This window comes from Rosa rugosa, chromosome 5 (assembly GCF_958449725.1).
Source record: "Rosa rugosa chromosome 5, drRosRugo1.1, whole genome shotgun sequence".
Classification (NCBI taxonomy): Eukaryota; Viridiplantae; Streptophyta; class Magnoliopsida; order Rosales; family Rosaceae; genus Rosa; species Rosa rugosa.
Window position 1 is genome coordinate 15,477,329 of NC_084824.1, and position 72,089 is coordinate 15,549,417.

Genomic DNA, 72,089 nt, shown 5'->3' on the forward strand with positions numbered 1-72,089 from the left:
TTCCGAATAGGGCCTTATTTTGTCTAATAATAATAAAAAATTACATTATTTTTTTTTCCTCAAAATGTGGCTCAATGGTTATATAGGTAATATAAGACATTGTTTTTAGTTGATCATATTTAATATGTGTGTGTGTGTGTGTAGGAATTAACTTATAACATTTATTAATATTAGTTAAGGTGGTTATATTCAATTAAATATCTCTCTAAATCTCCTAATATTAATTGTTATGTAACAAAGAAAATAAAAACTAAAGAAAACAAAGCTTAAGAAATCAATTACAAAGAAAGAGATAAATTGCATATTATAGAAAAAAGAGAAACATAATTAAAAAATAGAAAAAATAAAAAATTATTAGAGCTTATTCGGGCTGGCCTAAAGGGCCGGGCCGGGTTTCATTCTCATGGCCCATACCCTACCCTATTTTAAAAAGGGTCGGGCCGGCCCGCCCTAATGCAAGGGCCGGGTCGGGCTTCGGCCCTACAGGCCGGGCGGGTTTAGGGCCTAAGGGCCAAATGATGACCCCTAAATGGGTTAGTGGGAACGATAATCTCTTGATGGGTAAATGGGTTCATGTTAGCCCAAATTTAGGTATTTGATCAAGACCCCTGATTTTTTTTTTTTTTTTTTTTGTCCTTTCCTGCCATGATTGTTCTATATAATACACATGTAATGTGCCGATCGGATGAACCCATATTAGCTAAGCTAGCAATAGTGCAATACATCAGTTAAGATTTCAGCTAGCCTCCAGCTAACACAATGGCGTATTATGCCGATCTGATGAATCCAGCCGTCATGTTCGCCGCCAATGGATTAGTCCCAAATCAGCCTTCGTATTATACCAACTATGGCGCTCAAGCTCCACCTCATAATGGAGATCCAGGTTATGCTACTCCTCCTCCTTCATCTTATGGATACTATAACCCTAACCATCCATCACCGGGCGGTCCTGGTTCACCTGCTCATGCGCCATATAGCTATTCCGCTCCTCCTCCATCTTATAACAATGGATACTATGACCATCCATTCTATCAGGCGCCTGTTCGACGTCCTAGTAAACCCAGGGCTCCTAGTAAGCCCAAGGCTTGCACTCGAAACAACATAATTTACAGGGTTCAAGGAAATCGAGTCAGTGGAAACACTGGGGACCATAATGGAGTCTTCAACGTTGGCAACAAAAATTCCAGTCGCGAGGTGGACGATCACAATGAGGAAGATGAAGAAGAGTGAATGAAGGAGTTACTGACATCCTACGCTGCAGTGTGTATTAGCAGTTCCTGAAAGCCATGAATCAATATTATTAATTATCATCTGCTTTTCCTTATTATAATATGTATTGAAATTAATAACTTAAGATGATGATTATTTACAATAATATCTATGTTCGCTACTATAAATATATGGAGGCCTTACGTTTGGTGCTAAAATTTCACCAAAATTCGAACTTTTGATTCTTCCACCTCCATTCAAACTTTTGATCTCTTTTTGTTTGAACCACGTCCGTTCACTTCATATATTCTCCAATATATGTGGAAACAGAATATTTAGTTTCTTCCACACTCACCAGTTTACGTCACAATAATGTTACCAATTTATTCTTGTCTTAATTCGTATGTATGTATTTTATACATATTCTCAGATATAAATCCCCTAAAACAATAGCCGTCTGCTAGAGTTTGAGTATCAATGACAGGTCGATTTGATTTTATAAAAAAAGAGAGAGAGACTAACTATCATATTATATGAATTTTTCTGCATTTTTTCTCCATGAATGAAAAATTAATTTCGATTTTTTTCTTCATTCTTTTATTATGGTTGATATTTATGAAATTTAATTTCTATCAATAATTGCCCCCACATAAATTTTGTTTTGCCTCTGCCACTGACTGGGATGACAGAGTTTACTTAACGATTAGGATATTGGCGATATATTACAATATGCTAGGCATGTTGAGAATGTGTATAAATATAACTCCCACATTGGAAAAATATTACCTTGCTTATGGGGTTATAAGGGTATGAGCCACTTCATCCATTGCCAATTGGTTTTGGATGTGAACCTCAAATTACGTTATCATGGTATTAGAGCCAGGTTACCCATGTGTGCATGCCTAACGGCCACACAGGCTCCACATCACCAAAGTTGTCCACGTGTATGGCTTGAAAATTCGCCACACGTGTGAGGGTGTGTTGAGAATATATATATCCTACATGGGAAAAATGGGACCTTGCCTATGGCTTTATAAAGATTTGGGCCACTCTATCCATTGTCAATTGGTTTTGGATGTGAATCTCAGATTACTTTATCATGGTATCAGAGGGGGGGTGGATTTCGAACTTTTGATTTCTTTTTGTTTGAACCACGTCCGTTCACTTCTTTCTATATATATATATATATATATATATATATATATATATATATATATATATATAGTGGAAACAGAATATTTAGATTCTTCCACCTCCATTCAAACTTTTGATCTCTTTTTGTTTGAACTACATCCGTTCACTTCATATATTCTCCATTATATGTGGAAATAGAATATTTAGTTTCTTCCACACTCACAGTCTACGTCACAATAATGTTACCAATTTATTCTTGTCTTAATTCGTATGTATGTATTTTATACATATTCTCAGATATAAATCCCCTAAAACAATAGCCGTCTGCTAGAGTTTGAGTATCAATGACAGGTCGATTTGATTTTATAAAAAAAGAGAGAGAGACTAACTATCATATTATATGAATTTTTCTGCATTTTTTCTCCATGTATGAAAAATTAATTTCGAATTTTTTCTTCATTCTTTTATTATGGTTGATATTTATGAAATTTAATTTCTATCAATAATTGCCCCCACATAAATTTTGTTTTGCCTCTGCCACTGACTGGGATGACAGAGTTTACTTAACGATTAGGATATTGGCGATATATTACAATCTGCTAGGCATGTTGAGAATGTGTATAAATATAACTCCCACATTGGAAAAATATTACCTTGCTTATGGGGTTATAAGGGTTTGGGTCACTTCATCCATTGCCAATTGGTTTTGGATGTGAACCCCAAATTACGTTATCATGGTATCAGAGTCAGGTTACCCATGTGTGCATGCCTAACGGCCACACAGGCTCCACATCACCCAAAGTTGTCCACGTGTATGGCTTGAAAATTCGCACACGTGTGAATTACTCCGATGTGCATGGTAGATAATTACCCTCAACCTTCTGCTTGCCTTTAATTAGTGTCCTTCGGAGCAAATAACTTGGGTCGGAAACCCTTCTGGAGCAATTTCTCGACCTCTTCGAATTGCATTCCTTTGGTTTTAGGAACCAGTAAGTAAATGAATACAAGTCCAATGGTAGAAAACCCAGCAAATAGGAGGAAGGTTCCAGCCGAACCCAGTTCCTTAGTGAGGGTTAAGTATGTCTCACTCACAATGAGATTTGCAGTGCAGTTGGAAACTGCAGCAATCCCTCCACCAGTGCCTCTGTATCTCAATGGGTATATCTCTGAGTTCACAATCCAAGGAATAGTTCCCATTCCAGGTGCATACATAATGGTGTACAATCCCAACAAAATGACTGCAAAGATACCAATTTTTGTAGGACACCCTTTAGAGTACCCTATGTTCTTCATGGCATTGACTCCTGGGGCCAGCTGCCAACATTTAAAAGTAAAATCAGATGAGCAATAATGCAATTTAGTTACAAATTTAAGTAATGATTTAGGACCGGCACGGTATTGCTTCTTAGGAAGTACTTTCTGTTAATAATCCAAAAAGCATTCTTGATTGTTTCTGTCAACATTACTGAAAACGCCTTTGGTCATCCGAAAGGGTTTACCAAACTAGTCTATGAAAACGTAGAGGTGAAATAGTTACTTACATTATCAACATTACTAGCACATAAGGCGCAATCTGTTGATTTCAAGCATGTCATGCAGTTCCATGCTGCAGGATTAGAAGCAGAAACATATATAAGTTGGAGATGTAGTGTTGGTACCAAAGTGATCGGATTCCAAGTGGCTAATAGTTGGAGAATGAGCTGCGGCATAGAAGAATACTCCAGCTAACACGATGAGGCAACTGATGATTCCGAACATGGAAATGATCATGAGCCTTCTCCTTCCGCATTTATCCACAAAGCACATGCTGATGAGTGTGCCGACCACATTGAGGCCAGAAGTGATGAGAGGAAGTGCCATAGCCATTTGGTTAGATGCGAATCCAGAAAATTGAACGATGGTTGGGCTGTAATAAATTACAGTGTTGATACCCACAAATTGCTGCGCGACTTGGATTGTGATCCCTGCATTGAGTCCTCTTCAGACCACGGTGTTGCCGAAAGCACCCTTTAGTTTTTCCATCATACTTTTCCCAATAGCTCCTTCCTCAAACTTTTCAAATTCGACATATTCATGGGGTCTTTCTAGATGTACCCAGCAAATTTCTATTTAGACCCAGCAAAATTTTTACCTTCAGTAAAAAAATAGAATTTGTAGTTACACCCAGCAACTTTTCCAACAATACCCTTATTTTTAACTCACACCCAGCAAATTTCACACCCAAAACCTCACACCCACACCCAAATCTCACGCCCAAAACCTCACACCCAGCGAATTTCACACCCAGCAAAACCCTGATTCTCTCGACATCAATGAGGGTCGCACCAAACTCGTTCTCCAACTGAGAGGAACTCGTGCAGAGCATCATTATAGAGGACGGACTCGACACCGAGTAGAGGAAAAAGAAGCGCAGTCTCAAACTCAAGAATTTCAAGGTATTTCTCAAACTCGGCACTGAGCTATTTCCTTCGCTCTCACCGCCGAATTTCAAGGTATCTCTCACCCTCTCTCACTTCTTGGTTTAAATTTCTTTCCACGAGTACTTTATTAGTTTAATTTCTTAATTTAGGATTTGAATCTCGGGTTCATTTGTTGATATTTTCTTTTGATTCATGGGTATTGCTTTGTTTAATTTTGTTTTGCTTTGAATTCAATTTGCTTATAAGAGAGTTGATCAGTTTGATACGAAACGCTTATTTTATGGGTATTTGTTTGGATGCTTTAACTCATATGCTTGAATGAAGTTGATGACTTGAGTTCTTTATGTTGATTACAACTGAGTTGTGACAATGTTTGGAATCGAGGCTTTGTTTGCATTATTTAGCATTGCATTTGCACTTGAGAGTCAACACAAAACCTGCTGTTGAATGATTATTTAGAGAAGCTTCTGAAAATTATATCTTACTAGCTGAATGATTATAACACTGGAGAATTTAAATAGGGTTTAGGTGCGTGAGAATGGACAGTTGTTTTGAGGAAATAGCTTTTGATTTTCACTTTGCATTTATCATGAAATTTCTACCTGATGTTGGAATGCCAGAACTCTATCTCAAAACAACTGACAACATGATATGATGAATAAACAAATGTTCCATCATTTCTACTTGTGGCCATAGTTTGGCTCCGTTTTGAGGTACACGTATAGTTTACGTTTGATGTTTCTCACTATAACTGTCTTCCAACATATTAATGTCTCCTTTTCATGAGAAATGCAATGTGAAAATCAAAAGCTATTTCCTCAAAACATAATTTTGATAATGAACTGTCAAAGTCAAAGGTAGCCTGGTAGGAGTAGGACACAATGTCGAGATTACCATAGAATTTCCTTCTCCTTGCAGTAGAAACCTATCTTTCCACCTAACAATGTGATAATGCAGAATGAAAGAAAGTAGTTCAGATGCAACGTACTAACAATGACCCTTGGTAGCATTTGTTCTATTCAAATTCGAAATGGTTGCCTACCAATTTCATGCACTGACTTTGTAATCATTTGCACTACCCAATTTACAATTTTCAAAAGTTCTACAGGGTACCACTATCACATATTCACGTTAGAAACTTGATGCCAGGACATGCATGGTTTTTTCACCCAATTTTCTGATATTAAACTCTTTGCAGAACCTTGTATATATATATTATTTTTTTCTCCACAATTATAGCTCCTTTGGTATTTAATGTTTTTCAACTTTACCTGATAGACATTATTATTTATTTTGTAGTATGGCTAGAGGTTCTAAACACCACGATTGCCCCATAACCTCAAAGACAAAAAGAAAATTTTGTTCTCAACCTTCTCAGTCAGTAGTGGATGATGGTATACTAGAGGCTGGTGTTGATACTGGGGAAGAACAAGCTTCTGAACCCTTTACAGATGCAGATGAGCCTCTAAGTGGTCCATTTCCGGGAGGTCCTCATGATCCATCGGTATTGAAGAGCTTTAAAAGTCATGTAGCAGCTGCTATATGGTTTAATAAGGTATGATTGGTTGCTTTGTTCTTACAATAACATTTCATTATATGACAACAGCAAAACTATGCAACTTGAATTTTTATTTTATTTTTTTGGTCTTGCCATTTCTGGATAAATGAGATTAAGCTTCTGATTCATCATATACGCAACTTATACTGAGCATACTTGGACACCATTTACAGTTATATCATTAGACATCATTACTCTACTTTCAGTTTTTTTTTTTTCCTCCTTTTTTTCTCAAGAAACTTCAATTATATATTGAGGCATTTTATTTCTTTTATGTTCGTATTCTTTTTTAAGAGTCCAATTCATGTATCACAAAAGTTTTTATTCTTTATTATTTTTTTCAGGAACGTGATCCGTTGAAACTTCAGAACCATTCATATAAGCTCACACAATGGGTATTTGATGAACATGTTACTAACCATAAGTTTTGGAGTTACATTGATGGGTCTAGGCCATTAGTTAACTGTTCATATTTAATTGGTAATAGAGTTGTTGTGTCAGCCTTTTGTGAGAGGTGGCAGCCTGAGACGAATACATTTCACTTACCCTTTGGTGAAATGACAATTACATTGGATGATGTTTTTAACATTTTAGGTATTCCAATTCAGGGTGATTCCATATCTGTACCTGACGGTGTGCGGTTAGACAAAACTTATTATGCATCTTTACTGTCATCTACACTAGGAGTTACTATAGATGAGGCAAAGAATGAAATGAGTCGATATGGTGGAAATGGGGTAACACTAGAGTGGTTGAGATTAAGATTTCAGAGTGTTTCAGATGATAGTTCTCTTGAATTTATTGAGTTCGCAGCAAGAGGATTCTTGCTATATATATTAGGTTGCACACTTTTTGTGGACAAGACTGGGAATAGGATAAATGTGATTTACCTACATTTTTAAACTTCACTTGGTTATCAACAAGCTTTTTGCATTTTCCCAACACTGCCCTATTAATATGCCATCTGCACAATAAATGTTGAGCAGCAGGGAACACTCGACGAATGGCATTCATGAGTGCTAGCTCTCTGTCAATAACAATCACACTTGGAAGACAGTCTTCATTCATCACACTCTTCAATCTAGATAAAGCCCAAACGTAATTTTCCTCTTTCTCAGCATGGATGTATGCAAATGCAGCATGGAATGTTAATTCTGTAGATGTCACCCCCACAATCTCTAACAATGGATATCGAAACTTATTTGTCTTGTATGTGGCATCCATTATTAAAACATAAGGAAATGCACGTAGCAGATTTACACTATCAGGATGAGTCCAGAACAAGTCACTCACAATGTTCTCTGTGCCATAACTCCTATGCCACTCCACATAATTGTATTTCTGCAAATTGTTTAGCAATATTTGCATCTCTGACCTACCAGCTTTTTCAACCACTCTTTGAATATGTCGAGCATTGTAGATTGTCTTCACAGTGCTTGAATTGAGTGGGTCATTTTGCTTCAAAGTGTATAATATTTCTTTTGGATTTACCAAGTTCTTTGACATTTCAACCAACAAATTATTTTCTTCCTTCGTTAATCGCCCCAGGAAGGAATGCCCTTCAGGATACTTTGCAGCATGATGGTTATGCATCCCATTTACCACCTCAAGGGTCCACTCATCCTCAGGGCCAACATTTTTGCCCTTCAAGCGAAATGAGCAACCACACCTCTTTGTACCACCACTCCTTTCACGCTTCTTCTTTTGAGGATTCAGATTGGCATTAAGCTTCTTCTTTTGCATGCATTCAGAGGCTATACTATTCTTTTGATAAAAGCCACCTCTCTCACAACCAAAAGTTATTCGCCCTCTTTTTAACCTACAATTCCCTGGAGCATCAGACCTCCTTATTACAACTACTATTCCACACTTCCTTCCTTCTTCACGAGTCCAGTTAACTAATTCATTTCGACTTTTGAATACCTGTACAAACAAACAATTACTATTGAAATTGAATGGAAACCCGAAGCTAATCATCTTGACAGTTTACAAGCTACTTACCTCACTAGTTATAAATTGATTTGTTGTTTCAAAAACACATTTAGTCCAACCATTGCCACTTTCAATAGACTCAGATTTAATCTGTTAAAAAAAAAAAAGACGTCACAATAATAAATAAATAAATAAGCTATAAGTATTTTTTTTTTTTTTTTGAAAAGAAGCTATAAGTATTTTAGATAAAAGGAAAAGAATTTGACAAGTAGTAACATTCGGTGGTTGTCTGCCGAAAATTATACCAATATTCGGTGGTTGTCACCCGAACAAAACAGTAAAATTCGGTAGTTGTGCTCTGAAGTTTTGACAAAATTTCGGTGTTTAGCTGCCGAACTTTCCTATGTTTTCGGTAGTTAGCTGCCGAATATTCTAACTTCTTTCGGTGCTTGTTGACCGAATGAAGTGCGATAAACTGCACTAAAAATTATATCGTTTTTTCTGGTTCTATGATAAACAAAATGCACAAACCTTATTTGACTCCTCCGAAATCATAATTGCAGTCACAACTTTGTCAATATCATGCGTATTAAACCCTTGAAGCAATTATAAAGGAAAGTGAAATTTGGGTTTAAGGTTTTGCTCGAAGAAACAACGTAACAACGTAAACACAGTGAACTGCTGGGTACAAATAGAAAAAAAGAGTTTTGAACTTTATGGTTTCTTTTATTATTTACCATGACTATTATTGTCATTTCGTACGAGGATATAAGTGTCTTTTAATGCAAAACTGATTTGCTGGGTCTAAATAGAAATTTGCCGGGTACATTTAGAAAGACCCTATTCATGCAAGGCCTTCAGTTCATCATCAACTTCTTCCACAGGGTAGATTTTCGCTAAGATAGCCCTAGCTTCATCTACCTTGTTCTTTTTGATTAACAAAGAAATAACGGATGCAAGTAAATGGCTATGATACATGTTAGACAAAAACTTAAGTTCTCCAGTATGATTCAATAATTTATATCAAGTTAACATTGACTAAAGTTTAAGACATAGTTAGTTTCTCCGTTATACCTCTCTATAGAGCAATTTAGGAGACTCAGGGAGTGACAACATCAAAATAAACTGAACGAGAGCTAGAACACCAGCGACTCCAAGCATCCAATGCCATGTTCCAGGAGCCTTGTTGGCTAATACCAGATTGATGAGGTATGACAAAAACTTATGACCTCCTGTGATGAGAAGACCGTCTGTACTAACAAGAGCTCCTCTAATTCTATGAGGAGAAGTCTCTGAAATGTAGAGGGGCACGGTCATGGAAGCCATTCCAACTCCCAAACCAACTATGATTCTTCCAATGATGATCACCCAAGGAACAGGAGCCACTCCCATAACTACTGCTCCCACGAAGAACACCACATCTGCTATTAATATTGATTTTTTGCAGCCGAGGGCATCGTTCATCCATCCTCCAATTGCAGCGCCAATGATAGCGCCTGCAACTGCCATACTCACAATGGTTTCTTGCAACCAAGTTTTCTTGTCAACTTCATCAAAGTCCTCACGAATGTATAGCAGCGCCCCAGAAATGACACCTTCGTTATGCAAGTTTCCATTAGTTTATGAAACCTTTGAATATATTATTGTTGGGAGAATTTTTCGAACAGTACCTGAACTAAAGGTAACTGTGAATTAACGTTCCTCACTTTACACTAAATACACTTTGGTACCTGGACTATAAATCCCGACCCACTTTTGGTACATGTCGTTAATAACACCGTTAACCTTATGTTAGTTTTCATTTTTCAAAGGGTAGTTTGGTATATTCTCTCTCTCTCTCTCTCTCTCTCTCTCTCTCTCTCTCTCTCTCTCTCTCTCTCTCTCTCTCTCTCTCTCTCAAGTAACCGGGAAAACAAATCTCCATAAACTAACCAAGCCAAAGAACTTGAGCTGAACAAAGAACCCAGAAATACATAATGTGGATTTGATATATTTCTCACCAACCATTACAGAATACACTTCCAATATATTCAAAACACCATAACACATTCACCAAAACACAAACCACTCTTCCAAAACTAAAAACCCAGTAAGAAAAACAAAATTCACATTCTGCAAAGATTAAACTAAAACCATTCAGACCCAAAATGTCAAACAACTTCATACCACTCTGAGCTCCAAAACCCATAAATTTAAGGAACAAAATGTTAACTCAAACAATTAGATTAAACTAAATTAACACACAAAGTACATAGATACAATATCATTACTGTAAAGCACTCAAACCACATATACAGCAATGTAAACATATGAAGTGTTCTTGAAAAGTCAACAAACCTGCAGAGGCCATTGAACTTCAAACACAAGTCTTCTGCACTGCTCACTAACCAAACTCTCTATGGGACAAGTATGTGTGTTGATCATGATAGTGAGAGTGCAGGGACCTGGTTTATATATGATTCATTCTAAGCTTGGCTCCCTCCCATAAAGGAAACCATTCAATGTTGAATCACATAATTTTAGGCGTACAACATTATCACTTGTTTTGGTTTCCAAGTTTTTATATTTATTTATCAGATTTCTCGCATTATCCATTTTGACACACAATGAATAAGCAATCTGTAATTAAGTCACAAGATTTCCATTGCTTATTCTGAAAATAGATTGACAAGTTGTTGAATGCTTGATTGAACAAATGATAATGTCCATTTTATTCTTACATTCTCCCACTTGGACATATCATAAAGTTCATTCAACAAGAATGCCAAGATGATCAGATATAGCAATAAGTTCCTTAGTGCACAATTTGAAATCAAGCGCTCAATAATCTGATTCAAAATTCTGTCAATTTGCAACTGTAACATTGAGCTATGAAAGAGCTTCAAGTTCAACAGAATTGAAGACTTGCATAGCCACTAATGGAATAATCACAAACTACATGAATTACCAACAATGATGTACCTGTAGTTGCATTAGAGTTCCAGAATGTATCAATAAAGTTTCTAATGCTGTGGTCCACAAGAAACACAATTATCTTTAATAAATCTGCAGTCTGGATGTGTTTCTTAATATCTGTAAAAAGGATACTTTATGTTGTTTTGACAACCTCAACAACAATTTGACAAATAGATATTTCATATGTTTGCATATCACATATATTCTTTCAATACATCACTCATTTAACAACCCAATGACAATTCAAATGAGTGTAGTAAAGCTGCAGCAATGCAAAACACAATCTGAGACTGAATTTGAAATTTATTCTTGAACAAACTGAGCATCATGAACTTGACTGATGAAGCTCAAGGCTTCATTTACAAGTAGGAATGTTCAAAACTGAGACATACCAGAAAACAACAAAACAAAACGAAACTAATACAAGCTCCCACTGTTTTCAACAATCAAAACTTGCTAAAATCCCTATGTTGCTAATGTGCTTCTGAAAAGCAATAATCTGCAATGCTTTAGTGAAGGGGTCTTCCAGCTGAGATAGAGTGCCAACATTGGCAATCTCAATTTCCCTGCGCTTCACTCTCTCCCTAACACTGTAATATTTCAAATCTATGTGTTTTGAGTTTGTAGACCTCTTGTTGTTTTTTGTGAAGTACACAGCAGCTGTGTTGTCACAAAATTTTTTAAAAGGTCTAGTGACTATAGAATCCATCACTTTAGTCTGCAGCAGAAAGTTCTTTAGCCAAAGTGCTTGGCATACACCCTCATAGATTGCAATGAATTCTGCTTGCATGGTTGATGTTGCAGTGAAAGTTTGCTTCACACTCTTCCAAGCCACAGCTCCACCGGCCAAAACAAAAACATGCCCTGAAGTAGACTTCTTGGATGATGGAAAATTCCCAGCAAAATCTGAATCTGTGTAGCCTGTAACTTCCAAATCTTCAACTCTTCTATAAACAAGCATGTGATGTTTGGTTTTCTGCAAATACCTCAGAATCTTTTTTCCAGCTATCCAGTGAGCATTCCCGAGATTGGATTGAAATCTTGGAAGCATCCCTACTGCAAAAGCAAGGTCAGGTCTGGTGCACACTTGTGCATACATCAGGCTGCCTACAAGCCTTGAATAGGGCTTGTTCTTCATTTCTTCCTTTTCCAAATCAGTCAAGGGACATTCCAACTTGGTCAACTTATCACCCTTGGCCATTGGGACATCTCCTCCAGAACAGTTTTGCATTTCAAATCTCTTCAAGACTTTGGTGATATAGCTCTGTTGAGATAAACCAAGCAAGTGCCTTTTTCTATCCCTTTTAATCTCAATCCCTAGAACATAAGAAGCTTCACCAAGATCTTTCATGTCAAAATGCATTGACAAAAACTTCTTGGTCTCATTCAACAGGGCAAAATTGCTGCTTGCCAGCAATATGTCATCAACATACAACACAAGAAAAATAAATTGGCTCCCACTGACCTTCATGTACACACATTCATCAACCATGTTTTCAACAAAACCAAATGAGTTGATGACAGAGTCAAACTTCAAGTACCACTGCCTTGAAGCCTGTTTTAATCCATAAATGGATTTATTCAATTTGCACACTAGATGTTCAGTTCCAGTTGCAATAAAACCCTCAGGCTGCTTCATGTAAATCTCCTCCTCCAAGTCACCATTTAGAAAGCAGTCTTGACATCCATTTGGTGCAGCTCCATGTTAAAATGGGCAACAAGGGCCATAATCAGTCTAAAGGCATGCTTGGTTGACACAGGTGAAAAAGTCTCATTAAAGTCAATTCCCTGCTTCTGTGTGAAGCCTTTGGCAACTAATCTTGCCTTGTATCTCTCAACTGTACCATCTGCACATCTCTTAGTTTTGAATACCCACTTACATCCAATTGCCTTGTGGTTTCCAGTAGGTTCAACTAGCTCCCACACATCATTTTCATCCATTGATTTCAGTTCTGCCTCCATGGCTTCACCCCACTTTTGTGCATTTTCACCCTCTATAGCTTGCTTGTAGCTCAGAGGATCATCTTCCTCCCCAAAATCAGTTTCAGCCTCTTGTAAATAAACCTCAAACTCATCTGCATTTATTGCAGGTTTTCTCATTCTTCCAGACCTCCTCAACTCTTGTGGCTGTGCTGCAGATTGTGCTTGGGTTTCAGGTTGGACTTGGGGCATTGGCTGAACTTGCGGTTCAGGTTCAGGTTCAGCTTGGGTTTCAGTTTCTGGTAATTGTTTTGCAGCCTCTTCTTCATGTTCAAGTTGATTTTCTTGCAAAACAGTAGGTAGAACTGGTGCTAAGGGAAAAATAGTATCTGATGGCACAGTGGAAGTGATTGGCACGTTGCTGATTTCTGAGCCTTCTTCATACTCAAAAATATAATCTTCAAGAGACTGGTTTTGCTGCATTTCATCATAGAACACAGCTCTATTGGTTTCAATAACTCTAGTGGTGTGTGAAGGGCAATAAAATTTAAAGCCCTTGGACTTTTCAGGGTAACCAATAAAGAAGGCACTCACAGTTCTACTGTCAAGTTTTCCAAGTTGAGGATTATAAGGTCTTGCTTCTGCCTTACAACCCCAGACATGCAAGTGATGAAAACTTGGCTTTCTGTTAATCCACAGTTCAAATGGTGTACTAATTATGGCCTTACTGGGGGTTCTATTGGTGAGGTAATTGGCTGTCTTCAATGCTTCACCCCATAAGAATTTTGGGAGGCCAGAAGCACACATCATGCTCCTAATCATGTTTGGTAAGTTCTGTTTCTTCTCTCAGCCACCCCATTTTGTTGGGGTGTGCTAGGTGTGGTGTATTGGGCTGCAATCCCATTCTCTTGCAAATATCTTGCAAATGGTCCCATGTGTTGGCCAGACTCATCAAATTTCCCAAAGTACTCTCCCCCTCTATCAGACCTCACAATCTTAATGACTTTCTCCAACTGTTTTTCTACTTCTGCTCTAAAAATTTTGAATTTTTCTAGAGACTGGCATTTATCACTCATGAGGTATACATAGCAAAATCTACTGAAATCATCTATAAATGTTATGAAATATTTATTTCCACAGATAGTTACATCCCTGAATGGTCCACTAATGTCTGTATGGATGATTTCTAAAAGACTCGAGCTTCTAGTGGAACCCTTTTTTCTGTTGGAAGTTAATTTTCCTTTTATGCATTCAACACATGTTTCAAAATTTGTATAATACAAACTAGGCAGAAGGTTTTGTTTTTCCAAAATTTTCATTCTTTCAATGGAAATGTGACCAAGTCTTTTGTGCCACAGAAAAGAAGAATTTTCTGAAAATTTTCGTTTAGCTCCAACGGTTTTGTCAACATTTTAAACAGATTCTAAAACTAGCACAGGTTTAACTGTTGGATAAGAACAAAGTAACTGAATGTAATCACCAATAAGAACACCAGAACCAATATAATTGGAAGGCAGAGAGATTTTTATTTCAGAAATACTTAGCCAACAACAATAATTTGTTCTCACCAAAAGACTAACAGAAACAAGATTCCTTTTCATAGAAGGAATATAAAAGACATTGTCTAAATCCAAAAAATTTCCAGACCCTAACTCTAAACGAACTACTCCAACTGCTTTCACAGCTACTCTCTGACCATTCCCGACACAGACTCTTTGTTCACTCTTTCTTGGTTCCCTCCACCTTAGAAATCCCTGCATGGAATTCGAAACATGTATTGGTGAACCACTATCAAGCCACCAGGAATCTGGTGAAACATTTATTAAATTAATTTCAATAGATAAGACTATGTAATTACCTCTTTTCTTAAGCCAGTCCCTATACTTAGAGCAGTCCCTCTTCATGTGACCCTCCCTCTTGCAGAAATAACACTTAAGGATAGTGTTTTTCTTAGGTTTCAAGGTAGTAATTGTTTTGGTACCTGAGGCGCTAGGTTTGGATGTGTCACTAGTGCTAGCAGCTTTCTTTCCTTTGAACCTCCAAGCTTTGCCATGATTTTTCCCTACAAGGTTCACAGTCACATCTCTCCTATGGAACTCTTCCTCCTGAACACAAATGGCAATGAGCTCATTAAGAGACCATTTGTCTTTCTGGGTATGGTAGGCAGTCTTCAGCTGGCTAAATTTTGAGGGTAGTGAGTTTAGTGCAATATGCACAATAAACTGGTCATCAATGGAAAGCTGCAAATCTCTCAGTTTTGCAGCTGTCTCAATCATCTTCATGATGTGCTCCCTTACTCTAGTTGATCCACTATATTTCATAGTGATCAGAGAATCCAAAAGCTGTCCAGTCTCAGCCTTTTCACTTTCCTGATACATTTCAGCTATGCTATTCAGGTAATCATTGGTTGTTCCCTCATCTGCGACACTCCCTCTTACTATCTCACTCATGGTTCTCTTCAGAATGAGCTTAGTCATTCTATTGGCTCTCATCCACTCCTGGGCTTTTACTTTATCATGGTCAGGTGTTTGATCAGTGATCGGCTCAGGTGCATCTTCAGTTAGACAAATGTCTATATTCTGCAGTCCTAGATATATTTCAATGTCTGCCCTCCATTTCTTGAAGTTTGAACCATTCAGTGGTTCAATGGTAGCAAGGCTAATGCCTGAGGATCCCAAAACTGAAAATAAAAGAAAAAGTTCTTAAGTTCTTTTGTTTTACTTAAGTCTCACGAGAATTATCTCAAACCAGCAAACACAAGGCTAATGCCAAAAAGGAAACAAGTAAAACAATCAAGCAGACATTCAAAACTTTTCAGACTTAGTCCCTATGCATTCAATGCTATGTAATACCTGTAGTGGCAAAATAACATAGCATTCCTTATTATTATCTGTATCACAAAACCAAGTTAAATAAAAATGCATTTTGCAAAGGTCAGTCAACACCTGTAATGGCAAGAAGAAAAGACCTAGGCAACCTGATGCATTTAAACTTAATTTGCAGTGTGCTATTTATGCAATTTAAGACATAAAAGTTTAAACCTTATGTGTAAGATACAGTCATGTACTAAATAGCATAAACACAATTTTCCTGGTTCTTGTATCCACAAGGCTAATGAAAAGTTCAGAAGCATTTTGCTGTGTGCAACATGTGCCTCTGAAGGTTTCATTAACTTAGAACCAGTTGTTGGCTTCTTTATGATCATCAGAAAACTGACAATATACCAACTGTACCTGTGATGAAATTAGTTTTCAAATAGGATGTAACACTTCAATCTGGGAGACAATACTTATATATAAATGCATATATTCACATCCCTAAACATTCATCACAGATAACAAAATCAATCAACAACATTTGATCGATCCACAGAATTCTCATAGTTCATAAGGTATGAACAAGACATCAAGATCATAAGTTATACTTGTAATTCTGAAGATAAAGCATCAATCCATTATCCATAGTTCCACAAATGCTAGATTTAACGATCAATTATTGAAGAATTGAAAAAAAAAACTGGAAATCTTTCAGGGTACCAAGAAAACTGACCCAATCGCTATCCCGTGCTGCATAAAACATGTTAGCGGAAGCAAGAAATATATTGCAGCATATAATCGAAGTAATCTGAAGGCATAGAACATACCAATTCGATGTAAAAGTCAATTAACTCAAATGGCCCTTTCTGCAGAGATATATGAGCCCTAAGCCCCGAAGTTTTCCAGGAAAAAAAAACGTTGGCTACCAAAGAGAGTCTGGCTCTCTTAATTGTCTTTCAAGCTTTTGGGCTTGTTAGGCCCGTGTAAGTGTGTTTTAGTGCCAATTAATAGAGCATGCCTTGACAAAAGGTATAAAACCTTAGAACAAATGCATATGTAAAGATTTTTCCAGAAAAGCCATATTTGATCTAAGTCCTTGTGTGTGAGGCTCTGATACCACATGTTAACTCAAACAATTAGATTAAACTAAATTAACACACAAAGTACATAGATACAATATCATTACTGTAAAGCACTCAAACCACATATACAACAATGTAAACATATGAAGTGTTCTTGAAAAGTCAACAAACCTGCAGAGGCCATTGAACTTCAAACACAAGCCATCTGCACTGCTCACTAACCAAACTCTCTATGGGACAAGTATGTGTGTTGATCATGATAGTGAGAGTGCAGGGACCTGGTTTATATATGATTCATTCTAGGCTTGGCTCCCTCCCATAAAGGAAACCATTCAATGTTGAATCACATAATTTTAGGCGTACAACATTATCACTTGGTTTGGTTTCCAAGTTTTTATATTTATTTATCAGATTTCTCGCATTATCCATTTTGACACACAATGAATAAGCAATATGTAATTAAGTCACAAGATTTCCATTGCTTATTCTGAAAATAGATTGACAAGTTGTTGAATGCTTGATTGAACAAATGATAATGTCCATTTTATTCTTACACAAAAACTAAGAGAAACCCAACAAAAAAATATACACCCAACATGAAAAACTGAAGAAAAAAAAATCCAATCTTGGTAGCTGTTCTTACTACCTTGTGCTTCATAGTTCATAGCAGTTCTGATATGGGCTCCCAAAACAGAAAAGGAGAGAAAAGAGGCTTGCAGAGCTTGATTGATTATGGACACAGACATCCTCAAATATCTTGTTGTATCTTCGAGGATGGGGGACTATCACTATATCTACAAGGACTTGGACGGAGCCTCCACCGAGTGGAACAATAATCAGGCTAAGCTTGGCAATCTTCCGCCTAAGAAACCAGTGTTTAAGCCTCCTCCCTTCACTCTGGCCGACAACGAAGCCACTCTTCCTAAAGACAATTCTTGGACCGATGACAAGACCCAATAGGACCTTGAAGATCTCGATGACGATCCCGATCTCGACGACGATCTCTTCCTCAAGGAATACAGGAGGAAGAGGCTGTTTGAATTGAGAGAAGCGGCTGAGGTTGCAAGTTTTGGATCGGTGGTTCCAATTTCGGGATCAGATTTTGTGCGTGAGGTTTCTTAAGCTCCACCTGACGTTTGGGTGGTGGTGATTCTCTACAAAGAAGGAATTGCAGAATGTGGATTGTTGATGCAGTGTCACGAAGATTTGGCATCCAAGTACCCAGCTACCAAATTTGTGAAAATAATATCCACGATTTGGGGGACAATGAGATGGAGCTGCTGGTGCTGAAGACGCCCCCGACGGAAGTCCAATTTGTGCGGTGGAACAACCGATTTGTGCACCACCAATTTTCTTTTTCTTTTTATTAAAAAAAAATTGATTTTCTAAAGGTGGATAGTGAAGAGACAATTTTACCCTGCAGGTGGCATGCCAACTAACAGAGTTATTGACGGTGTGTACCAAAAGTGAGTCGGGATTTATAGTCCAGGTACCAAAGTGTAATTAGTGTAAAGTGAGGAACGTTAATTCACACTGACCTTTAGTTCAGGTACTGTTCGAAAAATTCTCCCATTATTGTTGGTTTTGATTATAGTATCTAGGTACCTGTGTCATATCCAAAAAAGAGGCCTCCAATGCCAACAGAGAGCGCAAGGCGCATAATGTAAGGCGTTCGCCATGTGGTCTTCCAGCATTCTGTGAATTCTGTCTTACTAGATGGGTGTGCTCCCCCTTCCATCATTTTTCTCTACTTTAAAGAAAATCCGATGCGAGCTGAAAATGTACTCATTTAACTTCTATGCATGTAGAACTATACACTATCAATCCCTATGTAGAGCATGTATTCAACGTGTGGAAGATGAACTTTAGATTGAAGTGGATATGAATTACCAAGTACGTCATACCAGTCCTATATATAATATAGTTGCATTGTTCTAATTGAAAGGTTCTAGACAAGTCTTATCTGTGTATAATTTTTACTGTACAAACATAGATATTTCGTTTTGTTTGTTTTGTTAAATTTTGTTATATTGGTTTGATCAAACCTAAACCTAACTCCCACTTAACTAAGAAACTACCTATACTATCTCCCGGGGATTCAAGACGTTGGCTCATCTTGATTACCTACTCGAAAAAAGTGTCTTACTACAGGTGAAGCTGGACTATCAAGGCCATCGAGTTTTTTACTTCAATTGATGGAAGGTATATAACTAAATTATGGATGACTTATTTGCTCACTGTTTTAAGGAAACGGTAATTGAAAGAGAATTGTTGTGTATGTACTTTAATTGATAATATGGGCCTCTTTATATAGAGGATTACAATGCATAGAATCTGAATCATACAAGGAAAGGTAATCATACATTGAATAGGAATCTCTAAGATTCTTCTAGTTAAACCCTATTACCACTAGGTCAAGTAACATAGAGTTTGAGTCAGACACATAATCTGGATTTCCTTAACACTCCCCCTTGTGTCACCCAAACATGGTGCTTCTCTCGTTGCCTCATTAAAAACATTGCCAAGTAACAAAAACCCAGTGAGACAAAAATAACCTCGGTCGAAGGGGAAAAAGAGCACAACACACCCTTCACGTTTCGAGACTATACATGTAGACATCTCCCCCCTGATGTCTGCATCTCCCCCTGATGACTACGGTCATGGGAGTTCGGATAACTTCTGCAAATGATGCTACCAACATGTTTCTCGAAAGTGGAATTTAAGCAATGACTTAATGAGCAAGTCTACCACACTGTCCTGAGATCGAACATAGTTCACTTTGATCTTGAGGAGAGTCTGTTGTTGCTGATTATTCTTGGTGTTGTCGCTTTTTGATGTTTGTTTAAAACAAGCAACATTATCCTAAATGCTCATAGGCTCATCAGTGGTAGACTTTAAACCATAATTTTTCGAACATGCGTACTTATGGATCCAATCCGTATACATTCACGAAGCTCTTTGTGAAGAGCAAAATCTTTGCATGATTCGAAGATATAGCGACAAGGGTCTATTCTGTAGACTTCCAAGATATCACAGTCTTTACCCATGGTGAACACTTAACCAGTTTGGGAAGACATTTGTGTGGGTTAGAGAGATACCCAAAGTCAGCAAAACCTTCCAAAACACTTATGTCGTTTTTGGGTGGGGATAGTGGACGCAGGCCAGCGTTGGCGGTGTTCCTGGTGTGTGATGGATCCGAATCCATCATCTCTCTGTAGGGATAGAACAAGCCCATATCAATCGTACATTTCAAGTACTGAAAGATACCTTTTACACCAATCCAATAGTGTCGCGTTGGCGCAAAGCTATATCTAGCTAACAAGTTCACAACATATGAGATGTCCGGTCTTGTGCATTGGGGTAAGTACAATAATGCGCCTATTGTACTCATGTAAGACACTTCTGCCTCTAGCACATCTTCGTCATCATCCTTCAGGCGAAGAGGATCCTTTTCAGGATCAAAACTACGAACGATCATGGGGGTGCTTGGAGGCTTGACCTTGTCAAAATGCCTAAGCATCTATCAACACGATGCTCAAGTTCCAAACTGAGACATAATCGTGTTCTCCCAAAATCCTTCATCTCAAACTCGGATTTCAAGTGTTCAGCGGTTTCCCTTAACTCTTTAAGGGCTTCCAATGAAGATCATGTCCAACATGAATCGCGATGGAATCCAAAACTTGTTATGGAAACGCGTGGGCATATCCCTTCCCAATCAAGTAGTCATTTTAGTGAGCGTTTCAACCTCTTTGTAAACGTGCTTCATGGTCTAGAGCCACTTGACTTGGGTAATTGAAGTTCACCATGAACCTTCATGTATATTCCGTATCTAGATCCCCATAGAGATACGTAGTGACCACATTTGTAAGCTGCATAATCAGTTATTCAGAAACTACCAAACTGACAGGGTAGTGGAGTGCAATGACATCCATTACGAGAGAATATGTCTCATCGTAGTCGATTCCAGGGCTTTTTATGAGAAGCCTTGCGCCATAAGGCGAGATTGCTATATCTTTTTCTCATCACGCTTTCTAACGAAGACCCATTAGTCAATAGGTTTTATGTGAGGAGGTGTTGGCATCACTGGCTCAAAGACCTTCCTCTTCGTTAGAGAATCCAACTTAACTTGGATCGCATCTTTCCATTTAGGCCAAATTTCTCTACGTTGGCATTCATTCATCAACGGAGCGTGGTTCAATATCATCGGACTCAACAAACTCATGCGCAACTACATCATCAATTATGATGGAGTTTCTATCCCACGTCTCATGTACACTAGTGTAATTTTCATAGAGCTCTATATTCTCATGAATAGATTCTGAAGTTAAGGCGTCCCCCAACGATTACCATAACCCAGAAGATACTCAAGAGACGGATTTTGGGTCTTGATGATCAAAGGATTGGAATGTGCCAAAGTATCCTTCGAACCCACGGGCCTCCCACACATCCTAGCTGGGGCCATAACCTGTAACGCCAGAGTGCCACACTCTTTGGCATTGGCGCCATGCCTACCTCCGTGTAGGGTGGCGCTACGTCCTCTCGTAGGGACGTACTTCCTTGCAGGCATATTTGCAGCAGATGTGTGATCTCGTCACTTTAGTAGGGATCGAGATGAGACATAGTGGGGACAGACCACGACAATTCCTGTCGTTCCTGCTGAACATCCGTGTTCTTATCTCCCCCTAACAACAGGAAGATTGTCTCATCAAAGTGACATTCGCAAATCTAGCGGTAAGGAGATCGCCTAGCAAGGGCATTAAGTGGCGAACGATTGTTGGAATCTCAAATCCAATGTCGTTGCCCATTTGTATGAAATGGCCTATCATAGGGCGTTATGGAGGCGCAATTGGCACATAAATGGCACACTCAAATATGCGTAAGTACGATACTTGTACCCAGTCACTACTTGTAACGCAAAGATACATTGAGTAGTGGTAGGTCGTAGACGAATTAGCATAGCTGCATGCGATATTGCATCACCCCAAGCGGATGTAAGGAGATTGGTACGCATTACCAATATCCAGACTACCATCGTAGTCGTTTCCACGAGACCATTTGGGTGTGTTCATGGGAATATGATGTCCAACATCAGTCCCAATGCAATAACCATCGAAAGTCTTCAATGTAAACTCTCTAGCAATGTCAAATCCAATTGACTGAATAGGATGATCCGGGGAGTGAGCCCGTTGTTATATGGTATGTGCTAGGAGTGTATAATAAGCAGCTTTTATAGGTGGACAATGGCACAACACGTGACCAGCGTGTTTGCGTGTCAACCAACATCATAAGATATTTAATCGTCCGCAGGTTGGTTGAATCAGTCTACAGAATCCCTACAGATTCTATGTAAGAACGGAATGAGTATTTTGGGATCCTTTGCGTAGGATGGTCTTGGTCTTAATTTCCCGAAGGAACAGGCTTTGCAAAATGAGCGAGGGGCCTTAGAAGCAACTAATGAGGATGTTGGTTAGGCCTGAGCGTCCGTAGTGCTATTAGAAGCAAAATGTGTGACTACATCACCCATCATGGCGTTGGAACCATGGAAAGTGGCATCCATGGCATCTTGACCATGGGGAGAATCATCCTCGGCGTCATGACCATGGGAAGGGACTTCCATGGAGTCATGGCCAAGGGTAGCGCCATTTATGGCGTTGTCACATGGGACTTGGGCAGCCCAATGGCACCCCAAGATGGCTGCAGTGCCAGATGCTGCAATTGTTGCGGTCTTGCTAAGTCCAGGAATCAATTTTCGATTCTTGCTTCTTCTCACTCTGAAGAATGGATGTCCGTGTGAAGTCTTTAGTATACGGAGCATCATATCATGACCAGGATGTCCTAGTCGGTCATGCCAAAGCCAGTATGTGTCAGAATCCAAGAGATCTTCTCTCATAACTTTATTGGATTTAATAGCTCGAATAGTGACATAGAGTACACTAGAGAGACACATAAACTTCTCTAAGATGCACCTTTGTTCACAATCATTAGAGGTATTGCAAAGGAACTCATTTTCGTTCTCTGCATGCGTTTCCGCATGGAATCCGTTGGTTATTCATAGGTGCGATTTGCCCTAGGGGCGTAGAAAGTTTCTGTGACAGTAATTAAGGTGCCATTTGGCAAGGAGAACTTGGGCTATTCCATGTCCTTGAATTAATACTGATGGCCCAACCATAGTAGTCACAAAGTCAATGTTCAGAATCAAAATAGAGTCATAATGAACAGAACTCGAAATTTTATTCATAAGCCAACGGAGTACATCATTGTCTCTGAACCATTAGGAGAATCTAACCCAAATGCTAGCTAATGCAAAATGGCAATTGCCCATTACATCTCTTGGAAAAATAAAGACTTAAAACAGAATTGGTGATCTATTGATCCTAGCCAGATTTGTAGTCTTCAACCCTTCACTCTAGATCATCTCCTTGATCTTCTCGTTCCACATAGTGAGCTTCTTTTGCTTCACAATATGCTTTGTAGGCGGTCACAATTTCTTCACGAGCTCTACAAATGTGTGCCCAATGACTGGATACTCCACATCGAGAACATGCATCTCTTTGCTCGAACTCCATTGATTGAGGAGCTTTGAAAGCGTCATTTAGATGGCTCTTAGTGTTGGTGGCGCCACCAACATGGCCAGAGGCGTTGCCTCCCTCTCTTTTTCCACGTTGACCTCTTCGGTTCCGTGTTCGCCTATTTTAGCGATTACCTTCCCAAGTAGAGCGATTATATAGACCAGAACGTTCAGAAGTATCCCTAAGATTAGGGTTTCGCTCTTGGCGCCCTCTCTTAGGGGCGTGACTATAATTGGATTCCGGAATAAGCTCTGTTTCTACGGATCTCTAATTATAGTTCTTCATAAGGATGTTGTCATGCTTTTCAGCGACATTCATAGCTCCAACAAACTCATGAAACCTTGTGATCCGTCCCGCAGTAACATTGATTAGATAGTTCTTAGCAACCATCAATGCAGAGACGGGGATGGTAGAGAGATTTTTCTCAATCAACATCGCATTTATGATCTCTTTACCACAGAATTCCATTAAGGATTTAATGCGAAGTGCTTCCGAGTTGTAGTCAAGAACTGACTTGAAATCACAGAAGCGGAGGCTATGTCATTTCACTTCTAGGTCAGGAAGCAGGGAGTCACGGATGTTGCCAAATCTTTCTTCGAGTGAGACCCATAGCCTTCTGGGGTCTTCTTCATTCATACACTCATACTGGAGCGAATCATCCATATGACGAGTCATTAGGATGGTGGCTTTCGCGTTATTTACCTCTAAGGATGCTCTATTTGCTTCCAAAGCTTGAGCTTGCTCAATAGTTAGCACGTCCTGACTCGGCTCGAGAATCATATCCAAGATTCCATCGGCCTTGAGATGCTGGCGGACATCACGAACCCACCTGTGATATCCAGAGTCAGTTGTTCCCAATGGAGCGAAGTCCAATTTGTTCAGGTTATTCATCCTGAAAGAGAACAAGAAATTAGGGTTAGTTTCGGAGCGAAAAAGGCTACCACGAAAACAATAGAAATTTCTTAGCGTAGCCGCTTCCAAGAAATTTAGGGATTTATGAGCGTAGTCATTTCCAAGAAATCCGATTCCAAGAGGAATTGGATTAGATCGAAACAATGATGTGTTTGTGGTCGATCATAACATCTCAACAAACTCTAAGTTTGGAGGACTCTACAAGCTCCAAGCTTGGAGTGAGCACGAACCCCCACAGTTCGGCTATTGGTCTCCCCTATGAAGAAGAAAGGGGGGGTAGAAGAAGGGAGGTTGCAAGTCCCCGAGAAAAGAAGAAAAAACTTCAAAAGCGGGAACCTTTAGAAAAGTTTACCTCTTAGAATTGCAGAGCGAGCTTCAGTCCTAGGCGAACAGACTAAAGAGATGGTCGCGTGGTCGCGTGGTCGCTGTGTCGCGGACATGTCACGGGGTTGCTGGCGTGTCGTGGGCGTCGCGGATGTGTCGCTGTGTCGCGAGAATGCGAGGCCGCGAGGATGACGAGTCGCGAAGAAGCGGAGTGGCGAGGGCTGGCGAGCGTTCGCGGGAAAAGCGAGCGCGCGCGAGGGTACTAGTCTGATAACTCACGGAAGTGTCGCGGTGTCGCAAGGTCGCAGGGTACGGAGTCGTGGGGGTCGCGCGAGGAGGCGAACGTTCGCAGGAAAAGCAAACGGGCGCGAAGGCAGAAGGCAAGCAGGGCTTGCGAGCACGAGGACAGGAGGCAAGCGGGGCTTGCAGGTGCTGCAGGGGCAGCGAGGCTAACCTGGTAGGGTTAGCGTTGAGTTGTGACGCGGGGACTGCGGGGGCAGTAGTAGCACAGGCGAGGCTAATCTGATTTTAGGCTTATAGCTAGGGTTAGGGCTCGTGCTAATAACGTATTTTAGAGAAACGGTAATTGAGAGAGAATTGTTGTGTATGTACTTTAATTGATAATAGGGGCCTCTTTATATAGAGGATTACAATGCATAGAATCCGAATCATACAAGGAAATGTAATCATACATTGAATAGGAATCTCTAAGATTCTTCTAGTTAAACCCTATTACCACTAGGTCAAGTAACCTAGAGTTTGGGCCAGACACATAATCCGGATTTCCTTAAACACTCACTTTTTTTTTTTTTGAGTAAATAGATAACTTCATTACTTATTCAAGGTCAGAAGGCACGTACATCAGATGCTGTCTCATACTGAAAAATTAGATGACACAAGCTGCCAAGCAAAAGACAGGTGACCCTCACTGTTAACACATACGCTCACTTATTGAGCCTAAAAAACAAGAAACCAAATTCTCACTACTAATGTCACGCCCCGAATTTCAAACATAAATAATAATACAATTACATCAAATACACCAAGAGTGATGGTTCGGACACCAACTAATTAGCTGAGAAAATTTTCCTTTAAACAAGGCACCCAATGATGTCCCGAACCCACAATCTAAATACAGACTCGTTCTTTAAAGTCACATATTACATTAAGCAAAGTTTACAAATTAAACTGAACATCAATTCAATAAGTAACTGTACACACAACGCTCATTACACAGCGGAAGACTAATAAGTGCGTAGCACAATTAGGTAATAAACCTACCACTGCAGCAGCAAGGAAAATCTACCGCTTCAACCACGCTCACCCTAACCTGCAGGATAAACTCCTACACCATGGAATAGTGCACCAGGTTGCAAATACAAACCAGGTAAGCTTTTGCAAGCTTGTATGAGTAAACTCAAAAACCAGCAACAAAACAACATGCTTAAGTCCTCACAACCTAACAATCAATAAGCATAATTCACGGCATCAACATTCCACTTATTTCAATAGCATGCATCAACAAGACTACTCACACTACACCAAAAACTGCATCACACAACACTAATCACACAACGTAACAGAAATCATCCGTTGTGTGTTTAAGTAAACTCGATTGTACAACGGTATTAGTGATGTTCTGTTGTGTGAATGTCAATAAAGTGATAACTTTTTTATCAGAACTACATTACACAACAAAATTAAGTATTGTCCGTCGTCTGAGTCTTAAAAAATTTAGCAGCAGATTTCCCTCCACTTTGGAGTCTTGGTTGCCTCTTGAAACATTGAAATTTGGGGTACTAAGTACAACGGATTTCACTATTTCCGTTGTATGATTGAAAAACTGAGCACCAAAGTTTGAGGAAGCTTGCTTGAATGTCTTCCCTAAGATAGGCCTAGCTAGTGCAAGCTGTGGAAATTATACAACAGAATTAAGATTTTCTGTTGTGTGAAATTGGAACTGGGCGGCAACATTTTGAGCTAAAATGTTGTAGGCGCCATGTTTCCCTCCATGATTTCACATTTTGATTTTTAGTGCGACTCTCAGACGACAGTTGGGTGAGGTTTCTGTTGTGTGAGTAACTTTGACAATTTTTTTCTAGGTTTAATTGCCATGCCACGTGTGGTGCAAAGAAAACAAAGAGAGAAGGAAAACAAAACCTAGCACGACATACAAAGACTCTCAACCCTCTCTCTCGAATAGCCTCCCCGAAGCTCACTCGTGAAACCTCGATCTCTCTTGTGAATCTCTCAGTCCTCCGCGAAAGCTCTCTGTCTCGTGAAACCTCTCTCGGCCCTCTCTCCCCAGTTACCAATTCCACACTTAAATTCAACCCTCTAAATCCCTCTCCTTCGCTCCTCTCTTTCCTCCACCACTCGTCTCTTCTTCATCTTCCGATTCTCTCGCTTTTCTTCTTCTGCTCTCAGAACCCATCACCACAGTCCAATTCTCCGACCATCCGATCACTACTCCCTGCCGCTTCCACCCACTTCGCCAAGCGCTTCTCCTCCCTCTCCCCGCACGTTGTCGCCACTCCGTTAACCCCCTCGCCGTCAGGTACTCTTCTCTCTCCATCTCAAAACCCTAGATTTTCCCCTTTTTCCTAATGCTTCGTTGTTTTGATTGAGTGGGTTTTCGTCGGCGTAGTGTTCTCTGCTATGGAATTGGGGGTTGAGTCTAGCCATCTGTGACTCGACTTGTTCTCCAGCTCATTCCGAAGGATCTCGAGCCTCTCGTCATCGCCTTCGAAGACCTCGACATGCAGAAACAGATTCATTCCGCAACAACATTTTTGGGTTTTGGCATAGTCACCATCGAAGACCTCGACTCGTTCTCCAGCTCGTTCCGGGGCTGTTGAAAGCTTTCTCTTTGTCGTTAAGAAGTAATAGTTTCGATTTCTTTGTTCTTGTTTTGGCAGTAACCCTCTATTACATTGTGTTAATTCTAAGGTGGAAGTGATTGATGTTCTGGATTATGTATTGATTATTGCCTAAATTGGATGCAGACACCATAGAGATCTTCAAGGGGTAAGCTGGACCGGACGCCTACTTGGGCCGTCGCCAGAGTCTGTGCTGTTATCATCATCATCTCTTTGATTTTGGAGAAGGTCCTGCACAAAGTTGGAACGGTACTAATCTCTCTCTCTGTAACTACAAATCGGTTTCTTGAATACCCTTTTACTCATTCGTTCTGCGGTTTCTTAGTTTCTACTTCAAATCGGTTTCTTTTAATACCATTTTGCTCATTAGTGTTGTGTTTCTTAGTTTTTAGTGTAAGTGATTAATGCAGAATGTGGATCGCAATTCAAGTTTTTCTGAGCCTATTATAATTGGTGGTTTGACTCTTGTGTGCTCTCCTGATCATGCGGGGGTGACCATTTTGGTCCCCAATTTAGTCAAGAATTCTGTCTTTTTGTCTTTCTATGTAGAAGCAATTACAATAGACTATAGTTTCTTTCATACGATGGAGGCTGTGAATTCCAGCAAAATAATATTTTGGGAAATTCTGTTTCTTTTGTATGATCATTTTGACTTGGTAATGACTTCTTGAGTTGTTTGGATGAAAAGAAAGTGCCTCAGTGCTGGGATTCTAGATGAAATGATAACCGAGCAAATATCAATGTTGAATTTTCTTCATTTTACACAGTTCTTTCTTTTCATCCCTGTTTCTTGTTCGTTGTCATCCCTGTCTCTTGTTATGAGATTGATGATTTCAAATCCATTCATTTCTTGATATGAGGAAATTGGTGTGCTGTAAATGTAATGAACATTGTCTTAATATGGGCAATGTCACTTTATGAGGGTTCTTTTCATTAAAAGAAACAATTTCAATGCAGTGGCTTTCGGAGAGGCACAAGAAAGGTCTGTTTGAAGCTCTGGAGAAGGTTAAAGCGGGTAAGATGCACTTCACATTTACTCATAATCATGTTCATCACAAAGGATGCTTTAAAGTGATTCAAAGCTTAAACCAACTTTTCTCACTATTTTGGAATTGAATCTTTGTCTGAAATAGCAAACTATGGATACACATTTGACTTGTGATGAAATTGTTGCAGAGCTCATGATTCTGGGTTTTATTTCACTAATCCTGACCTTTGGTCAAAGTTACATTGCCAAAATCTGTATTCCGCTTAAGGTTGCAAACACTATGCTGCCATGTAGTCAATCTTCAACTGCTTCGGAAGATGAAGAATCAACAAGTCGCAGAAGACTCTTATCGACTGACCGCCGATTTTTAGCTGCTACAACTACTACTTCATGCAATAGTGTAAGTGTGCCCTATTCTTCACCACTAAACTTGACCATTTGATTGACAGTAGAGAGCATCATTCTGTTGATTATGCAAATGAGATGTCCAAGCATGTATCTTCTTTCTTTAGCAATTGAATTTGTGAGTCACATATGGATAGAACAATTCATTTTATCTGAACCCAAGGGTGGGTCCAGTGGCTTGTTCTTTGTTTTATCAAGCATGCTACTATATCCCATATAAGTTGAAGATTTTCCAAATTACAACTAACAACAAGCAACTATGCTCTTATCGGATGTTAACTTATCTGATTCTTGTTACCAGGGTTTTGAGCCACTGATCTCTATTAATGGATTGCACCAATTGCACATCCTCATATTCTTCTTGGCTGTCTTTCACGTAGCATACAGTGCTATCACAATGCTTCTTGGGAGGCTAAAGGTATGAAAAGTCTACTTTTGCATGTTTTTCTGTGTGTCTTCTTAGTAATCAAAGGTCCATATGCATAGATAAGTAAAGTCTCTATCATTGATTATATGGAAATATGAGTTTATGATGCGAACTTGATGAACTGGTTGGGTCCTCGATCCATGTTAAACAATATTTAGGGATCCTTACCATCCAAAAAATTAATAAACTTTGCATCTAATATATCTTCAATAATTGTTGAATGTTTCTTTCCACAGATTCGAGGATGGAAGGCATGGGAGGCTGAGACTTCATCGCATAGCTATGAGTTCTCAAATGGTATATGATCCTTTCATGTACATAAACTATTTTTAGAACTCGAAGCATTCCCCTTCTTATTGACAGAAATTTCTATACTTGTCATCTTGAGGCCTCATTTTGTTTCTTCAAAAGCAGTATATTAGTTTTCATATATACTTGACCTTTTGGTTACTTGTCTCACACCCAGCAAGGAATGCTGTATGCCTTTTTGGTCAAGTTTTAATTGATGTGTGTTTCATTTTGGAGTTTGTGTTATGATTAATGGAATTGAGAGGAAACGATACTGAAGCTATGTTTTAGTTCATTTAGAATTCTGGAGTTTAGTGCTTTTTGTTGCGGATAGTTGATTAGGTGGTCAGCAATTTACCCCAAAGGCAGTTTCTTGACACCTCTTGTGGCTTTCTTTCTTTGTTTTGTTTTGTTTTGTCTACTGAGCATGGAAAATCTGATCAGTTTCTCAACGTCAGATTTAAGGAGATATAAGACATCATAGATTTGTATAAACTGCTTGTTAAGAGGATCTCATTTCTGTAGCCTTTACTTTTATGTCATCATACAATATACATACTATTAAAATGCAAACTAAGAGTAGAGGTACAAATCTGTCAAGCACAAATTAGTTATTGCTATTCTAGTACCTAGTACCTCTCTGTCTTATTTGAGATAATTGTTCTGTCCTTACTTTTGTTATACTTACTAATTATTATCGCCGTCTTTGCTATGCGAAGAGGGGAAGGGAGGAGATGGTGAGTACTTAAAGTACTTGACTTATACAATCATAAGTCTACTTATCTATGTTTGTCTTCTTGCAGTAATGGAGAGAGGGTTTCAAATACAAATGCAGTAGAATCTACTGGAAAAGAAAAGAAAAGGAGAGATTTGATCTACAAAAAGCACTTTTGGCTGCTCTTTTCAATGCTCCTGAGAGACCCAAGGAGCCGGAGCTAGAAAGACCCGAGGAGCCGGAGCTACCAAAAAAAAGAATAGTAAGATCAAGCAAGGGTCATTGGGAGATCAAGCATGGACTACCAAGCTATACTTTCCTTCATCATGCAAAACCTAGGAAACTTAAAAGCTTCTTAGTCTATGATATGTATGAATGCTTTAACAATGTTCCTTAAATTCAATATTTGATGAATTGATGTATCACAATCCTTTTGGTACAAATATTGATCATTTGATGGTTTGCATTCAATTTGTCTTCCAATTGATCACTATTATATCCATTCAGAATTTGGGTATCCACACAACGCATTCATAGATATCAGTCATATCACACAATGGATTTTAATAACTAACATCATCTAGTTTTAAGCTCATACAACAAAAAATACTAGAACACAGTTGTCTTACTCTAAATCACACAACAGACAAACTACAAAACCGTTGTATGAAAATCTTAACCCACAACGGCATAAAAGCAAATTCTGTTGTGTGAACTGCTGCACACAAGTGCTGCACATGGATGCGTCCGACATCTGTCGAGTTCTGGGACAACGGTGTTAAGGAATATATGTCGACTGACTTTATATCATACAACGGTGAATTCACCGTCGTCTGATTTTTCATCAGACAACATCGAGATAGACGACGGTGAGTCTTCAAATCAGACGACGTTTTTTCACCGTCGTGTGATGCAGTTTTTGGTGTAGTGTCATAAAGGAATCTATATGCTCATGTCTCAATTCAGCATTCAAATCCATGATCATAGTCCAAAACAAAACCCTTCAAGTAATGTTTGAATCATATTTGATGCTCAAAGGCGGATTTCCAAATCACGATATCAAAAGTCATGGTAATGCAACTCAAGGAAGCAACTCACCCAAATGATAAGGAAAACAACTCACACTTTGATTCCTTAAAACACGAAATAAAGGAGAACAACTCACGCTTTGATTCCTTTCAAATCGTAAATAAGAGAAAGCAACTCACACCTTGATTTCTTTCAAACCACGAAATAAAGAAAGCAACTCACACCTTGATTTCTTATAAATCGTATATAAGGAAAGCAACTCACTCCTTGATTCCTTAAAACACAAACTCATGAGTTAGATATAACCTCGCTCCGTTACCCCATGAATTACACTGGCAGATAGACTAGAGCTCTAACTGAAATCGTAACCACTCGTCCGGCCAAAGACGTGATTACTCGATATACTGCCTAAGGTCACCATTCGACCTTAATTCCTCGGACCTCTCAGTGCCTCGGAATAAAACATTAAAGAAGTCGCACATGACTCAAATGTTACACAAATCTCAACGCTTTTTAAAACAATAGAAATCAACATTTCCACAATCATTTGTTTTCTGAAAAGCCACAACACAAAACAATAAAAAGCACCATTCATGCATATTGTTTTCATCAATCAACAAAATCCACAAATATATATATATATATATATATATATATATATATATATATATATATTTCACGTAAATATATATACGTAGTCATTCACTCAGGAATGCCTACTAATACCAACTATAGTTTGCAGTTAAATAAATAACTCTCAAAAAGATAAAGGTAATTTCGTTCGTAAATGAACATTGTGAGATTACTCACCTTAAAATCCTGCTGCGTCTTCTCTTACATCAGAGATCTAGTATCGACTACTATCCATCAATCACCTAAGGAATGTACGTCACAACTTAGTACAAGAAATGAAAACGATTAAGTTTCGAACCCCCATTTGCACTAAAATCCCTAAAGTAATGCCAATCGAGGCGAAACTTCATCCGAGACCACCCGAAGTCTCCGGAATACTTATACGAACAATATATCAAAGTTGCAAGTTGATCGGACGACCGGATCCTCACGGATCAAAAATCGATTGAACCGAAAACCTTAAAACGCTAAAATTCATAACCTAATCATGCGATCTCCAAAAATTATGCATTGTACATCGATACGATCGTATCGATGTGTAGATTAAAAAAAAAGAACAAAAATCACCGCCACAGACGGCGGCGCCGCCGCCGTCAACCACCACGAATGGTGATGAAACCTATATGCATCTCTTCTTCTCATTCTCAACAAGACAAACAACTTTCCCAACCAGCATCAAGTCAAAAACAAAGCGGAAGGTGTCGAAAAGTACCTCCAAAGCCACTGAAATCAGAAAATTCCCAGTTTGCCGGCGAGCTTGATTTCTCCTGCTACGCTTCAATCCAGGTTCGATCCTCCTCACAGCATGATCAGCACCCTTAGCCGATCCTACGGTGCCCAACAACTTGAGCAATGATGGCCGAAGGAGGGAGAAAACGGCATTGACTCGAAATGGAGCTCGAATCGGGTTTTCGCTCCACCGCTGTGTAGCCGCCGCGAGAGGGGAAAAGATGACCACTAGTCGACGCAGGAGGAGGAGGCGAAGACAACGCACTTGGTTTCACGTCCAACGGTGGCCGGATGGTGAAGAAATCGATCGGTGAAGATTTCCGGCTCACAGAGAGAGAGAGAGAGAGAGAGAAACATGGGCCGATTTCCAAAATTGGAAATTGTGTCATTTCTTGCAATTTTTGGATTTTTTTGGACTTTATACAAAACTGGAAAGTTTTTCCGAAAGCCATAACTTCTTCATACAAACTCCGATTTCCGCGTTCCACATGTTCACGAACTCGTATCGACGCGCTCTACAACTTTCGTGAAGGAAGTTTTAGGACAAACCTAACATATAAAAAGTCAACCTTAAACCATACTTTTCGAATAAAAATTCGTCTGAAACACTTCCGCTCCATCCACGAACCACATACTCATACCAACAACCACTAAATTAATTCCGAAAAATCCTCATAAAATAATAACGAATTTCTAGGGTATTACACAACTAACCTCTCTTTGAAAAGTAAACCTAGCTACCTAGAGACCTCAATTGGTGTACAACTAGAGTAAACTAAGAAGAAAGTAATAGAGAATCCAATTTCTAGTGATAGGCAAAGGAACCAGGAAAGCCTAAAGCTTTTCTTTGCCCTTATCTCTAGGGCTAGAAACAGAAACATCAGCTGCAGGATAGGTGAGTCTCAAAGCCTCAAAGGGGCAGCACCCGACTTCTTACCAGAGCGTTGGCTCTTATTGTTGCTGCCAAGTGGCCTATCCATCTTCTTCTTTAGGGTGACAAGAGGAGTATCATTGTCATCTTCAATCAGTCCCAAAGCATCAGCCTGCAAGGTTGGGATCTTACCACCCAAAATGGTCTTGAACTTCTTTGGAGAGGGATTGAAACTACCACTCCTATCCCTTTTCTTAGAAACCACCACATCCAGTTGCACAACCTGCATCATGCCTGCAGCTTCAACTGCTCCAGTACCATCGCAGTATCAGGGACTAACACCGAACCCTGGTTCTGCTCCAAACCTTGTTCCACTGACGAAACAGTATTCTCCCCATCCGGGTCCGAACCATTAGGCGACCCCGCAGATGAAGTACATGGGGGAATAGGACGCTCAACTCGATGAATAGTTGGCTTCTTCTTCTTGGGGATAGAGGAGGAAGCAGTAAAAATCTCACGCTTGTTCTGAGTCGAGAAAGAAAACGAGCCTCTTGAGGTTGATGGTCCCGGAAAACTCAAAACCCTAGGCGTCGAAATTGTAGTGTTCGGCTCCTCACATGGAATCCCAGCATGCGTGACTAGTCCACACTGTGAGCATCTCCCTTTCAGATGCTCAAATTGAAATTGTAGCACAGGTTCGACATCGGCATCCAAAAAAACTTTTTGCTCAAGTAAGAACGGTTTGGAGATGTCATGGGTAAAGAAGATCTGAATCACACCCTTCTTGAATTCCTTCTTATCATAGTCTAAGAAACCACCCAAGAGATTACCAATAAGGGAAAAATTCTCAGGTTCTTCATACAAAGGAGGAATCCCTAAAACACTAACCCACACACGAAGATGCTTGAAGTGGGTTTCACGCAGAGGCTTTACGCCATCATATTCTTCAAAACAAACTGGAGCTCGATCAAAGGACCAAACCCCTCCTCGAAGAATATTGTTACAATCACGGAAAGATTCAAAGGAGAATAGGAACACATCTCCAGCCTTTTCCTGAACCCTAAAATCCTTATCCACCATCCAAGTACGATGGAAATCCTTGAACGCTTTGGGATCCACTGGCTTGCGAGTCAGAGGTTTGCCAAGTAGAAAAGATTGAGATGACTTGCGCACCAGACCACCACCAATCTTGCCCAGATCCGGGGCGCTACCGCCCGTAGCGAGGGCAAGAGAAACAGCAAAACTTGCTATAACAGCGTCTATGGAGGCCATGGAGGGATGAAAGAGCAAAGAGGAAGCGATAGTGAGAGACTAGAGGAAGGAGGCTAGGGCGCCGTATGGTACTAGGTTGAGAGGAAAACTCTCCTAGGGTTTTTTCTATTGACTTATTTGCTCACTTAGTTTCAAAAGCAACGTAAAAACTTATGGACCCTTTGAACTTGAGGAAACCCTGGGAAAGAATTTTGTCAATCCATGCCATGTGACTAGGTGTAAGATTGTTGGGTTTCATGGTAGGGCTGAATGGTGGACCTTGAAAGGTGAGCTATTGAACCAAAGATGAAGGAAGAAGAAGATGAGAGAAAGGGCGAGAAATGACGTAAAAAACTGAAAGGGCTACATTGTATATTCTCTGTTAATTGTGAACAGTATATCAATAGCCTATTTATAGGCATAACAAAATTGAGGGCCCTTCTAGTGAGAGATCCATTTTTTTGGCTATTTTGAGGGATAGCTTATTAGACCCACTTTTTCATCACATATTGGGATCTCGACCGTTTAGTTTTTAAATCTATATGTGTAGATTACTTCCGCAAATTTTCAGCCAAATTGATGACCGTTAGATTTAATCTAGTTCGATACCTTAACGGTCATCAATTTGACTGAAAATTTGTAGAAGTGATCTATACATTAGGACCTAAAAACTTAATGGTCGAGATACCGAAACGTGAGTCTCATAAGAGATCCCTTAAAATGACCAAAAGAAAAGATCCCTTAGTGGAAGAGCCCTCTAACAAAATTACACTAACACCCTTTCATATTCCTAACAGATGTTTCTTCGTGCCATAGGAACTTACCTGAAGCTGCTTCATCCTCATGACAGCGAAAACCTTAACCACCCATCAAAAAGCTCTGTTCATATTGAAGATCATAAGGTTGCAGGCTCTTCCGTATGTAATCCAAAGCAGCTGTGACATTTGTTTTACATTTATCCATGTCCACCTCCATCTTGTATTTAATTACTAATACTTCAACTGGTATACTTGCAGATGTTCCATTCATCAAACCCTCCATTTCCATCTGGCTATTCCACTGATCAAACCAAGCCCAAGAAAGACGACAAACCTGAAAAAGAGATATCATAGATTGTTTCCTGTACTCAAGTTAGCGGAAATGAGGGGTATGACAACGGGGATTTCATTGTTGGCAATAAGTATTATAAATATAAATACCATTATGCAGATAAGAACCAGTGTAAAATAAATAAAACAGTTAAAATCAGATAAGTAATATTCTGTTTCCACTATATATGGAGTAAATGGAACCAGTTCAAAAGAAGACGAATCAAATTACATCTAACATGCAATATTCTCTATTGAAAATAATGTCTTACTTTTTTCTCTCGTGAAATAGCTAGCTTGAAATTAAAGTATCTTTCTATCTTTATTATCTTGAACTTGAGAACTAGCTAGTCTCGTGATGGATCATGCAATTGTCTCATGACGTGGTAGCTAGAGAGACTAAAACAGTAAACCTTGTTTTATGTTCTGCTGAATTAACTTGATTAAACAAGGGTCGTTTCATCTATACTATTATTAAGAGAAGAGGCTTTGTTAGTCAAAATCTAAAATTTTGACAGAATTAACCCTAGAAGATTAATAAACTTTGAAAATTAATTAAATCACAAGGATAATTAAGCTCACAAGGATAATTCAGACATTTACAAAATATATTTTTATTAAAAAAATTTGAAAAAAAATATCCACAACCCACTTTTCTCTCTCCCATTTTCTTTTCTCTGCAATAACCAACTTTTTTCTTTTTTCTTTTCTGAAAAAAAAATTTAATAACTTGCACATGCAGAGCATGTGTGGAAAAATGCTAGTATACATTAAGAAATTATTAACCGTAAAATTAATTTATTGAGGATTGAATAAATAAATTAATTAATTAATATCATATAACCGTATTAAATCAATATTAAAGTAATACATACGAGTCTAAACTCACTCACGCTCACTCACGATCGACCTTTAAGCCACATACAATAAGTGAAGATTAACTTTTACTACTACTCATGCACTTGATAAATAGAACTTATTCTCTTATTAATTTCAAGAAACACACTTACACTTTGGATATTGATGTACTACAAATGCTATTACATATCACTCTTGAGGGAACTAGTAACATTATACTCAGCAGAAGTACTAGTTTCTAGTCTTCCTCCCCCGAAACTGAGGTGATACTTTGACTGTTTATTAGGGTAGAAAACCCCAAAGTGTTTCTCCAGCTCTGGGTTTTTCTGGTTCTCATCAAACATGGCAAACAAGTAAGTCTCTATGGCCCTACCAGGCCTCTTTGGGGTGCCCCCTTTCACATGCTGAATCAATTTGGAGTAATAAGTCCGAGCATTCTCAGGAGACGTTCCAAAGCCACCTGCCGAAGGCCACCCGCTTTCGGACACAACAACCTCCAAAGAACCACCCCATGCTCTCTCAAGAGCCGAGTACAAAGCATCCAGCATCGCATCAAACAGGTTTTGGTATCCTTTATTACCATCCCAAGCAACAACCGAAGGCGAAGTGAACAAGGCGTAAGGAAGAGAGATGTCTCTAGGGTTCCCAACATAACTAAAATATGTGTATATGTTAGCAAGCAGTGGTGCTTTAGCATAAACCAAGTAGCCGATAATTGGGTCCAGATAGCCTCTCACGTCACCACGAAATGCTCCTTGGGATGGAGGGTAAGAGACTCCTATTAAGGTCGTGTCGATGGCGGTTGAGACCTTGATTCGGTCATGTAGGTTGGCTGCTCTGACTGCCTGGTACACGTGCTGCATGGCGGGGAGGAGGAACTGAGCCAGAGATGTGTCTCCGTTAACGGGGCTTACTTCATTTCCAACGGCAATGTACTTGATTCTGACGCTAGGGTAGAAGTTGAGGACATTTGTTTTTACCCAATTTTGGGCATTGGAGGGGTTTTTAGCGAAGTCCTGAAGGAGCGAGTTTGGAACACCGAGGATGAGTTCGATGTTGGAGCCTCGGAGAGCTTCAAGAGCACCGTGGTTTGGGTCGTAGAGTCTCATCCGGTTGATCTTGTTTGATTTGTAAAGAGATATGACTTCCGAGTGGGAAGGGAGATTGTTGCCCATCATTCCATAACAAACACCTACTGATGATTGTGCGCCTGCATACATAGAGTACGTTAAATTAGCTAGGTCCGAATCTCACATAACTTCAATCCGGACTATAAAATACAGGAGCCATGATCTACGTGTTTCATTTCAATCGGGAACAACCAGTGACTGACATGATGTAATCGAATATACAGAATAATTTCTAACCAGTACCATGCATGCGTTAAGAATACAACTCGAGAAGTCCATAAATATATATTTTTATGCAATAATTTCAGAACAGTGTACTATCATCATTATTATTAATTTTTGGATATACTAGAACTAACTTAAACTGCTAAAAACATAACTTCGACGAGAGAGAGAGAGAGAGAGAGAGAGAGATTTCACCTGGTATAGAAAGGATTGCCACCAGAAGTCCCAAAAGAAACATGATGCTAGTCGTGAATGGAAGAAATATAGTAGCCATAGCCATAGAAAAGAATAGCTAGCTGGTTTGGTTTTTGTCATGTCATCCAATTGGGTTCTATTTATAGACATGGAGATTAATCAAGTTTCTCCTAGGCTGATTGCGATGAATATAAAATGCATTCCCTTCTGGATATTTTAGCTTATATTGATGCATGGCGGCCTATATATGAAATAAACTTATATTAATGCTTGGCGGCGGCCTATATATGAATATATACAAAAATAAGATGCATCCTATTAATCCACATATACATAAACATAGATGAGGTCGATGTAAAGCATTTGTCATTACAAAAATGATAAAAGGAAAAGCAAATAACCATTGATTTGGCCACCAAAAATTGACTATTTTGACGCTGCCATCACTTTTTGTAGTTGAATATTAATCGGGTGAGTTAGGCAGTATGCATGTGAGCATATACCAGAAGCATGCATCTGGCTAGCTCCTTTGGATTTAGCTAATTATAATTTCGTAGCCATTCTAATTAATGCAACTGACTTTGTCCCATTAAGTATTTCATCAAGTACCAGGCGGCATTAGCTCTAGTCCAGCACTCGATTAATTGAATTTAAAGTGGTAGATCTACATGTTTAATCGCCAAATAAACCTCATGACTTTAAGAAACTTATCAGACCAGAAAACTTGAGTGGAAGTTTACCAAACTTATTGATAAAGTTAAATCATAATTCTCGACTCTTTTGACCAAGTCTCCATATTTGATAGAGATTGAAATAAAGAGTGCGTAGAACTCGAGCAGCTAGGATAAGTAGTGGATAACTAGTAAGACTTGTCGACGTGCTATGATTAATGATTGTTACTGACTTCTAAAACAAATTTGATCTTCTTCTTCTTGTTGTTGTTTTATTTTTTCAGGAGAAATGAGAAACAAAAAAATCAAAATCTGATCTTAATGTAGTAGAATAGATCCATTTCATCAAAAACACCAAATTGCATGTACTTAGCTCAAACTTTTCCAAATAATATCTCTTAAAAATTAATATGGTCCAGCGTCCAAACCCAATTGATCCCGACAACCTATACTTGAAGCTTGGCCGAAAAGCTCGAGAAGGAGCGGGACCGAGAAGCCCTTTTTCTGTGCAAGGAGAGGCAATTGAATCAGACTTTAGGAAGAGGCGAACAAAAAATCAAAGTAAGGAGCTTCTCCACTCCCCACGGTCGAGCTACTTCGTTCCGATAGCCCGTAGGGTATACTGATAGGCTGGCTTTCTGCACTCATCTTGCATTTTAGATTAGGCTTTTGAAAATGAACAATGGGTTGAGCCCAGCCCAACGTGAACGTGACCTCTGACTTGAGATGGCCCTTCCTGACCCATTTAAAGCCATTTTACATCCTTTATTCCTTTTAACTAAACAACTACCTTTATTCCTTTTAACTAAACAACTTTTGTTGTTTTAATCCTTTATTCCTTTTAACTAAACAACTTTTATTGTTTTGCTAAACAAATTAGGTGCACTTGGGTTTACTTTATGTCTACTAGCATTATATCCGTGTGTGATGTCCGGTGTAATAACCAAAAACTTAATGTATTTTGGTCTCAAGTTTCAATAACTAAAGAGAAAAAAAGTTAGGAAATTGCTTGTAGCAATTTTTAAATTGAAATTGTGTTTCACCGCTGCACTCTTGTTTTCTTTTCTAATTTTTTATATTTGATTTTGTATTTTACCATAATGACATTTGATTTTTGTCAGCGCCTGAAGAAACAATTTATCAGAAGTTGATTTGGTTAACATATGAGAACTTAGTTGGGATCTACAAACTATGTGTGAGGGAGTCCTTACTATACACGGGAGACAGGAAACGCAGACCAGTAGCACAAATGAAAGAAATAAAGGGATTTGAAGCAATACAATCGAATAAAATTCAAAAGGGACTGCTAATAGTAATCAGAGACTCCACTTATATAATTACCATCAAGGCATCAATAACTAGTTTCTACTTCTAGCTCTATTCAAACTTTTCCTTGCTATTAATTATCTTTAACCTATACAATACCAGTCACAATTCATTAGACTCAACTATCAAGTCATTACATAGAGTGTGAATTGTGAAATGAGAAGTGTGAATTTCACGTAGTCTGTTTTCTCAAGCTGGTCATGACTTCATTTTTGTGGGAAGAAATTGAGCTCTTTTTGTCTGCCTCCAAAATCTCGACTTCTAGTTAATTATGATTGTGATTTTGATATTTCACATTGTCCCAAGGAACAGTTTGTCAAAAGTTGATTTGGTTCACATGTGATGAGATTCTGATAATTTAGTTAGGATATATAGAATTGTGTGTGAGAAAGAATCCTTACTACACGTACAGGGAAGATAGAAATTGCAGATCAATAGCATAAATGAAAGAGATAAAGGGCAGTATGGTGTTTGAAGTAATAAAATTGAGAAGTGTTAACGGAAAACAGAGAGTAAAAAGAGAGTGTGAATATCACTCTCTTTTACCATAAAAACTAGTTCTAGCTCTATTCTAAACTTTCCTTATTATATTCAACATCTACAATACGAGTCACAATAATGACACTCATTGAGGCTCACCTATTAAGTCATTACATATGCTACAATAGACATAAACACACAAAGGGAGGCTAGGGTCTCTGGCTAGAAGGTGTTATCCCAAGGCGTAACCGAGATTTTTATCTAATTTTACTTTATTTCGATTGATTGAGATTATTTGTGCGCTATGTGTAGTTTTTTGATATAATAGTTCATATACGTGTCACCCAAATAGAAAGCTCCATTATGGTCTCCCTCATTTCTGCTAACTCGATCGAATATTTGAAATTTCATAATGTTTCTGCTTTTGAGGTTCGTCATCATCTTTCTTGAGCTTGGTTTGATAAGGATATCCATCATGTGGATGTGGAGGCTTTGATGGATAAAGCATCTGCACGTTCACCATATATATGGACGTATTAGAACATTTTGATTCTTGTCCAAATAAAAAAAATGAAAATCATGCAGAGAAGAACATCTTGATTCAGACCAAGAAAAAAATTGATTAGATAACATTTTGATTAACACAATATTACCAGAGCTGGTGACGGAGGATATCCAGTTTGTTGATCATGAGGCTTTAGGTAGGCTCCTAGTGAACTAATACCACCCAACTTGTTTAATGTGCCATGAAAGCCAACAATCTGACTTCCAGACACATGAATTGAAAAAGAGCCTGTTATGATGGGATCTTGAGTAGTCCAGCCAAAGGGTCCATAAGTTTTTCTGTTGGTGATAAATGTAAGCGAGATGACAAGGCACCCGGTCTTGTCTGCTACATAACATCCATGAACTGAAGTCAAAAATTCGTCTGGATAATTGAACCTGATCTGCATGAATCAGTAATTAAATTAGACCAGTCAATTAATTAGTGTTTAGAAATTGGAAAACTAACTGATATGTATGGACTTAGAATGAGTACGTATAAGCCTTGGTTTCTGACGCTGGGGCCGGAGAGCCCCTCAAAGAGCGCTACCCCAATGCTCTGTTTACCATGCCTGTCTGACGAAACTGAGATTCCGTCGTCGTAATATTCAAACTGGACGTAGTCAAGTTTGTAATCTCTCAAATAAGTTATCATCAGACCTGTAACTGCTGAGTGTATTCCATCATCAAAGCGTTTTGCTCGCTCATCCAATGATCCAAACGGCCCGACTGAAACAACGGTTTTCTTGGATTCCTCAAGACTGTCGTAATTAACATGCATAATCCACTCTAATTAATAAATTAAATTAAACGGATTAACTAGCATATACAAAATCATGAATCAAAACAAGTAATTACCATTGCACGTTGGAGTTAATTAATAGCGACCAAAGGAGATCGAACAGAGGGCAGCTGAGATCGAGCTGCTGTATGTACGTGAGTGAACTTGAATTTAAGTAGGGCTGGCTTGAAATACCAAACCTGTCGAAACCAGCCGCAAACCGGCCGAACCGTTGCAGTCGGCGCCGAGAGATTTGGTTACCGAAGCTATGGTACGGTACTGCCGTACCGAACATATGTTCACGGCTCGGTAGTGGTATTGCAAATTAGAGAGGTTCGGTATTACCGAACTGACCGAAATGGGTTCTTATAATTTTTTAATAATTGTTATTAATAGGATGATATGGGCCGTTCATCTCTAGCAGCAATTAATCACAATCGTTGGATCTGAGTGGAGAGTGGGAAAACCTAAAGGGTTGAGGCTCAGACCTCATTCCCGAAAGAAACAGCAGCGCTCTCTCTCTCTCTCTCTGGACTCCATACTCTTTCTCTCAGAACCCAGCCCCATTTTTTTGATTCTAGCCCCAATTATACAAAGATTTACTGAGTTGAAATCCCCAAATCTTTCGAAAACCTAGATTAGTTGCTTGGTTGAAGCGGTTGTTCAGAGACTTATATGGTGTTCAACTGGTGGTTCAGAGCACAACGAATTAGGTAAAATCTATTATCTATCTCCTTTTAGTCTTGTCTAATTTGTATGATAAAAATGTAATCTATTAAGTGATTTTGTACAGGCCAAGATGGTGGGAAACAAATGGGTCTGAACTTTGATAGAGTGAAGTAAGTAATCTTCTTCGATGTCTCAATTAGTCTGTTTCATTTTTCGTGAATTGTTGTTGTGGAGTACTAGTTCACTTACTAGAATTTTGATGCTTTCTGGGTCGTTCATGTGTCTCATTAGACACTGAGATATAAATCTTCAACATTTACTATGACTTGATTATATGCTTGCTTATTGTTCTGTGTATATAATCAAACAATCACTTCCAGCTTGCTTATTTAGTTCAACTGGGATCTGTATCATTTGTGCTTTTTACCTGAATCTAACTTGTATACCATATGCTGCCAACATGAAAGTAACTTACTGTCAACGATTATCGCTGGTCATTGCAAATCAGTTTGTGCAGAAGCATAGAGGAGATCGAGATCTTTGATTAGGTAAGTAAACTTGTATGTGCTTGGTTGTGTTTTGATTATTTGAACTGTGATTATGTGTAAATGACTTGCTTGCAGAAAGTTAATAATCTGAAAATATTAACTTTGCATATTTTTATATTTTCATCAACTTGTTACTATATTGACTTTGCTGTTTTTATTCTTTTTGTGGTTTTTACTTTGAAGGAACTGCTGCACTGAGTTTGGGAGGTGCGAACTCTTCTACAACAACCGCTACTTGAAGATTTGGATGCTGCAGACCTCCAATTCAAAGATATAGCTGCTGTGTTTTTTTTGTTAAGTGATAAGAATCATCAAATCACTAGCAGATTTTTGTTCCTTTGAATATTTATAGTTCCTAACTTCAAATAGGTAATATTTAAATAGTTTAGACTTAGAAATCAGTGACATATGATTTGTGAACTTGTAAATTGTAATGTAGAACTGGAACATTATTAACTATAGGAGAAAAGCTGAGAGAAAAACATCAAGTCTAGAACTCACATCTTCATAAGAAAGTGAGGAATAGACTTTGATGAAGAGGTATTTATTCAGAAAATTGCAGAGAGTTGAGTATTAAGTATTTGGTAAAAACTGCCCAGAAAAAATGGGCTTAAAACAGGCTAGAATGAATAATTGGGCTGAAAAAATACCAATTAGTATTGGGCCCATTCATCTATTTCGGTTGGGCCTGAACCGAAACTAAACCGACCGAAAAGTCGGTAACCGAAAGCTTCGGTACCGACTTGTTTTGGCACGGTAGTGGTATTGAGTTTGAGCATACCGACAGGTTTCGGTCGGTAGACGACTCAGCCCAAAAAACATGGTAACCGTGCCAAAGCCAGCCCTAAATTTAAGAAGGATCTGATGAGAAATTGAAACTGAGGTTGCTAACTAATATATTTGAGTTAGCTTCTAACTGTACAATATGCGCGTGGAATTGAAGCTAATAAGTAATACTGTATTAGGAGGAAATGGAACCAGTTCTAAGTTGGGATCCAGACCAAAAAAGAAGAAGAAAAGAATCAAATCATATATCCAAACCCCCAGATTTGCTCACCTAAGGGACAGTTTTAAGGGACTGTGAGGGACAAATGCATCTTAACCACATGTATTAAATATAAAAGCAGAAATTATAATAACTTAAAACTGTGCATTTATTTTCAGCCGTCAGATTCACTTGTCTCTCACAGTCCCTTAAAAATTGTCCCTTAGGTGAGCAGGCCTTTCCAAACCCCTTAGTATTGATTATCATGCGAAATAATACGTACCTGGATGTGGTCTTCATCTCTGGCCCAAACATGGTAACGAATCAAGTCTATCTTACCCCAACTGTATTCGGCTACTTGCTCGAACTTTGTCAATTAACTAATTTTTAAGATAGTCCAAAGTCCAAATCCGAATTGAGCCCGACAACCTATACCCGAAAAGCTCGATAAGGACTAAGGAGAGGGATCGACAAATCCATCTTCCCACGGTCAATCTACTTCAAGATCCATTTTACATCCCTACACAAGTGCAGAAATTCACACTCTCTAATTTGTAATCTACACTCTCACTTTCCTTCTTTGGTTAATATTCTCATAAAAAACAAAATTAAATTACAAAAAAAAAAAAACACATAGAATGGGGAGTGTGGATTTCACCCCCCTTTTTTATAACTTGAGTGTGTCGTCTTAACAAAACAACCACCCTATCGTTTTTGTAAAATAATTTCATCACCTAGCTATGAGTGCGTTTGTGTTCATTGAAGTTCATCTTTAGGTTGAGGATGAGTAATATTGTCTCTCGGTATGAAGTTGAGATCAAAATAAATTTGAGGAACTAAAATGTCGATTTACTTCATGTTCATTATGATTTTCCTTAATATATATATATATATATATATATATATATATATATATATATATATATTGTCTCATGGTCTCGTATTATTGAATTTAAATACATTAGCCTAGTGAAGAAATTTTTGAAATTCTATTTAATTTTGTTCTTAATCACGCACAACGTGAATTGTCCCGAGTTAATTAGGATATTTGATGTCTATAATCGTATATAAACTTAAACTCATAGTGTTTTCCATTTTTATGCTAAAAGCTTAATAGTGCACGTCTATTTTCTCGACATGTATATAACTCAAAAGTAAGGTTGAGTACATGTAAAACCTCTGACCTCCTAGTTGTTGTTGTTTTTTTTTTTTTTTTTTTCTTTCTTGAAGGAAACGGAATTGGATTCCATTAATAATGTCAACGAACCTCTCTTGGTCAAGCTACGATTCAAAAATCCTTTGTAATACAGCTCAATGCACAATCCAAACTGCGCAAAGCAGAAATACCTAAAACCAAAAAACAACTAAAAACAAAAAGCTAAAAGACTCATAAGCCCATCCCACCCTAGAAACATAGCCACTGAAAAGACAAGCTTTGACGCCTAAAGGCCTGTCTAGTGTACATCGCCACTCATCAATTGGCAAACAGCTACGACCCAGAGTAGTAAGGTTAAGACCCGTCGTCGTTGCAAGCTTGGGGTTTGTTCCTCCGACCACGGGGTCTTCTCTTCTTCTTCTGCACTTTCTCAACAAAAGCAACTGGAACGTCCTCCAAAGAAGACATTTCCAGCCCTAAAGTCTCCGACTACACCTCCATAAGGCAATCACTTGCTTTAGCCTTTTCCCATCCACCACATGGTCATCTTCTCGCTGCCATTAGATGCCCAAAACCCTAACAGGCTCCCCAAAGGAAGGATCCATAGACCTCAGCCCAACAGAAGCCCGAAAACCCAAAACTCCTCCTGGCCCACTGCCACGTGTCACAACAGGAAACCCTAATTTGAACTTAGGGTTTCCCGCCTAGAAAGACGCAACAATAGACTCAGGCTCGGGCCACGCCGCTTCTGTCATCTTCGGCGTCTGCCCAACCACCTGCAACCCCTGCCCAGGTTCTGGTAGCCCTCTAGTCAAAGACGGCTAGTGTACCGCCACAAGAGATGGCACCAGCTCCAAACCCGAACTTCCAATCATAGACGGCAGGCCCAGCCCCAAGACCGCCGTGGTTTCTGCCAATCCATTATCACAGCCTGCCCCCTCATGGCCGAAAAATCCACAGCCTGTGCATATGCCATGACACTTCTCGTACCTAAGGTCAAGAACCATCGAGATCTCTGGAGAAAAACAGAAGGTGCACCTAGCCCAGATTCGCCGACAAACGTCATGGATGAATTTGATCCTCTAGACAACTTCCTTCTTCTCCAAAGCAGTCTAATCAAAGCAGATGAACTTCCCCAAAACATTCTCGATTAGGGTTAGCGCTCTGTCATTGCGCATAGCTACGCCTACGCACAAGCCCTAGACCACCACCCACACCCCGAGGAAATGCAGCGGCGCCTCTTCGAGAGCATTGACGCCGTCATAATCCGCTAGAAGCAGCATGGAGTTGGTATAGAACCAAGGTCCTCCATTAATGACTCGATTCTTCACCTCCGAATCCTTAAATTGGAAGACGAAAATTCCTTCATCCTCTTGTCGGATCAGAACTCTTTCTTTCAATACCCATACACTGGAGATCAGTGCTGGGAATGACAGGATCACCACCAGTTTCTTGGTCAAAAGTCGACCACACAAGTAGAAAAAAGGGTCCTGGATAGCATCCCCACCCCCAACTAGGCTCATAATGACCTCCTCCGATAGTCAAGAGTAGTCGTCGCTCTCTCCTCCGCCATCGCTTCACAGGACTCAATTAGTCTGATGGCTAGGGATTCTTCCCTAGCAGAGCAAAAGTCGACACTCCTTAAATTACTTCCAACCTCCTAGTTGTTAAGTTTTAATTAATACAATAAATTATTCTCCTATGTACAGATTTCTAGTAATAAAAAAATCTCATCAACCAATCATATGACACGTGAAAGTTGTCAAATACATTATTACTATTGCATAATCTTTTGGTGTCAGTTGAGTCAACAACAAAATCTTTGCAAAGCCAATCAAGATTCATTCTTCACTCAAAAAAAAAAATTCACACCCCTTTCAAAAAAAAAAAAAAATTCACACAAAAAAAAAAGAAGAAGATGGACAAAAACCAAATGAGACTAGACGTTGAGTTTAGTTAGATGCCCTATTATACGTGCATGGCGTCTAACCCGTTGAATTAAATTCTGCAGTGAGTTCGAAAAAGAATCATAGACGTTAAGATCAAAAGGTACATAGAGAAAAAGAAAAAGAAAAAAAAACACAAACACAAACACGAAGTCGTAGGGTGAATTTTTTACTCAAATTGTGGATAGGTCCAGTAATCTAGATCACCAAAACGACAACGTTTAACCGCATCGCAATATATTTTATAATTTCCGTTGAGGCATCTACAGTGGAAGTATAAAGATCAAGGGGAAAATGCACAGATAGTGTCTACTGTCTAGACACTTCGAGTACTGTCAAAATAATACATGGACTTTAAAACTTATCAATGTGATACCTGGACTTATATTTTCTTGTCAACATAGTACCTACGTCAACTTTCCGTCATGACACCGTCAATTTTAACCACGTGTGACGCACGTGAGGCTGAAAATGAGGGCAAAAAAGACTTTTTCACTCCAACAAATCTTAAAAGAATAAATTCAAAATTCAAAATTAAAAATAAAAACTAAATAATTTATTATATTGAAAATAAAAGATGAATAAATTTTTTTACTTTGTTCTATTAACCAAGATCCCAATCCAATACATACTCAAAAAAAAAAAAAAAAAATCTGAATCCAATAAGTCTGAACCTAACAATTCTTCATCTTCATCTTCTTAAACCCAGCAAAAAAAGCAAAAGAAATCCCAGCAATAGGAAAACCCATTCCTGTTCATCTTCAAAAACTCGACAAAAGATTGCCCAATCTTGGGCTCTGAATCTTTGACAAGATCTCGATTTCATTGGTGGCTTCAAGCCCAGAAATCTAAGTGGGTCTGGGAATTCGGCTATGAGATCTGGAGGGTCTATTGACGGCAACAAGACGGCCCCGAAGTACAGCTTTGTAGACATAGCCATGGCTTCCTTTGCCTAAGAGCTTCTGATCAGAGAAGCCATTGGTGGCAGCCACGAGATCAATATAATCAAAGTGTTGGATCTTGATGGGTTTTTCATCGGATGATGCGATTTGGGAATTGGAGACAGAGACAGCAGATTCAGCTTTGCAAGAAAGGTACCCCATATTCTGATATAAGAAAAGATTATCACTTTTGATTTGAGTTTTGAGTTGTTGGATTGAAGACACAAAATGTATGAGAAAGTTTGGTTATGGATATCACTACCAAAATCGGTTGAGGAAGTTTGGTTTTTGGTTGGTGAAGGTGTTCTACAAAGTAGAGAGTAAAAAATAAGTATAGACCATAGAGAGAGAGCCCATCTTCCAATTTTGGAATCTAAGAAGTTTGGTTTTCTGTTGGTGGTTGTGTTTTCTTTTCTGTCTGGGTTCAAGAACCATGGAAGCAAGAAAAGAACACCTTAATTACTTGATTCAAATTGAAAGATGGCCTCTGAAGAACCTCACATGGCCGCTATATCATCATTTCCCAAACACCAGCCCCAATTCAATTTCAAAGAAACAAGCTTTCAAAGTCCTCGTTCAATCTCCTGATGATAAATGAGAGAGAAGAAGAAATTATGGGTAACTGATGATGAATGAGAGAAAAGAACCGATGATGAACAAGCTTTCAAATTCATTTTTTTGAGAATTAATTATAAAAAAATTAATTATTTTATTCATATTAAATTATGATTGAGATAAAAAAATAATTTGAGGGCACATCAGTCATTTAACTCTCATTTCCGGCCTCACGTGCGTTACACGTGGTCAAATAGACGGCGCCGTGACGGAAAGTTGACATAGGTACTACGTTGATAAGAAAATATAAGTCCAGGTATCACATTGATAAATTTTAAAGTTCAGGTATCATTTTGACAGTACTCGAAGTGTCTAGGCACTGTCTGTGCATTTTTCCCAAAGATCAAAGATGCATAATTCAACTTCTCCTGTATCTTCTTCTTTCTTCTTAGACCAGTAAAGTCCAAAGCTCCCTCCAAGAATCTAAAATCCCCCCACCTCGCGCATGCATTACACTCTCTAATACCCTCTCTGTTTCTTGCATATTTTTTTGTTTGTTTTGGTTTCTTGGGTCTGTATTCTGGTATTGCTAGCTATTCTGGATCCCCACATCAAATCCTTAAATGCTAAAAGCATGGCTTGTTAAAGGTACTAACAGTAAGAGAATTTCTTTGTGAAATTTGGGTTCTTGAATTTGGAATTTTTGTTACTCTTGGATAAAGGATTTGTGTGTTTAGGAATTTGTGCCCAAATGGGTTTGCTCTATTTGTCTGCTTGTGTGGATTGGATTGTGTTCTAGTGCAAAAGAAATTTAATTTTAGGGTTCTTTCTTGGTTGCCAGAGACGAATGCATGAGGGATTGTGGAATGTATGGGTTTCTTGAGTTTAGAGAGGAGTTTTGTGTTTTCTGTTAGAAAATCACAGGCTTACAAGTTCAGCTGAATGATCTCACTTTATTAACATCAATGAACTGGCTTTAAATAGCCACTGGAAATACAGGGAATTCAAAAAAAATACAGAACCACGTCTCAACAACCCTGAGATTGTGGTAAACCAGCTGAGGACTCGGTCTAACTAGAAACAAACTCAACAAACTTGACTGACTCTCTAACTCTCCTAAAACATAGGAGTTTATTTGACTGAACAAAACAAACCTTGACTAACAAGAACTTCTAACCACTTCAAACATATCTCAACAATCCTTCCCCCAAACTGAAGTTGCTGAGAGTAGTTCAGTTTACTTCCTTTTTGGCCACGACTCCAAGCATTTTCCGAAGCCTTTCAAATGCTTCTAGCTTCAAGGGTTTTGTGAATATGTTCGCGAGCTGCTCACTACTCCCACAAAATTCAAGTTTCACAACACCATCCTTTGTAAGATCTCGAATGAAATGAAATCTCACATTGATGTGTTTGCTCCTACCATGAAACACATGATTCTTGGCTAATTTAATTGTAGAAGTATTGTCACAAAATAAAGTAACACACTTACAATGATCATAGCCAAGATTATTAAGAACTCTCTGCATCCATACACACTAACAGGCGCAAGCTGCAGCAGCAACATACTCTGCTTCCATAGTCGACAATGTTACAATAGGCTGTTTTTGTGAAGACCAAGATACTGCCCCAGCACTCAACATGAACACGAAACCAGTTGTACTTCGAGAATCATCAACATTGCCAGCATAATCACTATCACAATATCCCACGAAATCATCAAGCACTTCTCTTCTATAGTATACTCCCATATCAACAGTTCCTCTGAGATAACGTAGAACCCTTTAAGCTGCTGCCCAATGTGCTTCTTTTGGATGAGCCGTAAACCGACTGACGAGACAAACTACATACATAAGATCTCGTCTAGTAGCAGTCAGATACATAAGGCTGCCAACAAGTTGCTTATACCGAGTTCCATCTACCTCAGCTCCACCTCCTTCTTTTGACAATTTTGAACCAGGCACAATTGGATTCCTCACAGGATTACTCTCTGTCATTCCGAATTTGTCGAGCACTTCCTTAGCATATTTACTTTGACACAAATGTATCCCTCCTGCTCCTTGCTTAACCTCAACTCCCAGAAAGTATTTCATTTCTCCCAAATCCGTCATTTCAAACTTATGCATCATCGACTTCTTAAAATTCTCAATCATAACACAATCATTTCCAGTAAAAATAAGATCATCAACATAAAGACTTATGATCAAAATTTTACCTTTTTCTTCAACTTTCACAAATAGTGTGTGCTCATAGCTGCATTTCTCGAAGCCTGACTCAACAAAGTATCCTTCAATCTTGCTATACCATGCCCTTGGTGCCTGTCGTAAGCCATAAAGTGCCTTTTTGAGCTAATAATCTTCTTCTTCAGACAAACCTTCCCCACTTTCATAGTCTCTCATCCATGTTGGAAGCCTTGTAACTCTTCTTTTTTCAGCTGCTTCTTCTTGTGAACTTTCACGAGTATTGATGCTATTAGAACTTGCTTCATTACTGTCGGCTTCAGCTTCATTTTGCTCTTCATCTGCTTCATTGTCACCTTCATCTTCTGCTGCACTTTCTTGCTCTTCATTCTAGCCCCAAGTAAGCACTTCCAGATCAGTTTCTTTTTCACTCCAATCCCAACAGCTGCCTTCATCAAACACAACATCTCTACTGGTCACTACCTTCTTTGCAATAGGATCGAAGAGCCTATAAGCCTTGGACTCTTCACTGACACCAAGCAAAATGGCTTTGAAGCTTTTGTCTTCAAGTTTTGTTCTCTTGACATCCGAAACATGCACACGGCCTATGCATCCGAACACTCTGAAATAATCAACATTGGGCTTCACACCACTCCAGCTCTCTTCCGGTGTCTTGTTCTTCACGTCTACTGTAGGACTTCTATTAAGAACATGGACTGTCCATCTCACAGCTTCCGGCCAAAAAGACTTTGGTATCTTCTTCTATGTGAGTAAGCATCATACCATATTCATTATAGTACGATTCTTACGCTCTGCTACTCCATTTTGCTGGGGTGTGTACGCTGCTGTAAGTTGTCTTTTGATGCCATGAGTAGTACAAAACTCGTTGAAATCTTTTGAGGTGAACTCACCACCTCTATCTGTTCTCAAGCAACAAATATACAATCCTATCTCCTTTTCAACAAAGTTTTTAAATACTTTAAACATCGCAAATGCCTCATTCTTTTCAACAAGAAAATACACCCATATCCTCCTACTATAGTCATCAATAAAGCTTAATATGTACCTCTTTCCACTGTTTGAAGCTGGAGTTATGGGACCACACAAATCAGCATGTATAAGCAGAAGCCTCTTTGAAGCTCTCCATTTGGTTTTCTTAGGTATGGCATCTCTGTGTTGTTTTCCAACCATGCAGCTTGTACATACTTTGTTTGTAGGCTTAAGTTGAGACAGTCCCTTCACTAAATTCTTGTGTTGCAAGGTACATAGATTCTTATGACTCAAGTGGCCGTACCTTTGATGCCACAGCTCAGTGATGTCCTCTGTGGTAGTGTTGAGACAATTTGATTGTTGGGCAGCTACATGTGCAAGCACCACAAACATACGATTTGTTGTCATCTGTGTCTGCATGATAAGACCCCTTGTCTTGTGATAGACTTTGCAAGCTCCATCTTGAATTAGAATAGCTAGGCCTTTCTCTTGCAATTGACCTATGCTGAGCAGATTATTTTTCAATTCAGGAATATAATAGACATCAGACACTACCTGCTTGACATCTCCAACTTGTAGCTTGACACAGCCCTTGCCCATCACAGCCATTCTCATGTTGTTTCCAAGCTTCACAGAGTGCTTGTAATCTTCATCGAATTCAGTGAACCACTGTTTGTTCCCTGTCATATGATTGCTGCAGCCTGAATCAAGGAACCACACCCCTTCTCTACTTGATTTGTTCTCTTCCACAAAAGCCATTAGAAGCAATTCTTCCTCCTCATCTATCTCGGTATAATTGGCAGCCTTTTCCCACTTTGGACACTCATACTGAAAGTGCCCCAACTGATGGCACTTAAAACACTCAATGGTTGCTCTATTCAGACCTCTACCTCTGCCTCTGCCTCTCATAACTCCACTGCCTCTAAAGCCTCCTCGTGCTCTCCCTCGTCCTCCTGTTCTGTCCTCATATGACACCTTCAGTGCTTGCTCATCTCCTCCAGCCTTTATGAATTTTTGCTCATGTACAAGCAAGGAACTTTGCAATTGATCAATAGTGAGATGATCAATATCCTTTGATTCTTCGATTGAGCACTGATAGGTTCATAATTTCATACATTTTTATACCCTTAAATGTAGGATTCTAGGCTTAGTTCTTATCATTTTTGAATCATTTACTTTGTGTTTGTGTTTTGTAGGTTAAACTGGAGAAAATAAAGATTTGGAGCTTAAAGTCAGACGCAAGATTGAAAGGGTGCTTGCTATCCTGAGTGTCCAAAATTGGCTCTGTTGTGCGTCAACTTCACGGATTAAATTGTACCTTCTCACAAGGAATTAGCAGGCGAGCCTTATACCATTGGAAAGATACAGATGTTAGCTTCTGAGGAATTTTACGAAAGTGGATTCGCACTCTTGTGGAGCAAGTTATGATGATTTAAGTGAACCTAGTTCGGGAAGGCAGATTCTGACGGATTTTGCATATCCTTTCGGAATCTGACTTGTGAGGCCCAAGTCCGTTGTTCTTAGCACTTGAATGGAATAAGACTGAACGTGTTTGACATATTTGAAGTAATTTCTTGCATTGACTTTAATAACCCTGCGTTTCTTTGGAGAGAAGAAATCTATTCCAAGTTGGACTAGAAGACCTAAGAAGCCGAAGTCAAGTAGGAATTGGGAGGGACATACAAGGCAGAAAACCTAGAACGTGGAGAGACACAAGAGGCAGCATATTCCGCAGAGAACAAGGAGAAGAGAAGCTCTCACCATCGCTGGACCCGAGTTCCTCAATTCTTCCATTGTTTGTTTCATGTTTTCTTTGATTCTAGTCATGTTTTTCATAGTTATGGATTGCTAAACTTCTAAGCTAGGACTGAGATGAAGCCCCTAATATGACTATTCTATTTGTTTAGTTGGTTTGCTATTGAATTTCTAGATTTCTATGTTAAACTCTTAATCACCGTTTCATTTGAACTTTTATTCAAAATCTTTGCTCGGGATCAATAAGACCTAGGTTTTGTTTATGAGTTATTTGGTTGGAGAACATGATGCTTTATCAATGAGTAGATGTTTTCTAGGGGGCCAAAAGATAATTTAATCTTGTGATTAAAGAGTTGTGAATTAAAGATACAAGTGCTTGATCATAGTCGATATTCTTTTTTGCATGATTTCCTAGTTCTTTTGTGCTTAATGGAGTTGAACATATTTGCTTGAACCAGATCATTGAGTGGAGTAAATTATAGTTTGGCTACTTGAGTTCTATACAGGATCAATAAGTTGGAATTCATAAGTTAGAAGAACTTTGGCATATGTCTGGGATCAATAAGACTTATGTACGGAAATCTTTAGCATGAAATCTAGGGAATTCAATTGTTAACAACTAGAGAATCGGATAGAAGTATTAGGTGGTGGATTCAATGCTTTAGCATCTTCATAATCTGTTTCTTAAACTCTAAAGAATCTCATTGCTCATTCTTGTCTTTAGTTTTAGTTTTTCTTTCTTTAATTTTCTGTTTAAAACTCAACTACATCATAAAAATCAGTTTGTTTCACTTAAGTATAGCACACTTGTCATAGCAGAATTGTCTCAATAAGTCCTTGAGGGAATGACCTCGTGCTTGCACCTCTATTTGACAATTGATTCGTGCACTTGCGAGTACTAAATTAAAATTGACAACAAGCACACGATGTAGTTGAATCTTTATGTGAGTGTACGCAGAATCTTCTCAACAATCTTTACATATGGCATGTCTTCTCCACAGTTTCTCATATCATTAGCTACAACCATCACTCTGCCAAAGTAGTTGGTTACTGATTCTCCGAGCTTCATCTCCAGTAATTCCAATTCTCTGCGAAGAATTTGGAGTTGAGCCCTTTGAACCCTTTCATTACCTTGATATTTGATCTTCATCGAGTCCCACAGTTGCTTGGCAGTTTCTTTCTGAGTAATAGTCTTCAGAATGGACTTGTTGATGGACTGTAGAAGATAGTTCTTAGCCTTCAAGTCTTTCAATCGTTGTTCTTCTAGCGTTTTGGTCTGGCTGGCTGTCAACACGGCTGTGGAGGAAGGCTCTATGTATGATAGGATCTATGATGCTCCAATACTCTTTCGATCTGAGGAGGTTCTCCATGAGCATACTCCAGTAATCATAGTCACCGTCAAACTTGGGGATGCTTAGCAAATTATGTCCTTCATTGGCCATCTTCTCGGAGTTGTCTTCTTCACACACACTCTCTCTATTTTCACTCTCACACTCTTCTTCACACACACACACACACAATGTTTAATCTCTCTCACACTCAGGCCCCTTTCGGGCTCTGATACCAGAATGTTAGAAAAACACAGGCTTACAAGTTCAACTGAATGATCTCACTTTATTAACATCAATGAACTGGCTTTAAATAGCCACTGGAAATACAGGGAATTCAAAAAAAATGCAAAACCACGTCTCAACAACCCTGAGATTGTGGTGAACCAGCTGAGGACTCGGTCTAACTAGAAACAAACTCAACAAACTTGACTGACTCTCTAACTCTCCTAAAACATAGGAGTTTATTTGACTGAACAAAACAAACCTTGACTAACAAGAACTTCTAACCACTTCAAACATATCTCAACATTTTCTGGGACTGCCCATCTGGTTTAAGAAATCTTATGAATCATTAAACAGGTCAGTCTTATATATTTTTGGGGTAATTTGGATTGATTGTTTCAATGAGATTCAATTTAGGAGTAATGAATAGGTCACCTCTGATTTGAGGTGCAAGGCCTATGTCAAAAGCTTCACCTCAACAAGCCCAACAACATTCAACTATGACAAGGTCTAATTCTAAGCTAAACAGCCGAAATTTACCTAGAATAGATTGAAAATCCTGAAACTTCAAATCCTCTCTTCGTCCACCTCCGATCTATTCGAGCTATACCACTTGGGGGGATTGTCAAGCATCAGGAGGGCTTCAAAACTCAAGTGATTTCGTCTGAAACGGTGGCCGTAGTTGAAAGTTCCGATTGGGTCAAGAAAACGGGTCGGGCAGAGAGTTTTTTGCTTGCTGCGCCTTTCACCACCGAATTCGTCATACGCCACCGCCACAGAGAAGAAGAAGAGGACGACGCGGTTTAGATGAGACCGGTTTCATGGCCTGAGGTGGCCAGAATTGGCGTCAGCGAGGCCGGGAAAATTCGGCCCTGATCTGGTAGAATTAATGTCTTCTTGTACTATACTTCCTAGTTAAGTTAAAGGGTTATTATCACAAATGGTACTTGAACTTATCTTCTATTTTATCGATGGTACCTGAACTTCAATTTTGATCACAACCAGTACCCGAACTTTTCGATTTCATTTTAAATGGTACCTAAGGCCACCTTCGGTCACTATTCCGGCAAAAAAAACCAAATCTAAAAAAAAGAAAAAAAAAGAAACAAGTTCAAGGCAAGTCTATTACCAAAAAATCATCACTATATATGATTGCAACCCTTGAAATCAACAAAAATCATCACTATGATTGCCTCCCATGCCGTTTTTAGTCGGAATAGTGACCGGAGGTGGCTCTATGTACCATTTAAAATGAAATTGAAAAGTTTGGGTATTGGTTGTGATCAAAATTGAAGTTCAGGTACCATTGATAAGATTGAGGTATAGTTCAGATACCATTTGTGATAATAACTCTAAGTTAAATGGTCAGAGTTTTATATATTATAGTTCTTTGACCTTAGTTTATGTGTTTAATTTGTGGATAAGAAACGCAACCTTGTCTTTATTTCATAACCTGGAATTTCTTCCCAGCAGCATCTCCAAGTCTTAGGTTATAAGCCTAAGCATCTGATGTAATCTTTTCAGATAACAAAAATAGATATTGCAAGAGCTACATATGGCCGGTCTGCTCTCTGTTCATCTTAGTTTCTTTCTAAAGTTCTCATCTACATCTTTCTTCTTTACTTCAATATATGTTTAGAGAATGATTGTAGGTGTGAGAGAGATAGATTCTAACATGGTATCAGAGCTATATTAGATCAATACAGTTTTGGGTGTTTGTAAGTCAAGAAAAAGAAGAAGAAGCTAGAAGAAGAAGATGCGAAAAAAAACTCCTAGAATAAGAAATCAACGTCAAATGACTCTAGTGAAAAAAAAAACCTTCCAGCTCCAGTCTTTTATGGTGAAAACTGCGGCTATTGGAGGGTTAATATGAGGTCACTCTTCATCTCTCATGGTCTTTGGAAATTTGTTGAAGTAGGATTCCAAGATCTTGATCCTGAGAAAACTCTGACAGATGCAGAGAACATGATACTAGAAAGCAACATCAAGAAGGATGCCTAAGCTCTCTATATCATTCAAATGGGTCTATTAAATGAGATCTTCCCAAGAGTTTCCAATGAGATAAAAGTCAAGCTAGGATGCTTAGGATGTTTTGGAGAAAGAGTACAGGGGAACTACAAAGGTAAGAGCAGTTAATGTCACGCCCCGAATTTCAAACATAAATAATAATACAATTACATAAAATACAGAGTACCGGGCGTGATGGTTCGGACACCAATACTAATTAGCTGAGAAATTTTTCCTTTAAACAAGGCACCCAACGATGTCCCGAACCCACAATGTAAATACATACTCGCTCTTTACAGTCACATATTACATTAAGCAAAGTTTACAAATTAAACTGAAACATCAATTCAATAAGTAACTGCACACACTATGCTCATTACACAGCGGAAGACTAATAAGTGTATAGCACAATTAGGTAATAAACCTACCACTGCAACAGCAAGGAAAATCTACGGCTTCAACCACGCTCACCCTAACTTGTAGGATAAACCTCTATACCATGGAATAGTGCACCGGGTTGCAAACACAAACCCGGTAAGCTTTTGCAAGCTTGTATGAGTAAACTCAAAACCAGCAACAACAACAACATGCTTAAGTCCTCTTAACCTAACAGTCAATAAGCATATTTCACAGCATCAACTATCATTTCCACTTATTTCAATAGCATGCATCAACAAGGCTACTCATAAAGGAATCTATATGCTCATGTCTCAATTCAGCATCCAAATCCATGATCATAGTCCAAAACAAAACCCTTCACGTAATGTTTGAAATCATATTTGACGCTCAAAGGCGGATTTCCAAATCACGATATCCAAAGCCATGGTAATGCAACTCAAGGAAGCAACTCACCCAAATGATAAGGAAAACAACTCACACTTTGATTCCTTAAAACACGAAATAAAGGAGAACAACTCACGCTTTGATTCCTTTCAAATCGTAAATAAGAGAAAGCAACTCACACCTTGATTTCTGCCAACACGAAATAAAGAAAGCAACTCACACATTGATTTCTTTCAAATCGTAAATAAGAGAAAGCAACTCAAACCTTGATTTCTGCCAACACGAAATAAAGAAAGCAACTCACACCTTAATTTCTGCCAACACGAAATAAAGAAAGTGTCACGCCCCGAATTTTGAATAAAGATATTCGAATTCGAAAAGCGATAACTTAACCAACTTCCCAAAAATAGTATAGAAACATTCTCAAATTAATCTAAGCAACAACAAAACGTCAATAAAGACTCGATCACTAAAGTCGAATATCACATCAACAAGTGTTTACAAAACTCGAGAGAACTGATATACAAATCTAAACGCTCGCTAGGAGCATACCAAAAACAGCAGTACACTAACAAAAACAGGTTCTGAACCTACACTGCTGCAACCACGCCCCCGTACTCAGCCCTGGTGGTCCTCACCTGCAGGAATAACCGCTACACCATGGAATAGTGCACCGGGATTGCAAACAACAAACCCGGTAAGCTTTTTAAGCTCGTATGAGTAAACTCAATTAAAATGACTCACGTCACTCATGCTTATAATTTCTCAACTCGTGAGATAAATTAAAGCAACAACATTTAACTCCAAAAAACACAACCAAACATACAATCACACTAGGTAAAAATTAGTAATCCTTGCATAGAAAATTAGTTCAGGAGATCACCTAAAATCACACAATTCAACATCATAGTAATCCCTGCGTGTATTTTAGTTCAAGAGATTACAATTAAATCAACATTAGAATGAGAAGGAAAATCAATAAGGAAGTCAAACAACTCACACTAAGATCGATGATCACCCATCAACTCCCAACTAAAGTCGATGATCACCCATCAACTCCCAATAAATCATATTATCTCAACTCACACTCTAATATAAAATCAAGTCCCTCTTCAGACAACAAAAGAAAGCATACACTCGAAACTCTCTTTTAAAAACATGTACCCTTGAGTGCCATAACACAAAGTTATCCCCCAAGAAGTACAACTGCAGACAGACTAGAGCTCTAACTGTATCGTAACCTGCCCCCTTGACCAAGGTGCAAGCATCTGATGACTTAATAACAGGTTACCACTGTAACTGTCGGACTTCGGACCACTTGGCCCTCAGAACAAAACCTTTTAAGGAACTCCCACACGACTCACAATGTCACATCACAGTTTCAATTCACTCTTTCAACAATATAATCATCAAACATATACATATCACAACGCCACACCATCCAGATATATATATTTCACGTAAATATATATATACGTAGTCATTCACGCAGGAATGACCACTAATACCAACTATAGTTTATACGTATTAAAACCAAGAAATTCATTTTATACTTAAATTCATTTTTTTACCTGTGAGCCGTAGCCCTATGAACCGTAGTCGATCGAGTTCATATTATTTCAAACAAATCTTTATTTTCGAAAACGATTTACAATCTTCAATCAATTCCTACAATTAAATAACTCGGTTCGTAAATGAACCACGTGAGATTTACTCACCTCCATATCCTGCTGCATCTTCACACAAAACCAAGACAAGCACCAAATCGTCCAAACTCCGCTCACACAATTTCGTCAATCACCTAATCACATCAAGGTCACACTCAATACAACAAAAAGCACACAATTCACAAAACACAATTATACAACGATCCAATAGTCGGATCCTCATCCGAGACCATCCAACGTCTTCAGAACACTTCTACGATCAATAAATCAAAACTACAAGTCGATCGAACGGCCAAATCCTCACGGACCGAAAACCGATCGAATCGAAAACGCTAAAACCCTAACATGCTCATACGATCTCCAAAAATTACGCGTTGTATATCGAAATTCTTGTATCGACGAGTAGATCAAAATCAGGAACAGAAACTGTCCCTGAGGTGGCCGGAAGTGGCCGAAAAACACCACCACAGTGGCGGCGCCGCAGCCCACCCAAAGTCAAAATTTGACAAAAGTTCCAACACAAAAGTTCTTCATGTCAACTCCAATTACAACTTTCATAACTACACCAAAGTCAAATTATAAGCCAAATTGTCGAATTTTACCTCGATAGCTTTGAAACTCGAAGAACCCTAGGGCTTGTCCGGTAACGTTTTTAAAAATGATTTTTCAAAAACCGATTTTGAAAATGAAAACGAGAAAACAAGATTGGATTTTTGAGATTCGAAAATGTGTTCGGTAGTTTATTCCGAAAACAATTTTCAAAAACGAGAACAGCAAAAACACGTCCGGTACTACCGTATGAAAATACAAAAAACAATGAAAATGTATTCGGTTGTAGTGTTTTTAAAATCTCAATTTTCAATATTTAGTTTAGAACTCAATTTTATTATAATTTTTATAGCACAAGTATAATATCATATAATAAAAACAATATATAGTCACAAAAGAAGTGTCATTAAATTGATTATCAAATTATTCATCGAAGAGTGAATAACAATATTATTCATACAAAGAAACAAATACTCAACATCCTTATAAAAAAAAAAATTACTCAATATCCTAATGAACTACTAATGACTGACTCAATGAAATGTGCATTATACTAATCAAGTTTCTCGCGGAATAAAATCTCTCCACAAAGCTGCTGCGATCCTATCCCTGGTAGTGTTCATTATTGCAATCACTACACCAAAAACGTTAACACACAACACTTTTTGCACAACGAAAAAAAAAAAAGTGTTGTGTGATGAAGAAAAGTGAATCACACAACACATTTAGTAAACTTACGTTGTATAAGGTGGTTAAAATTCTGAAGTTTTTGTTTAGAAGGTCATTGCACAACGGTTACAAGAATAATCTGTTGTGTGAATGAAAAAAAAAACAGCGGCAAATTTCCCTCTTGGCCTAACTCAAATTTGGCTCCAAATTGGTACTCCAAAGGACAACAGAATAGTTATATCTGTTGTATGAGTGTAGCTTGCAAAATATCATACAACAGTTTTTTACTTTGTGTTGTCCAAGTAATGAAGATATATACTGGCAAAATTTCAATGCATCCAAAATGTCATTCATTCCCCCAAAATGAACAGACTTTGATCGAAATGTAAGTTACATATATGTACTCCTACAACGTAATTTCTTATTTATGTTGTCTAAATGAGAGATACCTATCCCTAGCGCCAAAACTGGTACTATGATTGCACATAGGCGGGAACTATCCCTCCTTGCTCCCTCATCTCAAATTTAAATTATGTATAATCAGACAACATAACTTCACATACGTGTTGTCTGATTCATGAATACTTTTAAAAACCAAACCCCCGCGCCGTGATAGCTATTATCTCCCACTTGCACAAAATAACACTTCAACAAAATAACAAATAACCTTTTCTTCGAGCATCTCTCCTCAAAACATCATCTCCTCTCGCGTTTTACTGTCCCTTTTCCTAGATTGCTCCTCTCCCTATTGTCTCCGCAATCCCTTCCTCCATCTACATCATGATCTTCGCCTACACGCATCACCGCCAAGATTAGGGTTCTATTATCTCGACTCAGCCATCACTCAATTCCATTTGTGAAGAAATAGGGTTCTGCGTATTAGGAACTGGGAAGAAGGAGGAGGTTATTCAATCCGCTGAAGATTAGGGTTCTTCGATCTCTAGGTTTACAACGTCAATTTGGGGATTTGTGGGCTACTCGATTTGGGGGTTTCACAGCTACTCGATTTGGGGTTTTACGGCTCTTCGTCCTCTCTTCGATTTGGGATTTCTGGGCTTGTGTTGGTCTTCGAATGAGAAAGGTAATGGAGCCTGGGCTTTCGTCTGGGCGGTCTGGCGGCAAGGCGACTAGGCGGGTTTTTTTTTTTTTTTTCCTTTTCGCGACATCTAAAACGGCCTAAACCATTCGATCCCCAAATCAATGAGATATTGAGACCTAATCTGCCTAAACCATTCGATCCCCAAAACTCCTATTCGCTCTCCGGTCTTTCCCTACCAAGCCACCGCGCCTCTGCATCCCTCGTCCACGCCTTCACCGCAGCTCCCCCGAACCACCGCAGCTCTCCCCAAGCCACCGCAGCTCCAGTGCTTTATCTCGGCGGCTTCAGACTCGCTTTGTAATGCGCGCCGCCTTCAATCTCTAACTCTGTAAGTCCCTCTATTCCCTTGAATTGGATGTTTGAGTTTCTCATTTCTGTTCAAGCTCTGATTGTTTGGTAGGGACTAGGGAGACAAAGTTAATAATCGACTGTTTTGACTAGAAGCTTGCTAGCTAAGTGTTCTGTAATCTCACCAATTTCATTAGAGATTCAAGTTTTGATCGAATTTTAGTGATTGATTGTGAATGTTGGATGATCAGGACTCGTTCACGCGGTGCGTTAAGTCGAATCCTTCGGAGCCGTGGAATTGGAATATCTATTTGTTCCCCTTGTGGTGTTTCGGAGTGGTGATTCGATACTTTGTTCTATTTCCGGCAAGGTTAGAGCCTCTATCTTCTGCTTACATATTCAAACTTCCATGCATTTATGCCATCAAGCAACGAAATGTGCTGGTATGAGGTTACTGGTATAACAGGACATTGTCTCGCTGATTATTAGTTGATGGTGCTTGCCATTGTCGTTATTGTTGTTGTCTGTTTAGCTATTGAGGGGCTTAACTTATTGTGCAGGGTACTGGTCTTGACTATTGGATGGATAATTTTCCTTTCGGCATTCATTCCTGTGCACTTCCTACTCAAAGGCCATGAAAAATTGAGAAAAAATTTAGAGGTTCAGATTGTTTTATTACATTTCTATACTTATCATGTATTGCATTTTTTCCTATTGTCTGAAAACAAGGTTGGATTTTTGTGACTGCCTTTTATAGGAATCAGGTTAAATGAAGTAGTATTGCATAATCTTTCACAGACTGCTACAATATAGTTTGGGTTACACATGTATTATCTTTTTATGCACTCTAAAAAATAGTTGAACTGTATTTTGCCATTGTTCTCAACATAAGGTATTTGCCTTTTTCTCTAGTCTTTGTCTAGCAAGTGTGACATGTGCATAATCCTCAGGGTGGTAGTCCTAGTCTATTATAGCATAGGGCATAATACACTTATATTCTTGATGCTCCTTCATCTGGTCTTGCTTTCTACATTGAACATCCTGTACTTATTATGCCATGTTGTTTCTTTTTCCTTCAGAGATGGTTGGTGGAGTTAATGTGTAGCTTCTTTGTTGCATCTTGGACTGGGGTTGTGAAGTACCATGGACCAAAGCCTAGTATGATGCCAAAGCAGGTAGTTTTAACTTTAATGTTCCTTTTTTTTTTTTTTAAATAACCATATTCATTTGCTCCTGTCCTTATATTTTCTTTCCTGGTTTGAGCAGGTTTTTGTGGCCAATCATACTTCTATGATTGATTTCATCATCCCGGAACAAATGACGCATTTGCTGTAATTATGCAAAAGCATCCTGGATGGGTTGGTAAGCGTTATTGCTAATATTGTTATTTATTGGAATTCCATTTTTGAAAGTGTTTCTGCCAAAACCTCCAAGGAAACTTGAGTCACTTTCATGCACAGGGTTCTATACTTGTCTGTATCATTGAAACGTCGGGTTAGATTTGCCCGATTTATGTAGTGTAATTACTACAATTATCCATCTTACATGTAAGTTCCTCAGGCCTCTGATGGAAGTGAAGTTTTCTGGCTTTGTGTGATTTTATTTTATTTTCATGGTTTAGAAAATGAATTTAGTAGTGTTACCATATTTTTTCTTGTACATCAATGAATCTTTTGTAAAAGTGGCCAAGTGAAGAGCCAGGTTTTGGCCTTTTGGATCTATGCTATTTTTGTTTACCACAAATAATAACAGTCAGGAATGGGAAAAATCTAAGTTCGCATTTTGCATATAATAAATGGAGTCCTTATGATTTTTATTTTCTTGGAGAAAGATGAAATCAAACTGATTATTATCTCTGTTTATGGCTCACATGAAGGATTGTTGCAAAAAACTATTTTGGAGAGTGTGGGATGTATCTGGTTCAATCGTTCAGAATCAAAGGATCGGGAAATTGTTGCGAAGAAGTAAGTATAAAAAGAAAGAGCATGCTGGATTTCTGTATTAAGTTGTTGCCCATGTTGTTGGTATATGAATTTGTTTCTATTAAGAAGTTCTTGGTCTTTGTCGTTTGATCTAACTTTTTCTTTTATTTGTTTATATGTTTAGGGTGCATTTGAGCTTGGCTGCTCAGTTTGCCCTGTCGCAATTAAGTACAATAAAATTTTCGTTGATGCATTCTGGAACAGCAGAAAGTAAGCTTGAATTCTGACAGACTAATATAATATGCACTCAGACTTAATTATTTACTTGGAGAATGGGTTTGTTCCTTGACATATCTTTCTTATTATGACCAAGAAAGTTGTCTACTCATATCTACTCTGAAACTAGTATAATGGAAAGCATGAAGTGTTTCAATGCCAGTAAACACAATCGTTATAGTCCAATCCTTGTGAGCTGGCCATTGATGGTGCTCTTTGATATTTTTTTGCTTTAGATCCATGATTTGGAAGCCTTTAGCAATGCTTGGGCTGTTGTTATGTTGTCCATGGTACCGTAAGGGTTTATATAATATGGTTTTGTTGCAGGCAGTCCTTCACAATGCATCTGCTACAGCTTATGACATCATGGGCTGTTGTTTGTGATGTGTGGTATTTGGAGCCCGAAAATATGAAGCTTGGGGAGACTGCCATTGAATTTGCAGAGAGGTAACTAGTCTTTCCTGGGCTTGTATTAAGAACAAAGTGCCTTGCCCCAGGTCGGTCTGATCTTGTTTGATCTCCACCATTTTGGATACTTCATTGCAGGGTCAGGGACATAATTTCTGTTCGAGCAGGACTTAAGAAGGTCCCGTTATTTCAGGCTATGGAGTATTTATTAGTGTGTAGGGAGCAAGGAGGTAGTTCTTCACCAAGAGAGTTCTACAACTTTTTGACTAAATTTCAAAAGGCATCTAGGTAATGCATTTTTTCTCTACAATTCTGTCTTGAAAGCTCATTTGAATATATATATATATATATATATATATATATATATATATATATATATAATAAATAAATCTGTAAAAAAAGCCATAAGCCAACTTTTTGGACATGCTCAATAAATATTGCTAATACCTTTTATAAAAGCAACATCTGATAAAACCATTGGGTTAGGGGGAACAAAGAGACATTTTGCAAATATCTTTTAGGAGTTATCCATGTGAATTTACTTGGTAAAAGATCAAGTAATACAAGAAAGAAAAGTACACGAGTGCCACCATCCTCAGCATTAGTACTTGTTGCTTTCAAATTTGTTCCAAAGGGTAGCATTCTCATTTTGTTACAGACATCTTCAAATGTTTGACGGTATCTCGTTTCTTTTCCAAAACGAAGTTAACATTTAACTTGCATGATTGTGTAGAAAACCTGGTGCTGCATGGAGATTTAATAGTCCCTGTGTCCTGTTTAGTGTTTACATGTTTCTTACTCATTACATTCAAATTTTAAAACCCAGAATTTGTTAATTCTCTGCATAAATTTTGCAAAACGGCAATTGACATGGTTTCGTAACGAGCATATCTATCACTGGTTTGACGCTTCCAAACCCTTGGTATGCTCTCCAATTTGTTTCCATTATTTGCTAGAGATGTAGGTAACTCTCCCCTCAGCTTTATGTATTATTTCTCACACTATTTCTTTGCACCTGAGAATGGTTAGACATATTAGCTTTAGCAATTTTTTTTTTGTCATTAATCAGTATGGGCATCTGGAATTGTTAAATTATGCTCATGTAAATTTTGTGTACTCATCTCACACTGGACAAGTTTTGTAGGATACTGTTCTAAACTTTATTTGTGATGCATACCATGACAAAAGTGGAAATTGGGTTGTGCCTGAATCACTGCAAATGAAGAAAGAATTGTCAAGCCGCTGAGAAGTGTCTGAACTAAAGAGCAACCGAACTAAGAACATGTATAGTATATGAACATTGAATGGTTTTAGTTATTGTTGAGTTGGCAAAAAGGGCTAATATATAGTTTTGTTTATATGCAATCGTGCAGGCATTTTATCAGACATGAAGATTGTTCAGATATTCTAGACTGGATACAGAGAACACAAGGCTGAAACAATGAATTGTCATTTAATATTCACTTCCTTGGTGCTTGATTTTTGCCAAAGCATCTGATATGATCAGACAGAACTATACTTGAGTAGGGATAATCTTCTCCTTACCGGCCAAAAAATCTCATCACAGAGTTTGTTTCTTTGGATAGGTTAGCTTTTAAGGCTCCAGCTTACTGCAGCTTTTATGTTGAGTCCTATAATTCTTTTCTTGAGATGATGTCCCAAGTAGATGGGCACGCACTATAATTCATTTCTTGTTTAAAATGTTGGCTTCAATGATTGGGAAATACACCCTTTTTTGCTCTTGTATTGGTTAGATTTCTCATTTGATAGTTTGCAATGGTTGTATTTAACGACATACTGTTCGTTTGGTAAATAGACCAAATGAATGCACAATCTAATTCAGGAATGGGATGTTCAAATGATTGCACAACAGATTAGATATAATGATCACTGCCTGTTGTCTGACTGGCCAAAAATGGGACTTAAATCATTGCAATCAATCATATCACACATCGGTTTTTAACGAATCAGTGTCTTCTAATTTATACTCAGACAATAGAATTAATTGAACTCTGTTGTCCTAAAAGTTAATCACACAACAGAACCAATTGAACTCTGTTGTCTTAATAGCTAATCACACAACAGAATTAATTGAACTCTGTTGTCCTACAAGTTAATCACACAACAGAAGCAATTGAACTCTGTTGTCCTAAATTTAATCACACAACAGATATAGTCTAAGAACTGAAGTTTGAAGAGCAATCAGACAACAGACAAAATAAAAAAATATTGTCTGACATGATTAACATACAACGGTTGCAAACTGGCACTGTTGTCTGAAGACGCCCCTAAACTGCTGCGCAGCTGCACGCTTGGCATCTGCCGAGCCATCAAACAACAGTTATAACACATACCTGTTGTCTGTGTGTTTATCACACAACTGTGTTCCACCGTTGTCTGATTTTTCATCAGACAACGGCTCACTCTACAACGGTTACACTTCAAATCACACAACGATTTTCTGCCGTTGTCTGATAACAAAATTGGTGTAGTGAATGTTTGCTGCAGTACTCATATCCATATCTAGTACCGGCCTGTCTTCTGTATCAAATATCATGTCTTCTACATCAAATTCTTCAAATAACCTATCACGTTGAGCTTCTTTTCGACACTGGTTAATTGACGACAATTGAAGCTTAGAATATATTCGGAGAAGACCAAATTATATATCCACATTTGGGAAGAAGACCAAAAAAGAAGAAGAATAGAATCAAATTATATATCCGCATTCCTTTATTATTATTCTCCATGCAAAATAGCACGTTTCCTTATCTTTAAAACCTAAAAGCATCTTAATACATTCATCATCTTGAACTTCATTACTAGCTACTGATCCAGAGGGATCATGAATAATTGTACGTCTAGCTAACTCAATTGGTACAGAGCCTAAAACGTTTTAAATTTACCTTGATCAGCTTTGCCTCATGCATGCACTTGGAAATTTATGGAACAAAATGTTCTGATCTTATTGATTTTAAGACATACACATGGAAAATGATTGAGGGTATTGATCGAAAAACCCCGACGCTAATTAGTTAAAGATTACATTTCACTCTTTAAGGATCCTTGTAACATTATTATCAGCACTTAGCAGAACCACGTACTACTTTGCAATTCTTCCTACCCCGAAATTAAGGTGATACTTCGGCTCTTTTTTCAGGGCAGAAAAGCCCAAAGTGTTCGTGTTCCTAGCTCCATCTGTGGGTTCTCATCAAACATGCCAAACAAATCACTATGGCTCCACCAAACCTCTTCCGGGTGCCCCCTCTCACATGCTGAATCAAATTCAAGTAATAAGTCCGAACATTGTCATCCAGCATTGCATCAAACAGGTTTTAGTATATTACTATATCGTCAAGTAGAAGTTTACCAAACTTTAGTTAAATCATATTCATATCGACGATTCGACATGATGTGTGATCGATGAACTCGAGCAGCTACGATAAGTGAATAACTAGATAGACTTTTATCGACATGATATTATGGTTTAATAGTTCTAAAAAGTTTCATATCAGACTATCAGTGTAACTCTATTTATACAGTAGTTTCGTCAAAAATGCATCCATGCATTTCCAGGAACTCATTTAAGATGGGGTGGTTGCATGAGACGTTGGCCCAACATGGCAACATTAGTAAATGAGGTTACAATAATAAAAGAACAAAAAAATTACTCTGGGCCAAACATGTAACGAATCAAGTCCATCTTACCCCAAGTGGCATGTACGTACTAGGATACTTGCTCTAACTTTGTCAACTAATTTTTAAGATAGTGTGTCCAAATCCTAATTGAGCCCGATAACCTATACCCCAAAAACTCCTTGAGGAGAGGGATCGAGAAGTCCATCTTCTCACGGTCAATCTATTTCTTTCTTATAACCCAAAGAGTAATATACCCGAAAATGCACAATGGGCTAATGCACAATGATCCATTTTACATCCCTAAAGTGCAAGATTGCGATTTTTACAACTCTTAACAAAACAACCACCTTATTGTTTTGTTAAATGATTTCATCACGTGGCTAGGAGTGCATTTGTGTTTATTGATGTTCATCTTTCGATGGGTAATACTGTCTCTAAAATGAATATGAAGTTGAGATTAAAACATATTTGACGAATCAAAATGTCAATTAACTTTATGTTCAAGTATTGTTTATGAACTTTTTTTTTTGAAAGATAGTGTCTTACTAACTCTTATATTAAATTTAGATGTCTCGAACCTAGTAAAGAAATTTTTTACAATTTTATTTAATTCTGTTCTTGATTACACATATTATGAATTGTTTCGAGTTAATTAGAATATTCGATGCGTATAACTGTATGTAAAATTTAGAGCATTTTATCATTTTTATGGCTATAAGCTTTTTGGCGCATGTCTATTTTATCTACATTTATATCACTGACCTCCTCGTAGCTCTCAAGTTTTATTAATACAGTAAATTATTGTTCTCCAGGCAAAATTCTATTATCATAAAATCTTATTAACCAATGAGACACATATAAATTGTCAAATGCACTATTACATTTTCATTACTATTGCATAATCCTTCTGGTGTCAGTATTTGCAAAGCCACTCAAACAAAATCAAGGTTCATTTTTTCACTTCAAAAAAAAAAAAAAAAAAAAAAAACGAGATGGACAAAAACCAAAAGAGACTAGACGATGCCCGATTATACGTGCATGGCGTCTAGACTGTTGAATTAAATTCTGCAGTGAAAAAAGTACGAAAAAGAATCATAGACTAAGGTCAAAAAGTACATACAAACATAAAATAAAAAAATTGTCAAAACAATAAAAAAGAACACCAAAACGACGTCGTAGGGTGAATTTTTATCCCCAAATCGAGGACAGATCCAGTAATCTAGGTCAGCAATACGACAACGTTTCATCCCACCTCAACATATTTTATAATTTCCGTGGAGGCATCTACAGTGGAAGCATAAAGGTTAAAAACGCATCGTTCAACCCTCTCCTGTATCTTCTTCTTCTTCTTCTTCTCAGACTAGAAACAAATTCCAAGAAGTAAAGCCCAGAGCTCCCCCAAAGAATCTAAAATCCCCCTCCTCCCCCCCCCCCCCCCCCCCCCGCCTCGCGCGTGCACTGCACTCTCCAATATTTCTTGCAGATTTTTTTTTTTTTTTTTTTTTGGGTTGCTTGGGTCTGAATTCTGGTATTGCTAGCTCTTTCTGGATCCCCGCATCAAATCCTCAAACGCTAAAGCATGGCTTCTTAAAGGTACTGAAAGAAAGGGAATTCCTTTGTGAAATTTGTGTTGTTGAATTTGGGATTTTTGTTGTAGTCTTGGATAAGGGCTTTGTGTTTAGGAATTTGTGCCCCAAATGGGTTTGCTCTGTTTGACTGCTTGTGTCGATTGGATTGTGTTCTTTGTGCAAAGGAATTGAATTTTAGGGTTTTTTCTTGGTTGCCAGAGAGGAATGCGTGATGGATTGTGGAATGTATGGGTTAGCTGGGACTGCCCATCTGGTTAAACTAGTCATATGAATTATTCAAGAGGTCAGTCTTATATATAGTTTTCAGGGTAATTTGGATTTGATTGTTTCAATCAGATTCAATTTAGGAGTCATGAATCGGTATTGGATAATCTTATCTAGTATAACTACTGCATAAGTAGCCTCCTGTGCATTTTGCAAGGGTTTGAGGAAGCGGGACTCACTTTGCATTTTACCTTCTTGTTTAGTTTAGGGGTTTTGGTGTTTGAGGCTTTACAAGTGTTTTTAGGGTAGAGGCTCTCGCTAAACCCTTAGTAGTTTTGGACTCCTGCCAAAACAAATTAAAGAACAGGGAAAAGTTGTCACTGTTTAAAGAAGAAGAGAACATTTGGGGGGTTAACGTTATCAGCTCTTTCATGTTCTAAATGGTCGCACTATGGCATCAGGTTTGTGTTTGGGTGTTGCGGAGAGTCCATGAGGGGGGGTAGAGAGAGCAAGTTTTTATTTCATTTCTCTTTTATTTATGACCAAATTAAGAGTTGCAACTTTATAACCTTTAACATCTTTCTTTCCCTTCATTTTCATTTTTAATTTATATGATTTCTGTCTTTTCCTGTATTTTCTTTTCTGCATTTGTTTCTTACAAGGATGATTATAAAGTAAGTTTCGGATATTTTATGCAGGTTTTACAGGAGCTATGGCTCTTCAAAAGTTTCCTTGTGGTGATGCACCTTCTGTTAGTATGAAACCCTTGAGCTTTCTCAGTAAGGTGCATGACAGCACTCTACATGAGGATGTAGAGACAAATCATGCCAGGGAAAAAGATGTGGATGTTGACCTCAGAGAAGTGTATTTCCTCATTATGCATTTTCTTTCAGCTGGACCATGTCATAAAACTTGTGTACAGTTCTGGAACGAACTTCTTGAACATCAACTTTTACCTAGAAGATATCATGCATGGTATTCAAGGAAAGGCATGCATAGTGGGGATGAAAATGATGAGGGGCAATCATTCCCCTTAAATTACAATATGTTGGTGGCAAGGTATATGAATATCTTTTCTTGCTTGCAATAAGTTTAATAATGAAATTTAGGTCAGCTTCTCTAAGCTTTATGCCTCCTAAAAGACAAATTTAAGTTACCTCAATTAATTACTTCTTGAAATAAGTGATAACATTTATTGCATTCCTTGCTGTGACTTGTGAGGGAGAGTTGTGATCTGGTTTCTCTAGTGTTATGGTTCTGCGTGTTGTTTGTATAAGCATAGTTATAGTACAGTCTGAAATGATATTCCTCATTGTAGCATTTGAACTTTGGTGTTTGGAGGGAAATAAATTTGCACCTTTTGACAGGGGG

The 72,089-nt window shown here is 38.5% G+C and overlaps 3 protein-coding genes, 1 long non-coding RNA gene and 3 pseudogenes across 5 annotated transcripts in view; 5 read left to right on the forward strand and 2 right to left on the reverse strand.

Moving 5' to 3' along the window:
- Positions 1-3,185: 3,185 nt before the first annotated feature.
- On the reverse strand, positions 3,186-18,767 carry LOC133711259 (inositol transporter 4-like; annotated as a pseudogene).
- On the forward strand, positions 17,759-18,316 carry LOC133708953 (uncharacterized; annotated as a pseudogene).
- Positions 18,768-22,671: 3,904 nt separating the features above from the next.
- On the forward strand, positions 22,672-30,953 carry LOC133711260 (MLO-like protein 10). Its single transcript, XM_062137411.1, has 7 exons — positions 22,672-22,749; positions 27,846-27,959; positions 28,668-28,725; positions 28,887-29,098; positions 29,405-29,521; positions 29,767-29,827; positions 30,622-30,953. Exons 1-7 carry the CDS (start codon positions 22,672-22,674, stop codon positions 30,654-30,656), a joined length of 675 nt encoding a protein of 224 aa, XP_061993395.1. The 3' UTR covers positions 30,657-30,953.
- A 6,130-nt stretch (positions 30,954-37,083) lies between these two features.
- On the reverse strand, positions 37,084-38,674 carry LOC133710617 (glucan endo-1,3-beta-glucosidase, basic vacuolar isoform). Its single transcript, XM_062136730.1, has 2 exons — positions 38,543-38,674; positions 37,084-38,202 (listed from the first exon to the last, which is right to left on the reverse strand). Exons 1-2 carry the CDS (start codon positions 38,625-38,627, stop codon positions 37,175-37,177), a joined length of 1,113 nt encoding a protein of 370 aa, XP_061992714.1. The 5' UTR covers positions 38,628-38,674; the 3' UTR covers positions 37,084-37,174.
- Positions 38,675-62,972: 24,298 nt separating this feature from the next.
- On the forward strand, positions 62,973-63,856 carry LOC133713127 (uncharacterized). The gene is made up of 3 exons (XR_009847798.1): positions 62,973-63,050; positions 63,241-63,340; positions 63,760-63,856. It is a non-coding gene; the product is annotated as an uncharacterized LOC133713127 (long non-coding RNA).
- Positions 63,857-63,934: 78 nt separating this feature from the next.
- On the forward strand, positions 63,935-65,578 carry LOC133711261 (glycerol-3-phosphate acyltransferase 9-like; annotated as a pseudogene).
- Positions 65,579-70,358: 4,780 nt separating this feature from the next.
- Positions 70,359-72,089, forward strand: part of LOC133713108 (uncharacterized) — a 14,413-nt gene continuing 12,682 nt past the window's right edge. The window contains exons 1-3 of one of the 2 annotated variants that reach the window (XM_062139229.1): positions 70,367-70,518; positions 70,713-70,797; positions 71,417-71,777. In XM_062139229.1, coding sequence (XP_061995213.1) covers positions 70,782-70,797; positions 71,417-71,777 — 377 coding nt within the window. In that variant the 5' untranslated portion in view covers positions 70,367-70,518; positions 70,713-70,781. Of the gene's footprint in view, positions 70,519-70,712; positions 70,798-71,416; positions 71,778-72,089 lie in introns of both variants that reach the window. The other variant, XM_062139230.1, reaches the window with a different exon arrangement.

What these genes read in the sequence shown, in the direction of transcription:
- LOC133711260 (XM_062137411.1), top strand. Translation starts at nt 22,672, where the DNA reads ATGGCGTTGTCACATGGGACTTGGGCAGCCCAATGGCACCCCAAGATG. An exon ending in TCCTGCACAAAGTTGGAACG is followed by an intron (nt 27,960 to 28,667) that starts GTACTAATCTCT and finishes ATTTCAATGCAG; the next exon opens with TGGCTTTCGGAGAGGCACAA. An exon ending in TAGCTATGAGTTCTCAAATG is followed by an intron (nt 29,828 to 30,621) that starts GTATATGATCCT and finishes GTCTTCTTGCAG; the next exon opens with TAATGGAGAGAGGGTTTCAA.
- LOC133710617 (XM_062136730.1), bottom strand. Translation starts at nt 38,627, where the DNA reads ATGGCTATGGCTACTATATTTCTTCCATTCACGACTAGCATCATGTTT. An exon ending in GGCAATCCTTTCTATACCAG is followed by an intron (nt 38,203 to 38,542) that starts GTGAAATCTCTC and finishes CTATGTATGCAG; the next exon opens with GCGCACAATCATCAGTAGGT.